We start from the raw sequence: 67,913 nt of genomic DNA, 5'->3' as shown, positions 1-67,913 counted from the left end.
GTTGTGGCGTAGCCGGCAGGTGATTTTTGCGTGTCCGGCAGGTGGTTCTTTCGAGTCGAGCAGGTGGTTCCGGCGTGCTCGGCAGGTGCTTCCGGGGTCATTGGCACATGGTTCTGGCATATCTGAGAGGTGGTTCCGGCATGCCCGGCACGTGATTCCGGAGTGTTCGCCAAGTGTTTCCGCCTTAGCCGGCAGGTGATTTTGCATGTCCAGCGGTCGTTCCAGCGGGTCGAGCCGTTGGTTCCGGCGTGTCTGGCAGGTAGTTCCGGTCTGTCTGGCAGGTAGTTCTGTGGTGTCCGGCTCGAGGTTCAGTCTGAGAGGCTGTGCCGGCATGCCCCTCACGTGATTCCGGCTTGTCCCCGAAGTGGTGCTGGTGTAGCGGGCAGGTGATTTTGGCGTGTCCGGCAGGTGGTTCAGGCGAGTTGAGCAAGTGGTTGCGACGTGCTCGGCAGGTGCTTCCGGCGTCTCCGGCACGTGTTTCTGGCACATCTGACTGGTGGTTCCGGCATGCCCAAAAGTTGATTCCGGGCTGTCCGCTAGGTGGTTCCGGCGTGCACGGCACGTGGTTCTGGTACGTGTCAGAGGTGGTTGCGTATGCCCAACAGGTGATTCCGGACTGTCCGCCACGTGCTTCTGGCACGTCTGAGAGGTGGTTCCAAAATGCCCGGCATGTCATTTCGGAGAGTCGTCCAAGTGGTTCTGGCGTAGCCCGCAGGTGATTTTGGCGTGTCCGGCTGGTGGTTCCGCCGTGCTCGGCCGGTGGTTCAGGCATGGCCGTCACGTGGTTCCAGTCTGTCCAGGACGTGCTTCCAGCTTCTCCGGCAGGTGGTTCTGGCACGTCTGAGAGGTGATTCCGACATGCGTGGCAGGTGATTCCGGAGTGTCCGCCAGGTGGTTCTGGCATACCCGGCAGGTGATTTTGGCGTGTCCGGCAGGTGTTTCTGGCGAGTCGAGCAGGTGGCTCCGGGATGCTCGGCAGGTGCTTCCGGCGTCTCCGGCACTTGGTTCTGGTGTGTCTGAGAGCTGGTTCCGGCATGTCCGGCAGATGATTCCGGAGTGTCCGCCAAGTGGTTCTGGCATACCCAGCAGGTGATTTTGGCGTGTCAGGGAGGTGGTACCGGTGAGTCGAGCAGGTGGTTCCAGCGTGCTCAGCAGGTGGTTCAGGCGGTTCTGGCAGGTGGTATCCGTCTGTTCGGGGTGTGGTTCCAGCATCTCATGGACACGTTTCTGGCACGTCTGAGATGTGGTTCCAGCCGGCCCGACAGGTGTTTCCGCAGTGTCCGCCAAGCGGTTCTGGCGTAGTTGGCAGGTGATTTTGGCATGACTGGCAGGTGGTTCCAGCAAGCCTAGCAGGTGATTCCAAAGTGTTCACCAACTGGTTGTGGCCTAGTCGGCAGGTGATTTTTGCGTGATCGGCAGGTGGTTCTGGCGAGTCGAGCAGGTGGTTCCGGCGTGCTCGGCTGGTGCTTCCGGGGTCATTGGCACGGGGTTCTGGCATGTCTGAGAGGTGGTTCCTGCATGCCCGGCAAGTGATTCCGGAGTGTTCGCCAAGTGGTTCTGGCATAGTCGGCAGGTGATTTTGGCATGTCCGGCAGGTGGTTCAGGCGAGTTGAGCAGGTGGTTCCAACGTGCTTGGCAGGTGCTTCCGGCGTCTCCGGCACGTGTTTCTGGCACATCTGACAGGTGATTCCGGCATGCCCGAAAGGTGATTCCGGTCTGTCCAGTAGGTGGTTCCAGCCTGCACGGCATGTGGTTCTGGTACGTCTCAGAGGTGGTTGCGCATGCCCAACAGGTGATTCCGGACTGTCCGCCACATGGTTCTGGCACGTCTGAGAGGTGGTTCCGGCATGCCCGGCAGGTCATCCCAGAGAGTCCTCCAAGTGGTTCTGGCATAGCACGCAGGTGATTTTGGCGTGTCTGGCAGGTTGTTCCGTTGTGCTTGGCAGGTTGTTCAGGCTTGGCCGGCAGGTGGTTCCAGACTGTCCAGGACGTGTTTCCAGCTTCTCCGGCAGGTGGTTCTGGTACGTCTGAGAGGTGGTTCCGCCATGGCTGGCAGGTGATTCTGGACCGTCCCCCAGGTGGTTCTGGCATAGCCAGCAGTTGATATTAGCCTGTCCGGCAGGTGGTTCCAGCGAGTCGAACAGGTGGCTCCGGCGTGCTCGGCAGGTGGTTCCGGTCTGTCCGGTAGGTGATTCCGGCGTGTCCGGCACGTGCTTCCGGCACGTCTGAGAGGTGGTTCCGGCATGCGCGACAGGTGATTTCGGAGTGTCCGCCAGGTGGTTCTGGCGTACCCGGCAGGTGATTTTGGCGTGTCCGGCAGGTGTTTCTGGCGAGTCGAGCAGGTGGATCCGGCATGCTCGGCAGGTGCTTCCGGCGTCTCCGGCACGTGGTTCTGGTGTGTCTGAGAGCTGGTTCCGGCATGTCCGGCAGATGATTCCGGAGTGTCCGCCAAGTGGTTCTGGCATACCCGGCTGGTGATTTGGGCATGTCAGGTAGGTGGTTCCGGCGAGTCGAGCAGGTGGCTCCGGCGTGCTCGGCAGGCTGTTCAGACGGATCTGGCAGGAGTTTTCCGTCTGTTCGGGGTGTGGTTCCAGCATCTCATGAACACGTTTCTGGCACGTCTGAGATGTGGTTCCAGCCGGCCCGACAGGTGTTTCCGCAGTGTCCGCCAAGCGGTTCTGGCGTAGTTGCCAGGTGATTTTGGCATGAGCGGCAGGTGGTTCCAGCAAGCCTGGCAGGTGATTCCAAAGTGTTCACCAAATGGTTGTGGCGTAGCCAGCAGGTGATTTTTGCGTGATCGGCAGGAGGTTCTGGCGAGTCGAGCAGGTGGTTCCGGCGTGCTCGGCTGGTGCTTCGGGGGTCATTGGCACGTGGTTCTGGCATATCTGAGAGGTGGTTCCGGCATGCCCGGCAGGGGATTCCGGAGTGTTCACCAAGTGTTTCCGCCTTAGCCGGCAGGTGATTTTGCATGTCCAGCGGTCGTTCCGGTGGGTCGAGCCGGTGGTTCCGGCGTGTCCGGCAGGTGGTTCCGGTCTGTCCGGCAGGTGGTTCTGTGGTGTCCGGCACGACGTTCAGCCTGAGAGGCTGTGCCGGCATGCCCCTCACGTGATTCCGGCTTGTCCCCGAAGTGGTGCTGGTGTAGCGGGCAGGTGATTTTGGCGTGTCCGGCAGGTGGTTCAGGAGAGTTGAGCAGGTGGTTGCGACGTGCTCGGCAGGTGGTTCCGGCTTCTCCGGCTCGTGTTTCTGGCACATCTGACTGGTGGTTCCGGCATGCCCGAAAGGTGATTCCGGTCTGTCCGGTAGGTGGTTCCAGCCTGCACGGCATGTGGTTCTGGTACGTCTCAGAGGTGGTTGCGCATGCCCAACAGGTGATTCCGGACTGTCCGCCACATGGTTCTGGCACGTCTGAGAGGTGGTTCCGGCATGCCCGGCAGGTCATCCCAGAGAGTCCTCCAAGTGGTTCTGGCATAACACGCAGGTGATTTTGGCGTGTCTGGCAGGTTGTTCCGTTGTGCTTGGCAGGTGGTTCAGGCTTGGCCGGCAGGTGGTTCCAGACTGTCCAGGATGTGTTTCCAGCTTCTCCGGCAGGTGGTTCTGGTACGTCTGAGAGGTGGTTCCGCCATGGCTGGCAGGTGATTGCGGAGCATCCCCCAGGTGGTTCTGGCATAGCCAGCAGTTGATATTGGCCTGTCCGGCAGGTGGTTCCAGCGAGTCGAACAGGTGGCTCCGGCGTGCTCGGCAGGTGGTTCCGGTATGTCCGGTAGGTGATTCTGGCGTGTCCGGCACGTGCTTCCGGCACGTCTGAGAGGTGGTTCCGGCATGCGCGACAGGTGGTTTCGGAGCGTCCGCCATGTGGTTCTGGCATACCCGGCAGGTGATTTTGGCGTGTCCGGCAGGTGTTTCTGGCGAGCCGAGCAGGTGGCTCCGGCATGCTCGGCAGGTGCTTCCGGCGTCTCCGGCACGTGGTTCTGGTGTGTCTGAGACCTGGTTCCGGCATGTCCGGCAGATGATTCCGGAGTGTCCGCCAAGTGGTTCTGGCATACCCGGCTGGTGATTTGGGCATGTCAGGTAGGTGGTTCCGGCGAGTCGAGCAGGTGGCTCCGGCGTGCTCGGCAGGTTGTTCAGACGGGTCTGGCAGGTGTTTTCCGTCTGTTCGGGGTGTGGTTCCAGCATCTTATGCACATGGTTCTGGCACGTCTGAGATGTGGTTCCGGCCGGCCCGACAGGTGTTTCCACAGTGTCCGCCAAGTGGTACTGGCGTAGTTGGCAGGTGATTTTGGCATGACCGGCAGGTGGTTCCAGCAAGCCCGGCAGGTGATTCCGAAGTGTTCCCCAACTGGTTGTGGCGTAGCCGGCAGGTGATTTTTGCGTGTCCGGCAGGTGGTTCTGGCGAGTCGAGCAGGTGGTTGCGGCATGCTCGGCAGGTGCTTCCGGGGTCATTGGCACGTGGTTCTGGCATATCTGAGAGGTGGTTCCTGCATGCCCGGCAGGTGATTCCGGAGTGTTCGCCAAGTGATTCCGGCATAGCAGGCAGGTGATTTTGCATGTCCAGCGGTCGTTCCGGCGTGTCGAGCCGGTGGTTCCGGCGTGTCCGGCACGTGGTCCTGGTCTGTCCGGCAGGTGGTTCTGTGGTGTCCGGCACGAGGTTCAGTCTGAGAGGCTGTGCCGGCATGCCCCTCACGTGATTCCGGCTTGTCCCCGAAGTGGTGCTGGTGTAGCGGGCAGGTGATTTTGGCGTGTCCGGCAGGTGGTTCAGGCGAGTTGAGCAGGTGGTTGCGACGTGCTTGGCAGGTGCTTCCGGGGTCTCCGGCACGTGTTTCTGGCACATCTGACTGGTGGTTCCGGCATGCCCAAAAGTGGATTCCGGTCTGTCCGGTAGGTGGTTCCGGCGTGCACGGCACGTGGTTCTGGTACGTGTCAGAGGTGGTTGCGTATGCCCAACAGGTGATTCCGGACTGTCCGCCACGTGTTTCTGGCACGTCTGAGAGGTGGTTCCAACATGCCCGGCAGGTCATTTTGGAGAGTCGTCCAAGTGGTTCTGGCGTAGCCCGCAGGTGATTCTGGCGTGTCCGGCAGGTGGTTCCGCCGTGCTCGGCAGGTGGTTCAGGCATGGCCGTCACGTGGTTCCAGTCTGTCCAGGACGTGTTTCCAGCTTCTCCGGCAGGTGGTTCTGGTACGTCTGAGAGGTGGTTCCGGCATGCCCGGCAGGTCATCCCAGAGAGTCCTCCAAGTGGTTCTGGCATAACACGCAGGTGATTTTGGCGTGTCTGTCAGGTTGTTCCGTTGTGCTTGGCAGATAGTTCAGGCTTGGCCGGCAGGTGGTTCCAGACTGTCCAGGACGTGTTTCCAGCTTCTCCGGCCGGTGGTTCTGGTACGTCTGAGAGGTGGTTCCGCCATGGCTGGCAGGTGATTCCGGAGCGTCCCCCAGGTGGTTCTGGCATAGCCAGAAGTTGATATTAGCCTGTCCGGCAGGTGGTTCCAGCGAGTCGAACAGGTGGCTCCGGCGTGCTCGGCAGGTGCTTCCGGTCTGTCCGGTAGGTGATTCTGGCGTGTCCGGCACGTGCTTCCGGCACGTCTGAGAGGTGGTTCCGGCATGCGCGACAGGTGGTTTCGGAGCGTCCGCCATGTGGTTCTGGCATACCCGGCAGGTGATTTTGGCGTGTCCGGCAGGTGTTTCTGGCGAGCCGAGCAGGTGGCTCCGGCATGCTCGGCAGGTGCTTCCGGCGTCTCCGGCACGTGGTTCTGGTGTGTCTGAGACCTGGTTCCGGCATGTCCGGCAGATGATTGCGGAGTGTCCGCCAAGTGGTTCTGGCATACCCGGCTGGTGATTTGGGCATGTCAGGTAGGTGGTTCCGGCGAGTCGAGCAGGTGGCTCCGGCGTGCTCGGCAGGTTGTTCAGACGGGTCTGGCAGGTGTTTTCCGTCTGTTCGGGGTGTGGTTCCAGCATCTCATGCACATGGTTCTGGCACGTCTGAGATGTGGTTCCGGCCGGCCCGACAGGTGTTTCCACAGTGTCCGCCAAGTGGTACTGGCGTAGTTGGCAGGTGATTTTGGCATGACCGGCAGGTGGTTCCAGCAAGCCCGGCAGGTGATTCCGAAGTGTTCCCCAACTGGTTGTGGCGTAGCCGGCAGGTGATTTTTGCGTGTCCGGCAGGTGGTTCGGGCGAGTCGAGCAGGTGGTTCCGGCGTGCTCGGCTGGTGCTTCCGGGGTCATTGGCACGGGGTTCTGGCATGTCTGAGACGTGGTTCCTGCATGCCCGGCAAGTGATTCCGGAGTGTTCGCCAAGTGGTTCTGGCATTGTCGGCAGGTGATTTTGGCATGTCCGGCAGGTGGTTCAGGCGAGTTGAGCAGGTGGTTCCAACGTGCTTGGAGGGTGCTTCCGGCGTCTCCGGCACGTGTTTCTGGCACATCTGACAGGTGGTTCCGGCATGCCCGAAAGGTGATTCCGGTCTGTCCGGTAGGTGGTTCCAGCCGGCACGGCATGTGGTTCTGGTACGTCTCAGAGGTGGTTGCGCATGCCCAACAGGTGATTCCGGACTGTCCGCCACGTGCTTCTGGCACGTCTGAGAGGTGGTTCCAACGTGCCCGGCAGGTCATTTCGGAGAGTCGTCCAAGTGGTTCCGGCGTAGCCCGCAGGTGATTTTGGCGTGTCCGGCAGGTGGTTCCGCCGTGCTCGGCAGGTGGTTCAGGCATGGCCGTCACGTGGTTCCAGTCTGTCCAGGACGTGTTTCCAGCTTCTCCGGCAGGTGGTTCTGGTACATCTGAGAGGTGGTTCCGCCATGGCTGGCAGGTGATCCCGGACTGTCCCCCAGGTGGTTCTGGCATAGCCAGCAGTTGATATTGGCCTGTCCGGCAGGTGGTTCCAGCGAGTCGAACAGGTGGCTCCGGCGTTCTTGGCAGGTGGTTCCGGTCTGTCCGGTAGGTGTTTCCGGCGTGTCTGGCACGTGCTTCCGGCACGTCTGAGAGGTGGTTCCGGCATGCGCGGCAGGTGATTCCGTAGTGTCCGCCAGGTGGTTCTGGCATACCCGGCAGGTGATTTGGGCTTGTCCGGCAGGTGTTTCTGGCGAGTCGAGCAGGTGGCTCCGGCGTGCTCAGCAGGTGGTTCAGGCGGTTCTGGCAGGTGGTATCCGTCTGTTCGGGGTGTGGTTCCAGCATCTCATGAACACGTTTCTGGCACGTCTGAGATGTGGTTCCAGCCGGCCCGACAGGTGTTTCCGCAGTGTCCGCCAAGCGGTTCTGGCGTAGTTGCCAGGTGATTTTGGCGTGGCCGGCAGGTGGTTCCAGCAAGCCTGGCAGGTGATTCCAAAGTGTTCACCAACTGGTTGTGGCGTAGCCGGCAGGTGATTTTTGCGTGATCGGCAGGTGGTTCTGGCGAGTCGAGCAGGTGGTTCCGGCGTGCTCGGCTGGTGCTTCGGGGGTCATTGGCACGTGGTTCTGGCATATCTGAGAGGTGGTTCCGGCATGCCCGGCAGGTGATTCCGGAGTGTTCACCAAGTGTTTCCGCCTTAGCCGGCAGGTGATTTTGCATGTCCAGCGGTCGTTCCGGTGGGTCGAGCCAGTGGTTCCGGCGTGTCCGGCAGGTGGTTCCGGTCTGTCCGGCAGGTGGTTCTGTGGTGTCCGGCACGACGTTCAGCCTGAGAGGCTGTGCCGGCATGCCCCTCACGTGATTCCGGCTTGTCCCCGAAGTGGTGCTGGTGTAGCGGGCAGGTGATTTTGGCGTGTCCGGCAGGTGGTTCAGGCGAGTTGAGCAGGTGGTTGCGACGTGCTCGGCAGGTGGTTCCGGCTTCTTCGGCACGTGTTTCTGGCACATCTGACTGGTGGTTCCGGCATGCCCGAAAGGTGATTCCAGTCTGTCCGGTAGGTGGTTCCAGCCTGCACGGCATGTGGTTCTGGTACGTCTCAGAGGTGGTTGCGCATGCCCAGCAGGTCATTCCGGACTGTCCGCCACATGGTTCTGGCACGTCTGAGAGGTGGTTCCGGCATGCCCGGCAGGTCATCCCAGAGAGTCCTCCAAGTGGTTCTGGCATAACACGCAGGTGATTTTGGCGTGTCTGGCAGGTTGTTCCGTTGTGCTTGGCAGGTGGTTCAGGCTTGGCCGGCAGGTGGTTCCAGACTGTCCAGGATGTGTTTCCAGCTTCTCCGGCAGGTGGTTCTGGTACGTCTGAGAGGTGGTTCCGCCATGGCTGGCAGGTGATTGCGGAGCATCCCCCAGGTGGTTCTGGCATAGCCAGCAGTTGATATTGGCCTGTCCGGCAGGTGGTTCCAGCGAGTCGAACAGGTGGCTCCGGCGTGCTCGGCAGGTGGTTCCGGTCTGTCCGGTAGGTGATTCTGGCGTGTCCGGCACGTGCTTCCGGCACGTCTGAGAGGTGGTTCCGGCATGCGCGACAGGTGATTTCGGAGTGTCCGCCAGCTGGTTCTGTCGTACCCGGCAGGTGATTTTGGCGTGTCCGGCAGGTGTTTCTGGCGAGTCGAGCAGGTGGCTCCGGCATGCTCGGCAGGTGCTTCCGGCGTCTCCGGCACGTGGTTCTGGTGTGTCTGAGACCTGGTTCCGGCATGTCCGGCAGATGATTCCGGAGTGTCCGCCAAGTGGTTCTGGCATACCCGGTTCGTGATTTGGGCATGTCAGGTAGGTGGTTCCGGCGAGTCGAGCAGGTGGCTCCGGCGTGCTCGGCAGGTTGTTCAGACGGGTCTGGCAGGTGTTTTCCGTCTGTTCGGGGTGTGGTTCCAGCATCTCATGCACATGGTTCTGGCACGTCTGAGATTTGGTTCCGGCCGGCCCGACAGGTGTTTCCACAGTGTCCGCCAAGTGGTACTGGCGTAGTTGGCAGGTGATTTTGGCATGACCGGCAGGTGGTTCCAGCAAGCCCGGCAGGTGATTCCGAAGTGTTCCCCAACTGGTTGTGGCGTAGCCGGCAGGTGATTTTTGCGTGTCCGGCAGGTGGTTCTGGCGAGTCGAGCAGGTGGTTGCGGCATGCTCGGCAGGTGCTTCCGGGGTCATTGGCACGTGGTTCTGGCATATCTGAGAGGTGGTTCCTGCATGCCCGGCAGGTGATTCCGGAGTGTTCGCCAAGTGATTCCGGCATAGCCGGCAGGTGATTTTGCATGTCCAGCGGTCGTTCCGGCGTGTCGAGCCGGTGGTTCCGGCGTGTCCGGCACGTGGTCCTGGTCTGTCCGGCAGGTGGTTCTGTGGTGTCCGGCACGAGGTTCAGTCTGAGAGGCTGTGCCGGCATGCCCCTCACGTGATTCCGGCTTGTCCCCGAAGTGGTGCTGGTGTAGCGGGCAGGTGATTTTGGCGTGTCCGGCAGGTGGTTCAGGCGAGTTGAGCAGGTGGTTGCGACGTGCTTGGCAGGTGCTTCCGGGGTCTCCGGCACGTGTTTCTGGCACATCTGACTGGTGGTTCCGGCATGCCCAAAAGTGGATTCCGGTCTGTCCGGTAGGTGGTGCCAGCGTGCACGGCACGTGGTTCTGGTACGTGTCAGAGGTGGTTGCGTATGCCCAACAGGTGATTCCAGACTGTCCGCCACGTGTTTCTGGCACGTCTGAGAGGTGGTTCCAACATGCCCGGCAGGTCATTTTGGAGAGTCGTCCAAGTGGTTCTGGCGTAGCCCGCAGGTGATTCTGGCGTGTCCGGCAGGTGGTTCCGCCGTGCTCGGCAGGTGGTTCAGGCATGGCCGTCACGTGGTTCCAGTCTGTCCAGGACGTGTTTCCAGCTTCTCCGGCAGGTGGTTCTGGTACGTCTGAGAGGTGGTTCCGGCATGCCCGGCAGGTCATCCCAGAGAGTCCTCCAAGTGGTTCTGGCATAACACGCAGGTGATTTTGGCGTGTCTGTCAGGTTGTTCCGTTGTGCTTGGCAGATAGTTCAGGCTTGGCCGGCAGGTGGTTCCAGACTGTCCAGGACGTGTTTCCAGCTTCTCCGGCCGGTGGTTCTGGTACGTCTGAGAGGTGGTTCCGCCATGGCTGGCAGGTGATTCAGGAGCGTCCCCCAGGTGGTTCTGGCATAGCCAGAAGTTGATATTAGCCTGTCCGGCAGGTGGTTCCAGCGAGTCGAACAGGTGGCTCCGGCGTGCTCGGCAGGTGGTTCCGGTCTGTCCGGTAGGTGATTCTGGCGTGTCCGGCACGTGCTTCCGGCACGTCTGAGAGGTGGTTCCGGCATGCGCGACAGGTGGTTTCGGAGCGTCCGCCATGTGGTTCTGGCATACCCGGCAGGTGATTTTGGCGTGTCCGGCAGGTGTTTCTGGCGAGCCGAGCAGGTGGCTCCGGCATGCTCGACAGGTGCTTCCGGCGTCTCCGGCACGTGGTTCTGGTGTGTCTGAGACCTGGTTCCGGCATGTCTGGCAGATGATTCCGGAGTGTCCGCCAAGTGGTTCTGGCATACCCGGCTGGTGATTTGGGCATGTCAGGTAGGTGGTTCCGGCGAGTCGAGCAGGTGGCTCCGGCGTGCTCGGCTGGTTGTTCAGACGGGTCTGGCAGGTGTTTTCCGTCTGTTCGGGGTGTGGTTCCAGCATCTCATGCACATGGTTCTGGCACGTCTGAGATGTGGTTCCGGCCGGCCCGACAGGTGTTTCCACAGTGTCCGCCAAGTGGTACTGGCGTAGTTGGCAGGTGATTTTGGCATGACCGGCAGGTGGTTCCAGCAAGCCCGGCAGGTGATTCCGAAGTGTTCCCCAACTGGTTGTGGCGTAGCCGGCAGGTGATTTTTGCGTGTCCGGCAGGTGGTTCTGGCGAGTCGAGCAGGTGGTTCCGGCGTGCTCGGCTGGTGCTTCCGGGGTCATTGGCACGGGGTTCTGGCATGTCTGAGACGTGGTTCCTGCATGCCCGGCAAGTGATTCCGGAGTGTTCGCCAAGTGGTTCTGGCATTGTCGGCAGGTGATTTTGGCATGTCCGGCAGGTGGTTCAGGCGAGTTGAGCAGGTGGTTCCAACGTGCTTGGCAGGTGCTTCCGGCGTCTCCGGCACGTGTTTCTGGCACATCTGACAGGTGGTTCCGGCATGCCCGAAAGTTGATTCCGGTCTGTCCGGTAGGTGGTTCCAGCCGGCACGGCATGTGGTTCTGGTACGTCTCAGAGGTGGTTGCGCATGCCCAACAGGTGATTCCGGACTGTCCGCCACGTGCTTCTGGCACGTCTGAGAGGTGGTTCCAACATGCCCGGCAGGTCATTTCGGAGAGTCGTCCAAGTGGTTCCGGCGTAGCCCGCAGGTGATTTTGGCGTGTCCGGCAGGTGGTTCCGCCGTGCTCGGCAGGTGGTTCAGGCATGGCCGTCACGTGGTTCCAGTCTATCCAGGACGTGTTTCCAGCTTCTCCGGCAGGTGGTTCTGGTACGTCTGAGAGGTGGTTCCGCCATGGCTGGCAGGTGATCCCGGACTGTCCCCCAGGTGGTTCTGGCATAGCCAGCAGTTGATATTGGCCTGTCCGGCAGGTGGTTCCAGCGAGTCGAACAGGTGGCTCCGGCGTTCTTGGCAGGTGGTTCCGGTCTGTCCGGTAGGTGTTTCCGGCGTGTCTGGCACGTGCTTCCGGCACGTCTGAGAGGTGGTTCCGACATGCGTGGCCGGTGATTCTGTAGTGTCCGAGAGGTGGTTCTGGCATACCCGGCAGGTGATTTTGGCGTGTCCGGCAGGTGTTTCTGGCGAGTCGAGCAGGTGGCTCCGGCATGCTCGGCAGGTGCTTCCGGGGTCATTGGCACGTGGATCTGGCATATCTGAGAGCTGGTTCCGGCATGCCCGGCAGGTGATTCCGGAGTGTTCGCCAAGTGATTCCGGCGTAGCCGGCAGGTGATGTTGCATGTCCAGCGGTCGTTCCGGCGGGTCGAGCCGGTGGTTCCGGCGTGTCCGGCAGGTGGTTGCGGTCTGTCCGGCAGGTGGTTCTGTGGTGTCCGGCACGAGGTTCAGTCTGAGAGGCTGTGCCGGCATGCCCCTCACGTGATTCCGGCTTGTCCCCGAAGTGGTGCTGGTGTAGCGGGCAGGTGATTTTGGCGTGTCCGGCAGGTGGTTCAGGCGAGTTGAGCAGGTGGTTGCGACGTGCTCGGCAGGTGCTTCCGGCGTCTCCGGCACGTGTTTCTGGCACATCTGACTGGTGGTTCCGGCATGCCCAAAAGTTGATTGCGGTCTGTCCGGTAGGTGGTTCCGGCGTGCACGGCACGTGGTTCTGGTACGTGTCAGAGGTGGTTGCGTATGCCCAACAGGTGATTCCGGACTGTCCGCCACGTGCTTCTGGCACGTCTGAGAGGTGGTTCCAACATGCCCGGCAGGTCATTTCGGAGAGTCGTCCAAGTGGTTCTGGCGTAGCCCGCAGGTGATTTTGGCGTGTCCGGCAGGTGGTTCCGCCGTGCTCGGCAGGTGGTTCAGGCATGGCCGTCACGTGGTTCCAGTCTGTCCAGGACGTGTTTCCAGCTTCTCCGGCAGGTGGTTCTGGTACGTCTGAGAGGTGGTTCCGCCATGGCTGGCAGGTGATCCCGGACTGTCCCCCAGGTGGTTCTGGCATAGCCAGCAGTTGATATTGGCCTGTCCGGCAGGTGGTTCCAGCGAGTCGAACAGGTGGCTCCGGCGTTCTCGGCAGGTGGTTCCGGTCTGTCCGATAGGTGTTTCCGGCGTTTCCGGCACGTGCTTCTGGCACGTCTGAGAGGTGGTTCCGTCATGCGCGGCAGGTCTTTCCGGAGTGTCCGCCAGATGGTTCTGGCGTACCCGGCAGGTGATTTTGGCGTGTCCGGCAGGTGGTTCCGCCGTGCTCGGCAGGTGGTTCAGGCATGGCCGTCACGTGGTTCCAGTCTGTCCAGGACGTGTTTCCAGCTTCTCCGGCAGGTGGTTCTGGTACGTCTGAGAGGTGGTTCCTGCATGCCCGGCAAGTGATTCCGGATTGTCCGCCAAGTGGTTCTGGCATACCCAGCAGGTGATTTTGGCGTGTCAGGGAGGTGGTACCGGTGAGTCGAGCAGGTGGTTCCGGCGTGCTCAGCAGGTTGTTCAGGTGGTTCTGGCAGGTGGTATCCGTCTATTCGGGGTGTGGTTCCAGCATCTCATGAACACGTTTCTGGCACGTCTGAGATGTGGTTCCAGCCGGCCCGACAGGTGTTTCCGCAGTGTCCGCCAAGCGGTTCTGGCGTAGTTGGCAGGTGATTTTGGCATGACTGGCAGGTGGTTCCAGCAAGCCTGGCAGGTGATTCCAAAGTGTTCACCAACTGGTTGTGGCGTAGCCGGCAGGTGGTTTTTGCGTGATCGGCAGGTGGTTCTGGCGAGTCGAGCAGGTGGTTCCGGCGTGCTCGGCTGGTGCTTCCGGGGTCATTGGCACGGGGTTCTGGCATGTCTGAGAGGTGGTTCCTGCATGCCCGGCAAGTGATTCCGGAGTGTTTGCCAAGTGGTTCTGGCATAGTCGGCAGGTGATTTTGGCATGTCCGGCAGGTGGTTCAGGCGAGTTGAGCAGGTGGTTCCAACGTGCTTGGCAGGTGCTTCCGGCGTCTCCGGCACGTGTTTCTGGCACATCTGACAGGTGGTTCCGGCATGCCCGAAAGGTGATTCCGGTCTGTCCGGTAGGTGGTTCCAGCCTGCACGGCATGTGGTTCTGGTACGTCTCAGAGGTGGTTGCGCATGCCCAACAGGTGATTCCGGACTGTCCGCCACATGGTTCTGGCACGTCTGAGAGGTGGTTCCGGCATGCCCGGCAGGTCATCCCAGAGAGTCCTCCAAGTGGTTCTGGCATAACACGCAGGTGATTTTGGCGTGTCTGGCAGGTTGTTCCGTTGTGCTTGGCAGGTGGTTCAGGCTTGGCCGGCAGGTGGTTCCGGACTGTCCAGGACGTGTTTCCAGCTTCTCCGGCAGGTGGTTCTGGTACGTCTGAGAGGTGGTTCCGCCATGGCTGGCAGGTGATTCCGGACTGTCCCCGAGGGGGTTCTGGCATAGCCAGCAGTTGATATTGGCCTGTCCGGCAGGTGGTTCCAGCGAGTCAAACAGGTGGCTCCGGCGTGCTCGGCACGTGGTTCCGGTCTGTCCGGTAGGTGATTCCGGCGTGTCAGGCACGTGCTTCCGGCACGTCTGAGAGGTGGTTCCGGCATGCGCGGCAGGTGATTCCGTAGTGTCCGCCAGGTGGTTCTGGCATACCCGGCAGGTGATTTGGGCTTGTCCGGCAGGTGTTTCTGGCGAGTCGAGCAGGTGGCTCCGGCGTGCTCAGCAGGTGGTTCAGGCGGTTCTGGCAGGTGGTATCCGTCTGTTCGGGGTGTGGTTCCAGCATCTCATGAACACGTTTCTGGCACGTCTGAGATGTGGTTCCAGCCGGCCCGACAGGTGTTTCCGCAGTGTCCGCCAAGCGGTTCTGGCGTAGTTGCCAGGTGATTTTGGCGTGGCCGGCAGGTGGTTCCAGCAAGCCTGGCAGGTGATTCCAAAGTGTTCACCAACTGGTTGTGGCGTAGCCGGCAGGTGGTTTTTGCGTGATCGGCAGGTGGTTCTGGCGAGTCGAGCAGGTGGTTCCGGCGTGCTCGGCTGGTGCTTCGGGGGTCATTGGCACGTGGTTCTGGCATATCTGAGAGGTGGTTCCGGCATGCCCGGCAGGTGATTCCGGAGTGTTCACCAAGTGTTTCCGCCTTAGCCGGCAGGTGATTTTGCATGTCCAGCGGTCGTTCCGGTGGGTCGAGCCAGTGGTTCCGGCGTGTCCGGCAGGTGGTTCCGGTCTGTCCGGCAGGTGGTTCTGTGGTGTCCGGCACGACGTTCAGCCTGAGAGGCTGTGCCGGCATGCCCCTCACGTGATTCCGGCTTGTCCCCGAAGTGGTGCTGGTGTAGCGGGCAGGTGATTTTGGCGTGTCCGGCAGGTGGTTCAGGCGAGTTGAGCAGGTGGTTGCGACGTGCTCGGCAGGTGGTTCCGGCTTCTTCGGCACGTGTTTCTGGCACATCTGACTGGTGGTTCCGGCATGCCCGAAAGGTGATTCCAGTCTGTCCGGTAGGTGGTTCCAGCCTGCACGGCATGTGGTTCTGGTACGTCTCAGAGGTGGTTGCGCATGCCCAGCAGGTCATTCCGGACTGTCCGCCACATGGTTCTGGCACGTCTGAGAGGTGGTTCCGGCATGCCCGGCAGGTCATCCCAGAGAGTCCTCCAAGTGGTTCTGGCATAACACGCAGGTGATTTTGGCGTGTCTGGCAGGTTGTTCCGTTGTGCTTGGCAGGTGGTTCAGGCTTGGCCGGCAGGTGGTTCCAGACTGTCCAGGATGTGTTTCCAGCTTCTCCGGCAGGTGGTTCTGGTACGTCTGAGAGGTGGTTCCGCCATGGCTGGCAGGTGATTGCGGAGCATCCCCCAGGTGGTTCTGGCATAGCCAGCAGTTGATATTGGCCTGTCCGGCAGGTGGTTCCAGCGAGTCGAACAGGTGGCTCCGGCGTGCTCGGCAGGTGGTTCCGGTCTGTCCGGTAGGTGATTCTGGCGTGTCCGGCACGTGCTTCCGGCACGTCTGAGAGGTGGTTCCGGCATGCGCGACAGGTGATTTCGGAGTGTCCGCCAGCTGGTTCTGTCGTACCCGGCAGGTGATTTTGGCGTGTCCGGCAGGTGTTTCTGGCGAGTCGAGCAGGTGGCTCCGGCATGCTCGGCAGGTGCTTCCGGCGTCTCCGGCACGTGGTTCTGGTGTGTCTGAGACCTGGTTCCGGCATGTCCGGCAGATGATTCCGGAGTGTCCGCCAAGTGGTTCTGGCATACCCGGCTGGTGATTTTGGCATGTCAGGTAGGTGGTTCCGGCGAGTCGAGCAGGTGGCTCCGGCGTGCTCGGCAGGTTGTTCAGACGGGTCTGGCAGGTGTTTTCCGTCTGTTCAGGGTGTGGTTCCAGCATCTCATGCACATGGTTCTGGCACGTCTGAGATGTGGTTCCGGCCGGCCCGACAGGTGTTTCCACAGTGTCCGCCAAGTGGTACTGGCGTAGTTGGCAGGTGATTTTGGCATGACCGGCAGGTGGTTCCAGCAAGCCCGGCAGGTGATTCCGAAGTGTTCCCCAACTGGTTGTGGCGTAGCCGGCAGGTGATTTTTGCGTGTCCGGCAGGTGGTTCTGGCGAGTCGAGCAGGTGGTTGCGGCATGCTCGGCAGGTGCTTCCGGGGTCATTGGCACGTGGTTCTGGCATATCTGAGAGGTGGTTCCTGCATGCCCGGCAGGTGATTCCGGAGTGTTCGCCAAGTGATTCCGGCATAGCCGGCAGGTGATTTTGCATGTCCAGCGGTCGTTCCGGCGTGTCGAGCCGGTGGTTCCGGCGTGTCCGGCACGTGGTCCTGGTCTGTCCGGCAGGTGGTTCTGTGGTGTCCGGCACGAGGTTCAGTCTGAGAGGCTGTGCCGGCATGCCCCTCACGTGATTCCGGCTTGTCCCCGAAGTGGTGCTGGTGTAGCGGGCAGGTGATTTTGGCGTGTCCGGCAGGTGGTTCAGGCGAGTTGAGCAGGTGGTTGCGACGTGCTTGGCAGGTGCTTCCGGGGTCTCCGGCACGTGTTTCTGGCACATCTGACTGGTGGTTCCGGCATGCCCAAAAGTGGATTCCGGTCTGTCCGGTAGGTGGTTCCAGCGTGCACGGCACGTGGTTCTGGTACGTGTCAGAGGTGGTTGCGTATGCCCAACAGGTGATTCCAGACTGTCCGCCACGTGTTTCTGGCACGTCTGAGAGGTGGTTCCAACATGCCCGGCAGGTCATTTTGGAGAGTCGTCCAAGTGGTTCTGGCGTAGCCCGCAGGTGATTCTGGCGTGTCCGGCAGGTGGTTCCGCCGTGCTCGGCAGGTGGTTCAGGCATGGCCGTCACGTGGTTCCAGTCTGTCCAGGACGTGTTTCCAGCTTCTCCGGCAGGTGGTTCTGGTACGTCTGAGAGGTGGTTCCGGCATGCCCGGCAGGTCATCCCAGAGAGTCCTCCAAGTGGTTCTGGCATAACACGCAGGTGATTTTGGCGTGTCTGTCAGGTTGTTCCGTTGTGCTTGGCAGATAGTTCAGGCTTGGCCGGCAGGTGGTTCCAGACTGTCCAGGACGTGTTTCCAGCTTCTCCGGCCGGTGGTTCTGGTACGTCTGAGAGGTGGTTCCGCCATGGCTGGCAGGTGATTCAGGAGCGTCCCCCAGGTGGTTCTGGCATAGCCAGAAGTTGATATTAGCCTGTCCGGCAGGTGGTTCCAGCGAGTCGAACAGGTGGCTCCGGCGTGCTCGGCAGGTGGTTCCGGTCTGTCCGGTAGGTGATTCTGGCGTGTCCGGCACGTGCTTCCGGCACGTCTGAGAGGTGGTTCCGGCATGCGCGACAGGTGGTTTCGGAGCGTCCGCCATGTGGTTCTGGCATACCCGGCAGGTGATTTTGGCGTGTCCGGCAGGTGTTTCTGGCGAGCCGAGCAGGTGGCTCCGGCATGCTCGACAGGTGCTTCCGGCGTCTCCGGCACGTGGTTCTGGTGTGTCTGAGACCTGGTTCCGGCATGTCTGGCAGATGATTCCGGAGTGTCCGCCAAGTGGTTCTGGCATACCCGGCTGGTGATTTGGGCATGTCAGGTAGGTGGTTCCGGCGAGTCGAGCAGGTGGCTCCGGCGTGCTCGGCTGGTTGTTCAGACGGGTCTGGCAGGTGTTTTCCGTCTGTTCGGGGTGTGGTTCCAGCATCTCATGCACATGGTTCTGGCACGTCTGAGATGTGGTTCCGGCCGGCCCGACAGGTGTTTCCACAGTGTCCGCCAAGTGGTACTGGCGTAGTTGGCAGGTGATTTTGGCATGACCGGCAGGTGGTTCCAGCAAGCCCGGCAGGTGATTCCGAAGTGTTCCCCAACTGGTTGTGGCGTAGCCGGCAGGTGATTTTTGCGTGTCCGGCAGGTGGTTCTGGCGAGTCGAGCAGGTGGTTCCGGCGTGCTCGGCTGGTGCTTCCGGGGTCATTGGCACGGGGTTCTGGCATGTCTGAGACGTGGTTCCTGCATGCCCGGCAAGTGATTCCGGAGTGTTCGCCAAGTGGTTCTGGCATTGTCGGCAGGTGATTTTGGCATGTCCGGCAGGTGGTTCAGGCGAGTTGAGCAGGTGGTTCCAACGTGCTTGGCAGGTGCTTCCGGCGTCTCCGGCACGTGTTTCTGGCACATCTGACAGGTGGTTCCGGCATGCCCGAAAGTTGATTCCGGTCTGTCCGGTAGGTGGTTCCAGCCGGCACGGCATGTGGTTCTGGTACGTCTCAGAGGTGGTTGCGCATGCCCAACAGGTGATTCCGGACTGTCCGCCACGTGCTTCTGGCACGTCTGAGAGGTGGTTCCAACATGCCCGGCAGGTCATTTCGGAGAGTCGTCCAAGTGGTTCCGGCGTAGCCCGCAGGTGATTTTGGCGTGTCCGGCAGGTGGTTCCGCCGTGCTCGGCAGGTGGTTCAGGCATGGCCGTCACGTGGTTCCAGTCTATCCAGGACGTGTTTCCAGCTTCTCCGGCAGGTGGTTCTGGTACGTCTGAGAGGTGGTTCCGCCATGGCTGGCAGGTGATCCCGGACTGTCCCCCAGGTGGTTCTGGCATAGCCAGCAGTTGATATTGGCCTGTCCGGCAGGTGGTTCCAGCGAGTCGAACAGGTGGCTCCGGCGTTCTTGGCAGGTGGTTCCGGTCTGTCCGGTAGGTGTTTCCGGCGTGTCTGGCACGTGCTTCCGGCACGTCTGAGAGGTGGTTCCGACATGCGTGGCCGGTGATTCTGTAGTGTCCGAGAGGTGGTTCTGGCATACCCGGCAGGTGATTTTGGCGTGTCCGGCAGGTGTTTCTGGCGAGTCGAGCAGGTGGCTCCGGCATGCTCGGCAGGTGCTTCCGGGGTCATTGGCACGTGGATCTGGCATATCTGAGAGCTGGTTCCGGCATGCCCGGCAGGTGATTCCGGAGTGTTCGCCAAGTGATTCCGGCGTAGCCGGCAGGTGATGTTGCATGTCCAGCGGTCGTTCCGGCGGGTCGAGCCGGTGGTTCCGGCGTGTCCGGCAGGTGGTTGCGGTCTGTCCGGCAGGTGGTTCTGTGGTGTCCGGCACGAGGTTCAGTCTGAGAGGCTGTGCCGGCATGCCCCTCACGTGATTCCGGCTTGTCCCCGAAGTGGTGCTGGTGTAGCGGGCAGGTGATTTTGGCGTGTCCGGCAGGTGGTTCAGGCGAGTTGAGCAGGTGGTTGCGACGTGCTCGGCAGGTGCTTCCGGCGTCTCCGGCACGTGTTTCTGGCACATCTGACTGGTGGTTCCGGCATGCCCAAAAGTTGATTGCGGTCTGTCCGGTAGGTGGTTCCGGCGTGCACGGCACGTGGTTCTGGTACGTGTCAGAGGTGGTTGCGTATGCCCAACAGGTGATTCCGGACTGTCCGCCACGTGCTTCTGGCACGTCTGAGAGGTGGTTCCAACATGCCCGGCAGGTCATTTCGGAGAGTCGTCCAAGTGGTTCTGGCGTAGCCCGCAGGTGATTTTGGCGTGTCCGGCAGGTGGTTCCGCCGTGCTCGGCAGGTGGTTCAGGCATGGCCGTCACGTGGTTCCAGTCTGTCCAGGACGTGTTTCCAGCTTCTCCGGCAGGTGGTTCTGGTACGTCTGAGAGGTGGTTCCGCCATGGCTGGCAGGTGATCCCGGACTGTCCCCCAGGTGGTTCTGGCATAGCCAGCAGTTGATATTGGCCTGTCCGGCAGGTGGTTCCAGCGAGTCGAACAGGTGGCTCCGGCGTTCTCGGCAGGTGGTTCCGGTCTGTCCGATAGGTGTTTCCGGCGTTTCCGGCACGTGCTTCTGGCACGTCTGAGAGGTGGTTCCGTCATGCGCGGCAGGTCTTTCCGGAGTGTCCGCCAGATGGTTCTGGCGTACCCGGCAGGTGATTTTGGCGTGTCCGGCAGGTGGTTCCGCCGTGCTCGGCAGGTGGTTCAGGCATGGCCGTCACGTGGTTCCAGTCTGTCCAGGACGTGTTTCCAGCTTCTCCGGCAGGTGGTTCTGGTACGTCTGAGAGGTGGTTCCTGCATGCCCGGCAAGTGATTCCGGATTGTCCGCCAAGTGGTTCTGGCATACCCAGCAGGTGATTTTGGCGTGTCAGGGAGGTGGTACCGGTGAGTCGAGCAGGTGGTTCCGGCGTGCTCAGCAGGTGGTTCAGGTGGTTCTGGCAGGTGGTATCCGTCTATTCGGGGTGTGGTTCCAGCATCTCATGAACACGTTTCTGGCACGTCTGAGATGTGGTTCCAGCCGGCCCGACAGGTGTTTCCGCAGTGTCCGCCAAGCGGTTCTGGCGTAGTTGGCAGGTGATTTTGGCATGACTGGCAGGTGGTTCCAGCAAGCCTGGCAGGTGATTCCAAAGTGTTCACCAACTGGTTGTGGCGTAGCCGGCAGGTGGTTTTTGCGTGATCGGCAGGTGGTTCTGGCGAGTCGAGCAGGTGGTTCCGGCGTGCTCGGCTGGTGCTTCCGGGGTCATTGGCACGGGGTTCTGGCATGTCTGAGAGGTGGTTCCTGCATGCCCGGCAAGTGATTCCGGAGTGTTTGCCAAGTGGTTCTGGCATAGTCGGCAGGTGATTTTGGCATGTCCGGCAGGTGGTTCAGGCGAGTTGAGCAGGTGGTTCCAACGTGCTTGGCAGGTGCTTCCGGCGTCTCCGGCACGTGTTTCTGGCACATCTGACAGGTGGTTCCGGCATGCCCGAAAGGTGATTCCGGTCTGTCCGGTAGGTGGTTCCAGCCTGCACGGCATGTGGTTCTGGTACGTCTCAGAGGTGGTTGCGCATGCCCAACAGGTGATTCCGGACTGTCCGCCACATGGTTCTGGCACGTCTGAGAGGTGGTTCCGGCATGCCCGGCAGGTCATCCCAGAGAGTCCTCCAAGTGGTTCTGGCATAACACGCAGGTGATTTTGGCGTGTCTGGCAGGTTGTTCCGTTGTGCTTGGCAGGTGGTTCAGGCTTGGCCGGCAGGTGGTTCCGGACTGTCCAGGACGTGTTTCCAGCTTCTCCGGCAGGTGGTTCTGGTACGTCTGAGAGGTGGTTCCGCCATGGCTGGCAGGTGATTCCGGACTGTCCCCGAGGGGGTTCTGGCATAGCCAGCAGTTGATATTGGCCTGTCCAGCAGGTGGTTCCAGCGAGTCAAACAGGTGGCTCCGGCGTGCTCGGCACGTGGTTCCGGTCTGTCCGGTAGGTGATTCCGGCGTGTCAGGCACGTGCTTCCGGCACGTCTGAGAGGTGGTTCCGGCATGCGCGACAGGTGATTTCGGAGTGTCCACCAGGTGGTTCTGGCGTACCCGGCAGGTGATTTTGGCGTGTCCGGCAGGTGTTTCTGGCGAGTCGAGCCGGTGGCTCCGGCATGCTCGGCAGGTGCTTCCGGCGTCTCCGGCAGGTGGTTCTGGTGTGTCTGAAGGCTGGTTCCGGCATGTCCGGCAGATGATTCCGGAGTGTCCGCCAAGTGGTTCTGGCATACCCGGCTGGTGATTTGGGCATGTCAGGTAGGTGGTTCCGGCGAGTCGAGCAGGTGGCTCCGGCGTGCTCGGCAGGTTGTTCAGACGGGTCTGGCAGGTGTTTTCCGTCTGTTCGGGGTGTGGTTCCAGCAGCTCATGCACATGGTTCTGGCACGTCTGAGATGTGGTTCCGGCAGGCCCGACAGGTGTTTCCACAGTGTCCGCCAAGCGGTACTGGCGTAGTTGGCAGGTGATTTTGGCATGACCGGCAGGTGGTTCCAGCAAGCCCGGCAGGTGATTCCGAAGTGTTCCCCAACTGGTTGTGGCGTAGCCGGCAGGTGATTTTTGCGTGTCCGGCAGGTGGTTCTGGCGAGTCGAGCAGGTGGTTGCGGCGTGCTCGGCAGGTGCTTCCGGGGTCATTGGCACGTGGTTCTGGCATATCTGAGAGGTGGTTCCTGCATGCCCGGCAGGTGATTCCGGAGAGTTCGCCAAGTGATTCCGGCGTAGCCGGCAGGTGATTTTGCATGTCCAGCGGTCGTTCCGGCGGGTCGAGCCGGTGGTTCCGGCGTGTCCGGCAGGTGGTTCCGGTCTGTCCGTCAGGTGGTTCTGTGGTGTCCGGCACGAGGTTCAGTCTGAGAGGCTGTGCCGGCATGCCCCTCACGTGATTCCGGCTTGTCCCTGAAGTGGTGCTGGTGTAGCGTGCAGGTGATTTTGGCGTGTCCGGCAGGTGGTTCAGGCGAGTTGAGAAGGTGGTTGCGACGTGCTCGGCAGGTGCTTCCGGCGTCTCCGGCACGTGTTTCTGGCACATCTGACTGGTGGTTCCGGCATGCCCAAAAGTGGATTCCGGTCTGTCCGGTAGGTGGTTCCGGCGTGCACGGCACGTGGTTCTGGTACGTGTCAGAGGTGGTAGCTTATGCCCAACAGGTGATTCTGGACTGTCCGCGACGTGCTTCTGGCACGTCTGAGAGGTGGTTCCAACATGCCCGGCAGGTCATTTCGGAGAGTCGTCCAAGTGGTTCTGGCGTAGCCCGCAGGTGATTTTGGCGTGTCCGGCAGGTGGTTCCGCCGTGCTCGGCAGGTGGTTCAGGCATGGCCGTCACGTGGTTCCAGTCTGTCCAGGACGTGTTTCCAGCTTCTCCGGCAGGTGGTTCTGGTACGTCTGATAGGTGGTTCCGCCATGGCTGGCAGGTGATCCCGGACCGTCCCCCAGGTGGTTCTGGCATAGCCAGCAGTTGATATTGGCCTGTCCGGCAGGTGGTTCCTGCGAGTCGAACAGGTGGCTCCGGCGTACTTGGCAGGTGGTTCCGGTCTGTCCGGTAGGTGTTTCCGGCGTGTCCGGCACGTGCTTCCGGCACGTCTGAGAGGTGGTTCCGGCATGCGCGGCAGGTGATTCCGTAGTGTCCGCCAGGTGGTTCTGGCGTACCTGGCAGGTGATTTTGGCGTGTCCGGCAGGTGTTTCTGGCGAGTCGAGCAGGTGGCTCCGGCATGCTCGGCAGGTGCTTCCGGCGTCTCCGGCACTTGGTTCTGGTGTGTCTGAGAGCTGGTTCCGGCATGTCCGGCAGATGATTCCGGAGTGTCCGCCAAGTGGTTCTGGCATACCCAGCAGGTGATTTTGGCGTGTCAGGGAGGTGGTACCGGTGAGTCGAGCAGGTGGTTCCGGCGTGCTCAGCAGGTGGTTCAGACGGTTCTGGCAGGTGGTATCCGTCTGTTCGGGGTGTGGTTCCAGCATCTCATGAACACGTTTCTGGCACGTCTGAGATGTGGTTCCAGCCGGCCCGACAGGTGTTTCCGCAGTGTCCGCCAAGCGGTTCTGGCGTAGTTGGCAGGTGATTTTGGCATGACTGGCAGGTGGTTCCAGGAAGCCTGGCAGGTGATTCCAAAGTGTTCACCAACTGGTTGTGGCGTAGCCGGCAGGTGATTTTTGCGTGTCCGGCAGGTGGTTCTGGCGAGTCGAGCAGGTGGTTCCGGCGTGCTCGGCTGGTGCTTCCGGGGTCATTGGCACGGGGTTCTGGCATGTCTGAGAGGTGGTTCCTGCATGCCCGGCAAGTGATTCCGGAGTGTTCGCCAAGTGGTTCTGGCATAGTCGGCAGGTGATTTTGGCATGTCCGGCAGGTGGTTCAGGCGAGTTGAGCAGGTGGTTCCAACGTGCTTGGCAGGTGCTTCCGGCGTCTCCGGCACGTGTTTCTGGCACATCTGACAGGTGGTTCCGGCATGCCCGAAAGTTGATTCCGGTCTGTCCGTTAGGTGGTTCCAGCCTGCACGGCATGTGGTTCTGGTACGTCTCAGAGGTGGTTGCGCATGCCCAACAGGTGATTCCGGACTGTCCGCCACATGGTTCTGGCACGTCTGAGAGGTGGTTCCGGCATGCCCAGCAGGTCATCCCAGAGAGTCCTCCAAGTGGTTCTGGCATAACACGCAGGTGATTTTGGCGTGTCTGGCAGGTTGTTCCCTTGTGCTTGGCAGATAATTCAGGCTTGGCCGGCAGGTGGTTCCAGACTGTCCAGGACGTGTTTCCAGCTTCTCCGGCAGGTGGTTCTGGTACGTCTGAGAGGTGGTTCCGCCATGGCTGGCAGGTGATTCCGGAGCGTCCCCCTGGTGGTTCTGGCATAGCCAGCAGTTGATATTAGCCTGTCCGGCAGGTGGTTCCAGCGAGTCGAACAGGTGGCTCCGGCGTGCTCGGCAGGTGGTTCCGGTCTGTCCGGTAGGTGATTCTGGCGTGTCCGGCACGTGCTTCCGGCACGTCTGAGAGGTGGTTCCGGCATGCGCGACAGGTGGTTTCGGAGCGTCCGCCAGGTGGTTCTGGCATACCCGGCAGGTGATTTTGGCGTGTCCGGCAGGTGTTTCTGGCGAGCCGATCAGGTGGCTCCGCCATGCTCGGCAGGTGCTTCCGGCGTCTCCGGCATGTGGTTCTGGTGTGTCTGAGAGCTGGTTCCGGCATGTCCGGCAGATGATTCCGGAGTGTCCGCCAAGTGGTTCTGGCATACCCGGCTGGTGATTTTGGCATGTCAGGTAGGTGGTTCCGGCGAGTCGAGCAGGTGGCTCCGGCGTGCTCGGCAGGTTGTTCAGACGGGTCTGGCAGGTGTTTTCCGTCTGTTCGGGGTGTAGTTCCAGCATCTCATGCACATGGTTCTGGCACGTCTGAGATGTGGTTCCGGCTGGCCCGACAGGTGTTTCCACAGTGTCCGCCAAGTGGTACTGGCGTAGTTGGCAGGTGATTTTGGCATGACCGGCAGGTGGTTCCAGCAAGCCCAGCAGGTGATTCCGAAGTGTTCCCCAACTGGTTGTGGCGTAGCTGGCAGGTGATTTTTGCGTGTCCGGCAGGTGGTTCTGGCGAGTCGAGCAGGTGGTTCCGGCGTGCTCGGCAGGTGCTTCCGGGGTCATTGGCACGTGGATCTGGCATATCTGAGAGCTGGTTCCGGCATGCCCGGCAGGTGATTCCGGAGTGTTCGCCAAGTGATTCCGGCGTAGCCGGCAGGTGATTTTGCATGTCCAGCGGTCGTTACGGCGGGTCGAGCCGGTGGTTCCGGCGTGTCCGGCAGGTGGTTGCGGTCTGTCCGGCAGGTGGTTCTGTGGTGTCCGGCACGAGGTTCAGTCTGAGAGGCTGTGCCGGCATGCCCCTCACGTGATTCCGGCTTGTCCCCGAAGTGGTGCTGGTGTAGCGGGCAGGTGATTTTGGCGTGTCCGGCAGGTGGTTCAGGCGAGTTGAGCAGGTGGTTGCGACGTGCTCGGCAGGTGCTTCCGGCCTCTCCGGCACGTTTTTCTGGCACATCTGACTGGTGGTTCCGGCATGCCCAAAAGTTGATTGCGGTCTGTCCGGTAGGTGGTTCCGGCGTGCACGGCACGTGGTTCTGGTACGTCTCAGAGGTGGTTGCGTATGCCCAACAGGTGATTCCGGACTGTCCGCCACGTGCTTCTGGCACGTCTGAGAGGTGGTTCCAACATGCCCGGCAGGTCATTTCGGAGAGTCGTCCAAGTGGTTCTGGCGTAGCCCGCAGGTGATTTTGGCGTGTCCGGCAGGTGGTTCCGCCGTGCTCGGCAGGTGGTTCAGGCATGGCCGTCACGTGGTTCCAGTCTGTCCAGGACGTGTTTCCAGCTTCTCCGGCAGGTGGTTCTGGTACGTCTGAGAGGTGGTTCCGCCATGGCTGGCAGGTGATCCCGGACTGTCCCCCAGGTGGTTGTGGCATAGCCAGCAGTTGATATTGGCCTGTCCGGCAGGTGGTTCCAGCGAGTCGAACAGGTGGCTCCGGCGTTCTCGGCAGGTGGTTCCGGTCTGTCCGATAGGTGTTTCCGGCGTTTCCGGCACGTCCTTCTGGCACGTCTGAGAGGTGGTTCCGTCATGCGCGGCAGGTGATTCCGGAGTGTCCGCCAGATGGTTCTGGCGTACCCAGCAGGTGATTTTGGCGTGTCCGGCAGGTGGTTCCGCCGTGCTCGGCAGGTGGTTCAGGCATGGCCGTCACGTGGTTCCAGTCTGTCCAGGACGTGTTTCCAGCTTCTCCGGCAGGTGGTTCTGGTACGTCTGAGAGGTGGTTCCTGCATGCCCGGCAAGTGATTCCGGATTGTCCGCCAAGTGGTTCTGGCATACCCAGCAGGTGATTTTGGCGTGATCGGCAGGTGGTTCTGGCGAGTCGAGCAGGTGGTTCCGGCGTGCTCGGCTGGTGCTTCCGGTGTCATTGGCACGGGGTTCTGGCATGTCTGAGAGGTGGTTCCTGCATGCCCGGCAAGTGATTCCGGAGTGTTCGCCAAGTGGTTCTGGCATAGTCGGCAGGTGATTTTGGCATGTCCGGCAGGTGGTTCAGGCGAGTTGAGCAGGTGGTTCCAACGTGCTTGGCAGGTGCTTCCGGCGTCTCCGGCACGTGTTTCTGGCACATCTGACAGGTGGTTCCGGCATGCCCGAAAGGTGATTCCGGTCTGTCCGGTAGGTGGTTCCAGCCTGCACGGCATGTGGTTCTGGTACGTCTCAGAGGTGGTTGCGCATGCCCAACAGGTGATTCCGGACTGTCCGCCACATGGTTCTGGCACGTCTGAGAGGTGGTTCCGGCATGCCCGGCAGGTCATCCCAGAGAGTCCTCCAAGTGGTTCTGGCATAACACGCAGGTGATTTTGGCGTGTCTGGCAGGTTGTTCCGTTGTGCTTGGCAGGTGGTTCAGGCTTGGCCGGCAGGTGGTTCCGGACTGTCCAGGACGTGTTTCCAGCTTCTCCGGCAGGTGGTTCTGGTACGTCTGAGAGGTGGTTCCGCCATGGCTGGCAGGTGATTCCGGACTGTCCCCGAGGTGGTTCTGGCATAGCCAGCAGTTGATATTGGCCTGTCCGGCAGGTGGTTCCAGCGAGTCGAACAGGTGGCTCCGGCGTGCTCGGCAGGTGGTTCCGGTCTGTCCGGTAGCTGATTCCGGCGTGTCTGGCACGTGCTTCCGGCACGTCTGAGAGGTGGTTCCGGCATGCGCGACAGGTGATTTCGGAGTGTCCGCCAGGTGGTTCTGGCGTACCCGGCAGGTGATTTTGGCGTGTCCGGCAGGTGTTTCTGGCGAGTCGAGCCGGTGGCTCCGGCATGCTCGGCAGGTGCTTCCGGCGTCTCAGGCAGGTGGTTCTGGTGTGTCTGAAGGCTGGTTCCGGCATGTCTGGCAGATGATTCCGGAGTGTCCGCCAAGTGGTTCTGGCATACCCGGCTGGTGATTTGGGCATGTCAGGTAGGTGGTTCCGGCGAGTCGAGCAGGTGGCTCCGGCGTGCTCGGCAGGTTGTTCAGACGGGTCTGGCAGGTGTTTTCCGTCTGTTCGGGGTGTGGTTCCAGCAGCTCATGCACATGGTTCTGGCACGTCTGAGATGTGGTTCCGGCAGGCCCGACAGGTGCTTCCACAGTGTCCGCCAAGCGGTACTGGCGTAGATGGCAGGTGATTTTGGCATGACCGGCAGGTGGTTCCAGCAAGCCCGGCAGGTGATTCCGAAGTGTTCCCCAACTGGTTGTGGCGTAGCCGGCAGGTGATTTTTGCGTGTCCGGCAGGTGGTTCTGGCGAGTCGAGCAGGTGGTTGCGGCGTGCTCGGCAGGTGCTTCCGGGGTCATTGGCACGTGGTTCTGGCATATCTGAGAGGTGGTTCCTGCATGCCCGGCAGGTGATTCCGGAGAGTTCGCCAAGTGATTCCGGCGTAGCCGGCAGGTGATTTTGCATGTCCAGCGGTCGTTCCGGCGGGTCGACCCGGTGGTTCCGGCGTGTCCGGCAGGTGGATCCGATCTGTCCGTCAGGTGGTTCTGTGGTGTCCGGCACGAGGTTCAGTCTGAGAGGCTGTGCCGGCATGCCCCTCACGTGATTCCGGCTTGTCCCCGAAGTGGTGCTGGTGTAGCGGGCAGGTGGTTTTGGCGTGTCCGGCAGGTGGTTCAGGCGAGTTGAGCAGGTGGTTGCGACGTGCTCGGCAGGTGCTTCCGGCGTCTCCGGCACGTGTTTCTGGCACATCTGACTGGTGGTTCCGGCATGCCCAAAAGTGGATTCCGGTCTGTCCGGTAGGTGGTTCCGGCGTGCACGGCACGTGGTTCTGGTACGTGTCAGAGGTGGTAGCTTATGCCCAACAGGTGATTCTGGACTGTCCGCGACGTGCTTCTGGCACGTCTGAGAGGTGGTTCCAACATGCCCGGCAGGTCATTTCGGAGAGTCGTCCAAGTGGTTCTGGCGTAGCCCGCAGGTGATTCTGGCGTGTCCGGCAGGTGGTTCCGCCGTGCTCGGCAGGTGGTTCAGGCATGGCCGTCACGTGGTTCCAGTCTGTCCAGGACGTGTTTCCAGCTTCTCCGGCAGGTGGTTCTGGTACGTCTGAGAGGTGGTTCCTGCATGCCCGGCAAGTGATTCCGGAGTGTTCGCCAAGTGGTTCTGGCATACCCAGCAGGTGATTTTGGCGTGTCAGGGAGGTGGTACCGGTGAGTCGAGCAGGTGGTTCCGGCGTGCTCAGCAGGTGGTTCAGGTGGTTCTGGCAGGTGGTATCCGTCTATTCGGGGTGTGGTTCCAGCATCTCATGAACACGTTTCTGGCACGTCTGAGATGTGGTTCCAGCCGGCCCGACAGGTGTTTCCGCAGTGTCCGCCAAGCGGTTCTGGCGTAGTTGGCAGGTGATTTTGGCATGACTGGCAGGTGGTTCCAGCAAGCCTGGCAGGTGATTCCAAAGTGTTCACCAACTGGTTGTGGCGTAGCCGGCAGGTGGTTTTTGCGTGATCGGCAGGTGGTTCTGGCGAGTCGAGCAGGTGGTTCCGGCGTGCTCGGCTGGTGCTTCCGGGGTCATTGGCACGGGGTTCTGGCATGTCTGAGAGGTGGTTCCTGCATGCCCGGCAAGTGATTCCGGAGTTTTCGCCAAGTGGTTCTGGCATAGTCGGCAGGTGATTTTGGCATGTCCGGCAGGTGGTTCAGGCGAGTTGAGCAGGTGGTTCCAACGTGCTTGGCAGGTGCTTCCGGCGTCTCCGGCACGTGTTTCTGGCACATCTGACAGGTGGTTCCGGCATGCCCGAAAGGTGATTCCGGTCTGTCCGGTAGGTGGTTCCAGCCTGCACGGCATGTGGTTCTGGTACGTCTCAGAGGTGGCTGCGCATGCCCAACAGGTGATTCCGGACTGTCCGCCACATGGTTCTGGCACGTCTGAGAGGTGGTTCCGGCATGCCCGGCAGGTCATCCCAGAGAGTCCTCCAAGTGGTTCTGGCATAACACGCAGGTGATTTTGGCGTGTCTGGCAGGTTGTTCCGTTGTGCTTGGCAGGTGGTTCAGGCTTGGCCGGCAGGTGGTTCCGGACTGTCCAGGACGTGTTTCCAGCTTCTCCGGCAGGTGGTTCTGGTACGTCTGAGAGGTGGTTCCGCCATGGCTGGCTGGTGATTCCGGACTGTCCCCGAGGTGGTTCTGGCATAGCCAGCAGTTGATATTGGCCTGTCCGGCAGGTGGTTCCAGCGAGTCGAACAGGTGGCATCGGCGTGCTCGGCAGGTGGTTCCGGTCTGTCCGGTAGGTGATTCCGGCGTGTCCGGCATGTGCTTCCGGCACGTCTGAGAGGTGGTTCCGGCATGCGCGACAGGTGATTTCGGAGTGTCCGCCAGGTGGTTCTGGCGTACCCGGCAGGTGATTTTGGCGTGTCCGGCAGGTGTTTCTGGCGAGTCGAGCAGGTGGCTCCGGCATGCTCGGCAGGTGCTTCCGGCGTCTCCGGCACGTGGTTCTGGTGTGTCTGAGAGCTGGTTCCGGCATGTCCGGCAGATGATTCTGGAGTGTCCGCCAAGTGGTTCTGGCATACCCGGCTGGAGATTTGGGCACGTCAGGTAGGTGGTTCCGGCGAGTCCAGCAGGTGGCTCCGGCGTGCACGGCATGTTGTTCAGACGGGTCTGGCAGGTGTTTTCCGTCTGTTCGGGGTGTGGTTCCAGCATCTCATGCACATGATTCTGGCACGTGTGAGATGTGGTTCCGGCCGGCCCGACAGGTGTTTCCACAGTGTCCGCCAAGTGGTACTGGCGTAGTTGGCAGGTGATTTTGGCATCACCGGCAGGTGGTTCCAGCAAGCCCGGCAGGTGATTCCGAAGTGTTCCCCGACTGGTTGTGGCGTAGCCGGCAGGTGATTTTTGCGTGTCCGGCAGGTGGTTCTGGCGAGTCGAGCAGGTGGTTCCGGCGTGCTCGGCAGGTGCTTCCGGGGTCATTGGCACGTGTTTCTGGCATATCTGAGAGGTGGTTCCGGCATGCCCGGCAGGTGATTCCGGAGTGTTCGCCAAATGTCTCCGGCGTAGCCGGCAGGTGATTTTGCATGTCCAGCGGTCGTTCCGGCGGGTCGAGCCGATGGTTCCGGCGTGTCCGGCAGGTGGTTCCGGTATGTCTGGCAGGTGGTTCTGTGGTGTCCGGCACGAGGTTCAGTCTGAGAGGCTGTGCCGGCATGCCCCTCACGTGATTCCGGCTTGTCCCCGAAGTGGTGCTGGTGTAGCGGGCAGGTGATTTTGGCGTGTCCGGCAGGTGGTTCAGGCGAGTTGAGCAGGTGGTTGAGACGTGCTCGGCAGGTGCTTCCGGCGTCTCCGGCACGTGTTTCTGGCACATCTGACTGGTGGTTCCGGCATGCCCAATAGTTGATTCCGCTCTGTCCGGTAGGTGGTTCCAGTCTGCACGGCATGTTGTTCTGGTACGTCTCAGATGTGGTTGCGCATGCCCAACAGGTGATTCCGGACTGTCCGCCACATGGTTCTGGCACGTCTGAGAGGTGGTTCCGGCATGCCCGGCAGGTCATCCCAGAGAGTCCTCCAAGTGGTTCTGGCATTACACGCAGGTGATTTTGGCGTGTCTGGCAGGTTGTTCCGTTGTGCTTGGCAGGTGGTTCAGGCTTGGTCGGCAGGTGGTTCCAGACTGTCCAGGACGTGTTTCCAGCTTCTCCGGCAGGTGGTTCTGGTACGTCTGAGAGGTGGTTCCGCCATGGCTGGCAGGCGATTCCGGACCGTCCCCCAGGTGGTTCTGGCATAGCCAGCAGTTGATATTGGCCTGTCCGGCAGGTGGTTCCAGCGAGTCGAACAGGTGGCTCCGGCGTGCTCGGCAAGTGGTTCCGGTCTGTCCGGTAGGTGATTCCGGCGTGTCCGGCACGTGCTTCCGGCACGTCTGAGAGGTGGTTCGGGCATGCGCGACAGGTGATTTCGGAGTGTCCGCCAGGTGGTTCTGGCATACCCGGCAGGTGATTTTGGCGTGTCCAGCAGGTGTTTCTGGCGAGTCGAGCAGGTGGCTCCGGCATGCTCGGCAGGTGCTTCCGGCGTCTCCGGCACTTGGTTCTGGTGTGTCTGAGAGCTGGTTCCGGCATGTCCGGCAGATGATTCCGGAGTGTCCGCCAAGTGGTTCTGGCATACCCAGCAGGTGATTTTGGCGTGTCAGGGAGGTGGTACCGGTGAGTCGAGCAGGTGGTTCCGGCGTGCTCAGCAGGTGGTTCAGGCGGTTCTGGCAGGTGGTATCCGTCTGTTCGGGGTGTGGTTCCAGCATCTCATGAACACGTTTCTGGCACGTCTGAGATGTGGTTCCAGCCGGCCCGACAGGTGTTTCCGCAGTGTCCGCCAAGCGGTTCTGGCGTAGTTGGCAGGTGATTTTGGCATGACTGGCAGGTGGTTCCAGGAAGCCTGGCAGGTGATTCCAAAGTGTTCACCAACTGGTTGTGGCGTAGCCGGCAGGTGATTTTTGCGTGTCCGGCAGGTGGTTCTGGCGAGTCGAGCAGGTGGTTCCGGCGTGCTCGGCTGGTGCTTCCGGGGTCATTGGCACGGGGTTCTGGCATGTCTGAGAGGTGGTTCCTGCATGCCCGGCAAGTGATTCCGGAGTGTTCGCCAAGTGGTTCTGGCATAGTCGGCAGGTGATTTTGGCATGTCCGGCAGGTGGTTCAGGCGAGTTGAGCAGGTGGTTCCAACGTGCTTGGCAGGTGCTTCCGGCGTCTCCGGCACGTGTTTCTGGCACATCTGACAGGTGGTTCCGGCATGCCCGAAAGTTGATTCCGGTCTGTCCGTTAGGTGGTTCCAGCCTGCACGGCATGTGGTTCTGGTACGTCTCAGAGGTGGTTGCGCATGCCCAACAGGTGATTCCGGACTGTCCGCCACATGGTTCTGGCACGTCTGAGAGGTGGTTCCGGCATGCCCGGCAGGTCATCCCAGAGAGTCCTCCAAGTGGTTCTGGCATAACACGCAGGTGATTTTGGCGTGTCTGGCAGGTTGTTCCCTTGTGCTTGGCAGATAATTCAGGCTTGGCCGGCAGGTGGTTCCAGACTGTCCAGGACGTGTTTCCAGCTTCTCCGGCAGGTGGTTCTGGTACGTCTGAGAGGTGGTTCCGCCATGGCTGGCAGGTGATTCCGGAGCGTCCCCCTGGTGGTTCTGGCATAGCCAGCAGTTGATATTAGCCTGTCCGGCAGGTGGTACCAGCGAGTCGAACAGGTGGCTCCGGCGTGCTCGGCAGGTGGTTCCGGTCTGTCCGGTAGGTGATTCTGGCGTGTCCGGCACGTGCTTCCGGCACGTCTGAGAGGTGGTTCCGGCATGCGCGACAGGTGGTTTCGGAGCGTCCGCCAGGTGGTTCTGGCATACCCGGCAGGTGATTTTGGCGTGTCCGGCAGGTGTTTCTGGCGAGCCGATCAGGTGGCTCCGCCATGCTCGGCAGGTGCTTCCGGCGTCTCCTGCACGTGGTTCTGGTGTGTCTGAGACCTGGTTCCGGCATGTCCGGCAGATGATTCCGGAGTGTCCGCCAAGTGGTTCTGGCATACCCGGCTGGTGATTTTGGCATGTCAGGTAGGTGGTTCCGGCGAGTCGAGCAGGTGGCTCCGGCGTGCTCGGCAGGTTGTTCAGACGGGTCTGGCAGGTGTTTTCCGTCTGTTCGGGGTGTGGTTCCAGCATCTCATGCACATGGTTCTGGCACGTCTGAGATGTGGTTCCGGCTGGCCCGACAGGTGTTTCCACAGTGTCCGCCAAGTGGTACTGGCGTAGTTGGCAGGTGATTTTGGCATGACCGGCAGGTGGTTCCAGCAAGCCCAGCAGGTGATTCCGAAGTGTTCCCCAACTGGTTGTGGCGTAGCCAGCAGGTGATTTTTGCGTGTCCGGCAGGTGGTTCTGGCGAGTCGAGCAGGTGGTTCCGGCGTGCTCGGCAGGTGCTTCCGGGGTCATTGGCACGTGGATCTGGCATATCTGAGAGCTGGTTCCGGCATGCCCAGCAGGTGATTCCGGAGTGTTCGCCAAGTGATTCCGGCGTAGCCGGCAGGTGATTTTGCATGTCCAGCGGTCGTTCCGGCGGGTCGAGCCGGTGGTTCCGGCGTGTCCGGCAGGTGGTTGCGGTCTGTCCGGCAGGTGGTTCTGTGGTGTCCGGCACGAGGTTCAGTCTGAGAGGCTGTGCCGGCATGCCCCTCACGTGATTCCGGCTTGTCCCCGAAGTGGTGCTGGTGTAGCGGGCAGGTGATTTTGGCGTGTCCGGCAGGTGGTTCAGGCGAGTTGAGCAGGTGGTTGCGACGTGCTCGGCAGGTGCTTCCGGCGTCTCCGGCACGTGTTTCTGGCACATCTGACTGGTGGTTCCGGCATGCCCAAAAGTTGATTGCGGTCTGTCCGGTAGGTGGTTCCGGCGTGCACGGCACGTGGTTCTGGTACGTCTCAGAGGTGGTTGCGTATGCCCAACAGGTGATTCCGGACTGTCCGCCACGTGCTTCTGGCACGTCTGAGAGGTGGTTCCAACATGCCCGGCAGGTCATTTCGGAGAGTCGTCCAAGTGGTTCTGGCGTAGCCCGCAGGTGATTTTGGCGTGTCCGGCAGGTGGTTCCGCCGTGCTCGGCAGGTGGTTCAGGCATGGCCGTCACGTGGTTCCAGTCTGTCCAGGACGTGTTTCCAGCTTCTCCGGCAGGTGGTTCTGGTACGTCTGAGAGGTGGTTCCGCCATGGCTGGCAGGTGATCCCGGACTGTCCCCCAGGTGGTTCTGGCATAGCCAGCAGTTGATATTGGCCTGTCCGGCAGGTGGTTCCAGCGAGTCGAACAGGTGGCTCCGGCGTTCTCGGCAGGTGGTTCCGGTCTGTCCGATAGGTGTTTCCGGCGTTTCCGGCACGTGCTTCTGGCACGTCTGAGAGGTGGTTCCGTCATGCGCGGCAGGTGATTCCGGAGTGTCCGCCAGATGGTTCTGGCGTACCCGGCAGGTGATTTTGGCGTGTCCGGCAGGTGGTTCCGCCGTGCTCGGCAGGTGGTTCAGGCATGGCCGTCACGTGGTTCCAGTCTGTCCAGGACGTGTTTCCAGCTTCTCCGGCAGGTGGTTCTGGTACGTCTGAGAGGTGGTTCCTGCATGCCCGGCAAGTGATTCCGGATTGTCCGCCAAGTGGTTCTGGCATACCCAGCAGGTGATTTTGGCGTGTCAGGGAGGTGGTACCGGTGAGTCGAGCAGGTGGTTCCGGCGTGCTCAGCAGGTGGTTCAGGTGGTTCTGGCAGGTGGTATCCGTCTATTCGGGGTGTGGTTCCAGCATCTCATGAACACGTTTCTGGCACGTCTGAGATGTGGTTCCAGCCGGCCCGACAGGTGTTTCCGCAGTGTCCGCCAAGCGGTTCTGGCGTAGTTGGCAGGTGATTTTGGCATGACTGGCAGGTGGTTCCAGCAAGCCTGGCAGGTGATTCCAAAGTGTTCACCAACTGGTTGTGGCGTAGCCGGCAGGTGGTTTTTGCGTGATCGGCAGGTGGTTCTGGCGAGTCGAGCAGGTGGTTCCGGCGTGCTCGGCTGGTGCTTCCGGGGTCATTGGCACGGGGTTCTGGCATGTCTGAGAGGTGGTTCCTGCATGCCCGGCAAGTGATTCCGGAGTGTTTGCCAAGTGGTTCTGGCATAGTCGGCAGGTGATTTTGGCATGTCCGGCAGGTGGTTCAGGCGAGTTGAGCAGGTGGTTCCAATGTGCTTGGCAGGTGCTTCCGGCGTCTCCGGCACGTGTTTCTGGCACATCTGACAGGTGGTTCCGGCATGCCCGAAAGGTGATTCCGGTCTGTCCGGTAGGTGGTTCCAGCCTGCACGGCATGTGGTTCTGGTACGTCTCAGAGGTGGTTGCGCATGCCCAACAGGTGATTCCGGACTGTCCGCCACATGGTTCTGGCACGTCTGAGAGGTGGTTCCGGCATGCCCGGCAGGTCATCCCAGAGAGTCCTCCAAGTGGTTCTGGCATAACACGCAGGTGATTTTGGCGTGTCTGGCAGGTTGTTCCGTTGTGCTTGGCAGGTGGTTCAGGCTTGGCCGGCAGGTGGTTCCGGACTGTCCAGGACGTGTTTCCAGCTTCTCCGGCAGGTGGTTCTGGTACGTCTGAGAGGTGGTTCCGCCATGGCTGGCAGGTGATTCCGGACTGTCCCCGAGGTGGTTCTGGCATAGCCAGCAGTTGATATTGGCCTGTCCGGCAGGTGGTTCCAGCGAGTCAAACAGGTGGCTCCGGCGTGCTCGGCACGTGGTTCCGGTCTGTCCGGTAGGTGATTCCGGCGTGTCAGGCACGTGCTTCCGGCACGTCTGAGAGGTGGTTCCGGCATGCGCGACAGGTGATTTCGGAGTGTCCACCAGGTGGTTCTGGCGTACCCGGCAGGTGATTTTGGCGTGTCCGGCAGGTGTTTATGGCGAGTCGAGCCGGTGGCTCCGGCATGCTCGGCAGGTGCTTCCGGCGTCTCCGGCAGGTGGTTCTGGTGTGTCTGAAGGCTGGTTCCGGCATGTCCGGCAGATGATTCCGGAGTGTCCGCCAAGTGGTTCTGGCATACCCGGCTGGTGATTTGGGCATGTCAGGTCGGTGGTTCCGGCGAGTCGAGCAGGTGGCTCCGGCGTGCTCGGCAGGTTGTTCAGACGGGTCTGGCAGGTGTTTTCCGTCTGTTCGGGGTGTGGTTCCAGCAGCTCATGCACATGGTTCTGGCACGTCTGAGATGTGGTTCCGGCAGGCCCGACAGGTGTTTCCACAGTGTCCGCCAAGCGGTACTGGCGTAGTTGGCAGGTGATTTTGGCATGACCGGCAGGTGGTTCCAGCAAGCCCGGCAGGTGATTCCGAAGTGTTCCCCAACTGGTTGTGGCGTAGCCGGCAGGTGATTTTTGCGTGTCCGGCAGGTGGTTCTGGCGAGTCGAGCAGGTGGTTGCGGCGTGCTCGGCAGGTGCTTCCGGGGTCATTGGCACGTGGTTCTGGCATATCTGAGAGGTGGTTCCTGCATGCCCGGCAGGTGATTCCGGAGAGTTCGCCAAGTGATTCCGGCGTAGCCGGCAGGTGATTTTGCATGTCCAGCGGTCGTTCCGGCGGGTCGAGCCGGTGGTTCCGGCGTGTCCGGCAGGTGGTTCCGATCTGTCCGTCAGGTGGTTCTGTGGTGTCCGGCACGAGGTTCAGTCTGAGAGGCTGTGCCGGCATGCCCCTCACGTGATTCCGGCTTGTCCCTGAAGTGGTGCTGGTGTAGCGGGCAGGTGATTTTGGCGTGTCCGGCAGGTGGTTCAGGCGAGTTGAGCAGGTGGTTGCGACGTGCTCGGCAGGTGCTTCCGGCGTCTCCGGCACGTGTTTCTGGCACATCTGACTGGTGGTTCCGGCATGCCCAAAAGTGGATTCCGGTCTGTCCGGTAGGTGGTTCCGGCGTGCACGGCACGTGGTTCTGGTACGTGTCAGAGGTGGTAGCTTATGCCCAACAGGTGATTCTGGACTGTCCGCGACGTGCTTCTGGCACGTCTGAGAGGTGGTTCCAACATGCCCGGCAGGTCATTTCGGAGAGTCGTCCAAGTGGTTCTGGCGTAGCCCGCAGGTGATTTTGGCGTGTCCGGCAGGTGGTTCCGCCGTGCTCGGCAGGTGGTTCAGGCATGGCCGTCACGTGGTTCCAGTCTGTCCAGGACGTGTTTCCAGCTTCTCCGGCAGGTGGTTCTGGTACGTCTGAGAGGTGGTTCCTGCATGCCCGGCAAGTGATTCCGGAGTGTTCGCCAAGTGGTTCTGGCATACCCAGCAGGTGATTTTGGCGTGTCAGGGAGGTGGTACCGGTGAGTCGAGCAGGTGGTTCCGGCGTGCTCAGCAGGTTGTTCAGGTGGTTCTGGCAGGTGGTATCCGTCTATTCGGGGTGTGGTTCCAGCATCTCATGAACACGTTTCTGGCACGTCTGAGATGTGGTTCCAGCCGGCCCGACAGGTGTTTCCGCAGTGTCCGCCAAGCGGTTCTGGCGTAGTTGGCAGGTGATTTTGGCATGACTGGCAGGTGGTTCCAGCAAGCCTGGCAGGTGATTCCAAAGTGTTCACCAACTGGTTGTGGCGTAGCCGGCAGGTGGTTTTTGCGTGATCGGCAGGTGGTTCTGGCGAGTCGAGCAGGTGGTTCCGGCGTGCTCGGCTGGTGCTTCCGGGGTCATTGGCACGGGGTTCTGGCATGTCTGAGAGGTGGTTCCTGCATGCCCGGCAAGTGATTCCGGAGTTTTCGCCAAGTGGTTCTGGCATAGTCGGCAGGTGATTTTGGCATGTCCGGCAGGTGGTTCAGGCGAGTTGAGCAGGTGGTTCCAACGTTCTTGGCAGGTGCTTCCGGCGTCTCCGGCACGTGTTTCTGGCACATCTGACAGGTGGTTCCGGCATGCCCGAAAGGTGATTCCGGTCTGTCCGGTAGGTGGTTCCAGCCTGCACGGCATGTGGTTCTGGTACGTCTCAGAGGTGGCTGCGCATGCCCAACAGGTGATTCCGGACTGTCCGCCACATGGTTCTGGCACGTCTGAGAGGTGGTTCCGGCATGCCCGGCAGGTCATCCCAGAGAGTCCTCCAAGTGGTTCTGGCATAACACGCAGGTGATTTTGGCGTGTCTGGCAGGTTGTTCCGTTGTGCTTGGCAGGTGGTTCAGGCTTGGCCGGCAGGTGGTTCCGGACTGTCCAGGACGTGTTTCCAGCTTCTCCGGCAGGTGGTTCTGGTACGTCTGAGAGGTGGTTCCGCCATGGCTGGCTGGTGATTCCGGACTGTCCCCGAGGTGGTTCTGGCATAGCCAGCAGTTGATATTGGCCTGTCCGGCAGGTGGTTCCAGCGAGTCGAACAGGTGGCTCCGGCGTGCTCGGCAAGTGGTTCCGGTCTGTCCGGTAGGTGATTCCGGCCTGTCCGGCATGTGCTTCCGGCACGTCTGAGAGGTGGTTCCGGCATGCGCGACAGGTGATTTCGGAGTGTCCGCCAGGTGGTTCTGGCATACCCGGCAGGTGATTTTGGCGTGTCCAGCAGGTGTTTCTGGCGAGTCGAGCAGGTGGCTCCGGCATGCTCGGCAGGTGCTTCCGGCGTCTCCGGCACTTGGTTCTGGTGTGTCTGAGAGCTGGTTCCGGCATGTCCGGCAGATGATTCCGGAGTGTCCGCCAAGTGGTTCTGGCATACCCAGCAGGTGATTTTGGCGTGTCAGGGAGGTGGTACCGGTGAGTCGAGCAGGTGGTTCCGGCGTGCTCAGCAGGTGGTTCAGGCGGTTCTGGCAGGTGGTATCCGTCTGTTCGGGGTGTGGTTCCAGCATCTCATGAACACGTTTCTGGCACGTCTGAGATGTGGTTCCAGCCGGCCCGACAGGTGTTTCCGCAGTGTCCGCCAAGCGGTTCTGGCGTAGTTGGCAGGTGATTTTGGCATGACTGGCAGGTGGTTCCAGGAAGCCTGGCAGGTGATTCCAAAGTGTTCACCAACTGGTTGTGGCGTAGCCGGCAGGTGATTTTTGCGTGTCCGGCAGGTGGTTCTGGCGAGTCGAGCAGGTGGTTCCGGCGTGCTCGGCTGGTGCTTCCGGGGTCATTGGCACGGGGTTCTGGCATGTCTGAGAGGTGGTTCCTGCATGCCCGGCAAGTGATTCCGGAGTGTTCGCCAAGTGGTTCTGGCATAGTCGGCAGGTGATTTTGGCATGTCCGGCAGGTGGTTCAGGCGAGTTGAGCAGGTGGTTCCAACGTGCTTGGCAGGTGCTTCCGGCGTCTCCGGCACGTGTTTCTGGCACATCTGACAGGTGGTTCCGGCATGCCCGAAAGGTGATTCCGGTCTGTCCGTTAGGTGGTTCCAGCCTGCACGGCATGTGGTTCTGGTACGTCTCAGAGGTGGTTGCGCATGCCCAACAGGTGATTCCGGACTGTCCGCCACATGGTTCTGGCACGTCTGAGAGGTGGTTCCGGCATGCCCGGCAGGTCATCCCAGAGAGTCCTCCAAGTGGTTCTGGCATAACACGCAGGTGATTTTGGCGTGTCTGGCAGGTTGTTCCCTTGTGCTTGGCAGATAATTCAGGCTTGGCCGGCAGGTGGTTCCAGACTGTCCAGGACGTGTTTCCAGCTTCTCCGGCAGGTGGTTCTGGTACGTCTGAGAGGTGGTTCCGCCATGGCTGGCAGGTGATTCCGGAGCGTCCCCCTGGTGGTTCTGGCATAGCCAGCAGTTGATATTAGCCTGTCCGGCAGGTGGTTCCAGCGAGTCGAACAGGTGGCTCCGGCGTGCTCGGCAGGTGGTTCCGGTCTGTCCGGTAGGTGATTCTGGCGTGTCCGGCACGTGCTTCCGGCACGTCTGAGAGGTGGTTCCGGCATGCGCGACAGGTGGTTTCGGAGCGTCCGCCAGGTGGTTCTGGCATACCCGGCAGGTGATTTTGGCGTGTCCGGCAGCTGTTTCTGGCGAGCCGATCAGGTGGCTCCGCCATGCTCGGCAGGTGCTTCCGGCGTCTCCGGCACGTGGTTCTGGTGTGTCTGAGAGCTGGTTCCGGCATGTCCGGCAGATGATTCCGGAGTGTCCGCCAAGTGGTTCTGGCATACCCGGCTGGTGATTTGGGCATGTCAGGTAGGTGGTTCCGGCGAGTCGAGCAGGTGGCTCCGGCGTGCTCGGCAGGTTGTTCAGACGGGTCTGGCAGGTGTTTTCCGTCTGTTCGGGGTGTGGTTCCAGCATCTCATGCACATGGTTCTGGCACGTCTGAGATGTGGTTCCGGCCGGCCCGACAGGTGTTTCCACAGTGTCCGCCAAGTGGTACTGGCGTAGTTGGCAGGTGATTTTGGCATGACCGGCAGGTGGTTCCAGCAAGCCCAGCAGGTGATTCCGAAGTGTTCCCCAACTGGTTGTGGCGTAGCCGGCAGGTGATTTTTGCGTGTCCGGCAGGTGGTTCTGGTGAGTCGAGCAGGTGGTTCCGGCGTGCTCGGCAGGTGCTTCCGGGGTCATTGGCACGTGGATCTGGCATATCTGAGAGCTGGTTCCGGCATGCCCGGCAGGTGATTCCGGAGTGTTCGCCAAGTGATTCCGGCGTAGCCGGCAGGTGATTTTGCATGTCCAGCGGTCGTTCCGGCGGGTCGAGCCGGTGGTTCCTGCGTGTCCGGCAGGTGGTTGCGGTCTGTCCGGCAGGTGGTTCTGTGGTGTCCGGCACGAGGTTCAGTCTGAGAGGCTGTGCCGGCATGCCCCTCACGTGATTCCGGCTTGTCCCCGAAGTGGTGCTGGTGTAGCGGGCAGGTGATTTTGGCGTGTCCGGCAGGTGGTTCAGGCGAGTTGAGCAGGTGGTTGCGACGTGCTCGGCAGGTGCTTCCGGCGTCTCCGGCACGTGTTTCTGGCACATCTGACTGGTGGTTCCGGCATGCCCAAAAGTTGATTGCGGTCTGTCCGGTAGGTGGTTCCGGCGTGCATGGCACGTGGTTCTGGTACGTCTCAGAGGTGGTTGCGTATGCCCAACAGGTGATTCCGGACTGTCCGCCACGTGCTTCTGGCACGTCTGAGAGGTGGTTCCAACATGCCCGGCAGGTCATTTCGGAGAGTCGTCCAAGTGGTTCTGGCGTAGCCCGCAGGTGATTTTGGCGTGTCCGGCAGGTGGTTCCGCCGTGCTCGGCAGGTGGTTCAGGCATGGCCGTCACGTGGTTCCAGTCTGTCCAGGACGTGTTTCCAGCTTCTCCGGCAGATGGTTCTGGGACGTCTGAGAGGTGGTTCCGCCATGGCTGGCAGGTGATCCCGGACTGTCCCCCAGGTGGTTCTGGCATAGCCAGCAGTTGATATTGGCCTGTCCGGCAGGTGGTTCCAGCGAGTCGAACAGGTGGCTCCGGCGTTCTCGGCAGGTGGTTCCGGTCTGTCCGATAGGTGTTTCCGGCGTTTCCGGCACGTGCTTCTGGCACGTCTGAGAGGTGGTTCCGTCATGCGCGGCAGGTGATTCCGGAGTGTCCGCCAGATGGTTCTGGCGTACCCGGCAGGTGATTTTGGCGTGTCCGGCAGGTGGTTCCGCCGTGCTCGGCAGGTGGTTCAGGCATGGCCGTCACGTGGTTCCAGTCTGTCCAGGACGTGTTTCCAGCTTCTCCGGCAGGTGGTTCTGGTACGTCTGAGAGGTGGTTCCTGCATGCCCGGCAAGTGATTCCGGAGTGTTCGCCAAGTGGTTCTGGCATACCCAGCAGGTGATTTTGGCGTGTCAGGGAGGTGGTACCGGTGAGTCGAGCAGGTGGTTCCGGCGTGCTCAGCAGGTTGTTCAGGTGGTTCTGGCAGGTGGTATCCGTCTATTCGGGGTGTGGTTCCAGCATCTCATGAACACGTTTCTGGCACGTCTGAGATGTGGTTCCAGCCGGCCCGACAGGTGTTTCCGCAGTGTCCGCCAAGCGGTTCTGGCGTAGTTGGCAGGTGATTTTGGCATGACTGGCAGGTGGTTCCAGCAAGCCTGGCAGGTGATTCCAAAGTGTTCAGCAACTGGTTGTGGCGTAGCCGGCAGGTGGTTTTTGCGTGATCGGCAGGTGGTTCTGGCGAGTCGAGCAGGTGGTTCCGGCGTGCTCGGCTGGTGCTTCCGGTGTCATTGGCACGGGGTTCTGGCATGTCTGAGAGGTGGTTCCTGCATGCCCGGCAAGTGATTCCGGAGTGTTCGCCAAGTGGTTCTGGCATAGTCGGCAGGTGATTTTGGCATGTCCGGCAGGTGGTTCAGGCGAGTTGAGCAGGTGGTTCCAACGTGCTTGGCAGGTGCTTCCGGCGTCTCCGGCACGTGTTTCTGGCACATCTGACAGGTGGTTCCGGCATGCCCGAAAGGTGATTCCGGTCTGTCCGGTAGGTGGTTCCAGCCTGCACGGCATGTGGTTCTGGTACGTCTCAGAGGTGGTTGCGCATGCCCAACAGGTGATTCCGGACTGTCCGCCACATGGTTCTGGCACGTCTGAGAGGTGGTTCCGGCATGCCCGGCAGGTCATCCCAGAGAGTCCTCCAAGTGGTTCTGGCATAACACGCAGGTGATTTTGGCGTGTCTGGCAGGTTGTTCCGTTGTGCTTGGCAGGTGGTTCAGGCTTGGCCGGCAGGTGGTTCCGGACTGTCCAGGACGTGTTTCCAGCTTCTCCGGCAGGTGGTTCTGGTACGTCTGAGAGGTGGTTCCGCCATGGCTGGCAGGTGATTCCGGACTGTCCCCGAGGTGGTTCTGGCATAGCCAGCAGTTGATATTGGCCTGTCCGGCAGGTGGTTCCAGCGAGTCGAACAGGTGGCTCCGGCGTGCTCGGCAGGTGGTTCCGGTCTGTCCGGTAGCTGATTCCGGCGTGTCTGGCACGTGCTTCCGGCACGTCTGAGAGGTGGTTCCGGCATGCGCGACAGGTGATTTCGGAGTGTCCACCAGGTGGTTCTGGCGTACCCGGCAGGTGATTTTGGCGTGTCCGGCAGGTGTTTCTGGCGAGTCGAGCCGGTGGCTCCGGCATGCTCGGCAGGTGCTTCCGGCGTCTCCGGCAGGTGGTTCTGGTGTGTCTGAAGGCTGGTTCCGGCATGTCCGGCAGATGATTCCGGAGTGTCCGCCAAGTGGTTCTGGCATACCCGGCTGGTGATTTGGGCATGTCAGGTCGGTGGTTCCGGCGAGTCGAGCAGGTGGCTCCGGCGTGCTCGGCAGGTTGTTCAGACGGGTCTGGCAGGTGTTTTCCGTCTGTTCGGGGTGTGGTTCCAGCAGCTCATGCACATGGTTCTGGCACGTCTGAGATGTGGTTCCGGCAGGCCCGACAGGTGTTTCCACAGTGTCCGCCAAGCGGTACTGGCGTAGTTGGCAGGTGATTTTGGCATGACCGGCAGGTGGTTCCAGCAAGACCGGCAGGTGATTCCGAAGTGTTCCCCAACTGGTTGTGGCGTAGCCGGCAGGTGATTTTTGCGTGTCCGGCAGGTGGTTCTGGCGAGTCGAGCAGGTGGTTGCGGCGTGCTCGGCAGGTGCTTCCGGGGTCATTGGCACGTGGTTCTGGCATATCTGAGAGGTGGTTCCTGCATGCCCGGCAGGTGATTCCGGAGAGTTCGCCAAGTGATTCCGGCGTAGCCGGCAGGTGATTTTGCATGTCCAGCGGTCGTTCCGGCGGGTCGAGCCGGTGGTTCCGGCGTGTCCGGCAGGTGGTTCCGATCTGTCCGTCAGGTGGTTCTGTGGTGTCCGGCACGAGGTTCAGTCTGAGAGGCTGTGCCGGCATGCCCCTCACGTGATTCCGGCTTGTCCCTGAAGTGGTGCTGGTGTAGCGGGCAGGTGATTTTGGCGTGTCCGGCAGGTGGTTCAGGCGAGTTGAGCAGGTGGTTGCGACGTGCTCGGCAGGTGCTTCCGGCGTCTCCGGCACGTGTTTCTGGCACATCTGACTGGTGGTTCCGGCATGCCCAAAAGTGGATTCCGGTCTGTCCGGTAGGTGGTTCCGGCGTGCACGGCACGTGGTTCTGGTACGTGTCAGAGGTGGTAGCTTATGCCCAACAGGTGATTCTGGACTGTCCGCGACGTGCTTCTGGCACGTCTGAGAGGTGGTTCCAACATGCCCGGCAGGTCATTTCGGAGAGTCGTCCAAGTGGTTCTGGCGTAGCCCGCAGGTGATTTTGGCGTGTCCGGCAGGTGGTTCCGCCGTGCTCGGCAGGTGGTTCAGGCATGGCCGTCACGTGGTTCCAGTCTGTCCAGGACGTGTTTCCAGCTTCTCCGGCAGGTGGTTCTGGTACGTCTGATAGGTGGTTCCGCCATGGCTGGCAGGTGATCCCGGACCGTCCCCCAGGTGGTTCTGGCATAGCCAGCAGTTGATATTGGCCTGTCCGGCAGGTGGTTCCTGCGAGTCGAACAGGTGGCTCCGGCGTACTTGGCAGGTGGTTCCGGTCTGTCCGGTAGGTGTTTCCGGCGTTTCTGGCACGTGCTTCCGGCACGTCTGAGAGGTGGTTCCGGCATGCGCGGCAGGTGATTCCGTAGTGTCCGCCAGGTGGTTCTGGCATACCCGGCAGGTGATTTTGGCGTGTCCGGCAGGTGTTTCTGGCGAGCCGAGCAGGTGGCTCCGGCATGCTTGGCAGGTGCTTCCGGCGTCTCCGGCACGTGGTTCTGGTGTGTCTGAGAGCTGGTTCCGGCATGTCCGGCAGATGATTCCGGAGTGTCCGCCAAGTGGTTCTGGCATACCCGGCTGGTGATTTTGGCATGTCAGTTAGGTGGTTCCGGCGAGTTGAGCAGGTGGCTCCGGCGTGCTGGGCAGGTTGTTCAGACGGGTCTGGCAGGTGTTTTCCGTCTGTTCGGGGTGTGGTTCCAGCATCTCATGCACATGGTTCTGGCACGTCTGAGACGTGGTTCCGGCCGGCCCGACAGGTGTTTCCACAGTGTCCGCCAAGTGGTACTGGCGTAGTTGGCAGGTGATTTTGGCATGACCGGCAGGTGGTTCCAGCAAGCCCGGCAGGTGATTCCGAAGTGTTCCCCAACTGGTTGTGGCGTAGCCGGCAGGTGATTTTTGCGTGTCCGGCAGGTGGTTCTGGCGTACCCGGCAGGTGATTTTGGCGTGTCCGGCAGGTGTTTCTGGCGAGTCGAGCCGGTGGCTCCGGCATGCTCGGCAGGTGCTTCCGGCGTCTCCGGCAGGTGGTTCTGGTGTGTCTGAAGGCTGGTTCCGGCATGTCCGGCAGATGATTCCGGAGTGTCCGCCAAGTGGTTCTGGCATACCCGGCTGGTGATTTGGGCATGTCAGGTCGGTGGTTCCGGCGAGTCGAGCAGGTGGCTCCGGCGTGCTCGGCAGGTTGTTCAGACGGGTCTGGCAGGTGTTTTCCGTCTGTTCGGGGTGTGGTTCCAGCAGCTCATGCACATGGTTCTGGCACGTCTGAGATGTGGTTCCGGCAGGCCCGACAGGTGTTTCCACAGTGTCCGCCAAGCGGTACTGGCGTAGTTGGCAGGTGATTTTGGCATGACCGGCAGGTGGTTCCAGCAAGACCGGCAGGTGATTCCGAAGTGTTCCCCAACTGGTTGTGGCGTAGCCGGCAGGTGATTTTTGCGTGTCCGGCAGGTGGTTCTGGCGAGTCGAGCAGGTGGTTGCGGCGTGCTCGGCAGGTGCTTCCGGGGTCATTGGCACGTGGTTCTGGCATATCTGAGAGGTGGTTCCTGCATGCCCGGCAGGTGATTCCGGAGAGTTCGCCAAGTGATTCCGGCGTAGCCGGCAGGTGATTTTGCATGTCCAGCGGTCGTTCCGGCGGGTCGAGCCGGTGGTTCCGGCGTGTCCGGCAGGTGGTTCCGATCTGTCCGTCAGGTGGTTCTGTGGTGTCCGGCACGAGGTTCAGTCTGAGAGGCTGTGCCGGCATGCCCCTCACGTGATTCCGGCTTGTCCCTGAAGTGGTGCTGGTGTAGCGGGCAGGTGATTTTGGCGTGTCCGGCAGGTGGTTCAGGCGAGTTGAGCAGGTGGTTGCGACGTGCTCGGCAGGTGCTTCCGGCGTCTCCGGCACGTGTTTCTGGCACATCTGACTGGTGGTTCCGGCATGCCCAAAAGTGGATTCCGGTCTGTCCGGTAGGTGGTTCCGGCGTGCACGGCACGTGGTTCTGGTACGTGTCAGAGGTGGTAGCTTATGCCCAACAGGTGATTCTGGACTGTCCGCGACGTGCTTCTGGCACGTCTGAGAGGTGGTTCCAACATGCCCGGCAGGTCATTTCGGAGAGTCGTCCAAGTGGTTCTGGCGTAGCCCGCAGGTGATTTTGGCGTGTCCGGCAGGTGGTTCCGCCGTGCTCGGCAGGTGGTTCAGGCATGGCCGTCACGTGGTTCCAGTCTGTCCAGGACGTGTTTCCAGCTTCTCCGGCAGGTGGTTCTGGTACGTCTGATAGGTGGTTCCGCCATGGCTGGCAGGTGATCCCGGACCGTCCCCCAGGTGGTTCTGGCATAGCCAGCAGTTGATATTGGCCTGTCCGGCAGGTGGTTCCTGCGAGTCGAACAGGTGGCTCCGGCGTACTTGGCAGGTGGTTCCGGTCTGTCCGGTAGGTGTTTCCGGCGTTTCTGGCACGTGCTTCCGGCACGTCTGAGAGGTGGTTCCGGCATGCGCGGCAGGTGATTCCGTAGTGTCCGCCAGGTGGTTCTGGCATACCCGGCAGGTGATTTTGGCGTGTCCGGCAGGTGTTTCTGGCGAGCCGAGCAGGTGGCTCCGGCATGCTTGGCAGGTGCTTCCGGCGTCTCCGGCACGTGGTTCTGGTGTGTCTGAGAGCTGGTTCCGGCATGTCCGGCAGATGATTCCGGAGTGTCCGCCAAGTGGTTCTGGCATACCCGGCTGGTGATTTTGGCATGTCAGTTAGGTGGTTCCGGCGAGTTGAGCAGGTGGCTCCGGCGTGCTGGGCAGGTTGTTCAGACGGGTCTGGCAGGTGTTTTCCGTCTGTTCGGGGTGTGGTTCCAGCATCTCATGCACATGGTTCTGGCACGTCTGAGACGTGGTTCCGGCCGGCCCGACAGGTGTTTCCACAGTGTCCGCCAAGTGGTACTGGCGTAGTTGGCAGGTGATTTTGGCATGACCGGCAGGTGGTTCCAGCAAGCCCGGCAGGTGATTCCGAAGTGTTCCCCAACTGGTTGTGGCGTAGCCGGCAGGTGATTTTTGCGTGTCCGGCAGGTGGTTCTGGCGAGTCGAGCAGGTGGTTCCGGCGTGCTCGGCAGGTGCTTCCGGGGTCATTGGCACGTGGTTCTGGCATATCTGAGAGGTGGCTCCGGCATGCCCGGCAGGTGATTCCGGACTGTTCGCCAAGTGATTCCGGCGTAGCCGGCAGGTGATTTTGCACGTCCAGCGGTCGTTCCGGAGGGTCGAGCCGGTGGTTCCGGCGTGTCCGGCAGGTGGTTCCGATCTGTCCGGCAGGTGGTTCTATGGTTTCCGGCACGAGGTTCAGTCTGAGAGGCTGTGCCGGCATGCCCCTCACGTGATTCCGGCTTGTCCCCGAAGTGGTGCTGGTGTAGCGGGCAGGTGATTTTGGCGTGTCCGGCAGGTGGTTCAGGCGAGTTGAGCAGGTGGTTGCGACGTGCTCGGCAGGTGCTTCCGGCGTCTCCGGCACGTGTTTCTGGCACATCTGACTGGTGGTTCCGGCATGCCCAAAAGTTGATTCCGGTCTGTCCGGTAGGTGGTTCCGGCGTGCACGGCACGGCGTTATGGTACGTCTCAGAGGTGGTTGCGTATGCCCAACAGGTGATTCCGGACTGTCCGCCACGTGCTTCTGGCACGTCTGAGAGGTGGTTCCAACATGCCCGGCAGGTCATTTCGGAGAGTCGTCCAAGTGGTTCTGGCATAGACCGCAGGTGATTTTGGCGTGTCCGGCAGGTGGTTCCGCCGTGCTCGGCAGGTGGTTCAGGCATGGCCGTCACGTGGTTCCAGTCTGTCCAGGACGTGTTTCCAGCTTCTCCGGCAGGTGGTTCTGGTACGTCTGAGAGGTGGTTCCTGCATGCCCGGCAAGTGATTCCGGAGTGTTCGCCAAGTGGTTCTGGCATACCCAGCAGGTGATTTTGGCGTGTCAGGGAGGTGGTACCGGTGAGTCGAGCAGGTGGTTCCGGCGTGCTCAGCAGGTTGTTCAGGTGGTTCTGGCAGGTGGTATCCGTCTATTCGGGGTGTGGTTCCAGCATCTCATGAACACGTTTCTGGCACGTCTGAGATGTGGTTCCAGCCGGCCCGACAGGTGTTTCCGCAGTGTCCGCCAAGCGGTTCTGGCGTAGTTGGCAGGTGATTTTGGCATGACTGGCAGGTGGTTCCAGCAAGCCTGGCAGGTGATTCCAAAGTGTTCACCAACTGGTTGTGGCGTAGCCGGCAGGTGGTTTTTGCGTGATCGGCAGGTGGTTCTGGCGAGTCGAGCAGGTGGTTCCGGCGTGCTCGGCTGGTGCTTCCGGGGTCATTGGCACGGGGTTCTGGCATGTCTGAGAGGTGGTTCCTGCATGCCCGGCAAGTGATTCCGGAGTTTTCGCCAAGTGGTTCTGGCATAGTCGGCAGGTGATTTTGGCATGTCCGGCAGGTGGTTCAGGCGAGTTGAGCAGGTGGTTCCAACGTTCTTGGCAGGTGCTTCCGGCGTCTCCGGCACGTGTTTCTGGCACATCTGACAGGTGGTTCCGGCATGCCCGAAAGGTGATTCCGGTCTGTCCGGTAGGTGGTTCCAGCCTGCACGGCATGTGGTTCTGGTACGTCTCAGAGGTGGCTGCGCATGCCCAACAGGTGATTCCGGACTGTCCGCCACATGGTTCTGGCACGTCTGAGAGGTGGTTCCGGCATGCCCGGCAGGTCATCCCAGAGAGTCCTCCAAGTGGTTCTGGCATAACACGCAGGTGATTTTGGCGTGTCTGGCAGGTTGTTCCGTTGTGCTTGGCAGGTGGTTCAGGCTTGGCCGGCAGGTGGTTCCGGACTGTCCAGGACGTGTTTCCAGCTTCTCCGGCAGGTGGTTCTGGTACGTCTGAGAGGTGGTTCCGCCATGGCTGGCTGGTGATTCCGGACTGTCCCCGAGGTGGTTCTGGCATAGCCAGCAGTTGATATTGGCCTGTCCGGCAGGTGGTTCCAGCGAGTCGAACAGGTGGCATCGGCGTGCTCGGCAGGTGGTTCCGGTCTGTCCGGTAGGTGATTCCGGCGTGTCCGGCATGTGCTTCCGGCACGTCTGAGAGGTGGTTCCGGCATGCGCGACAGGTGATTTCGGAGTGTCCGCCAGGTGGTTCTGGCGTACCCGGCAGGTGATTTTGGCGTGTCCGGCAGGTGTTTCTGGCGAGTCGAGCAGGTGGCTCCGGCATGCTCGGCAGGTGCTTCCGGCGTCTCCGGCACGTGGTTCTGGTGTGTCTGAGAGCTGGTTCCGGCATGTCCGGCAGATGATTCTGGAGTGTCCGCCAAGTGGTTCTGGCATACCCGGCTGGAGATTTGGGCACGTCAGGTAGGTGGTTCCGGCGAGTCAAGCAGGTGGCTCCGGCGTGCACGGCATGTTGTTCAGACGGGTCTGGCAGGTGTTTTCCGTCTGTTCGGGGTGTGGTTCCAGCATCTCATGCACATGGTTCTGGCACGTGTGAGATGTGGTTCCGGCCGGCCCGACAGGTGTTTCCACAGTGTCCGCCAAGTGGTACTGGCGTAGTTGGCAGGTGATTTTGGCATCACCGGCAGGTGGTTCCAGCAAGCCCGGCAGGTGATTCCGAAGTGTTCCCCGACTGGTTGTGGCGTAGCCGGCAGGTGATTTTGGCGTGTCCGGCAGGTGGTTCTGGCGAGTCGAGCAGGTGGTTCCGGCGTGCTAGGCAGGTGCTTCCGGGGTCATTGGCACGTGTTTCTGGCATATCTGAGAGGTGGTTCCGGCATGCCCGGCAGGTGATTCCGGAGTGTTCGCCAAGTGTCTCCGGCGTAGCCGGCAGGTGATTTTGCATGTCCAGCGGTCGTTCCGGAGGGTCGAGCCGATGGTTCCGGCGTGTCCGGCAGGTGGTTCCGGTATGTCTGGCAGGTGGTTCTGTGGTGTCCGGCACGAGGTTCAGTCTGAGAGGCTGTGCTGGCATGCCCCTCACGTGATTCCGGCTTGTCCCCGAAGTGGTGCTGGTGTAGCGGGCAGGTGATTTTGGCGTGTCCGGCAGGTGGTTCAGGCGAGTTGAGCAGGTGGTTGAGACGTGCTCGGCAGGTGCTTCCGGCGTCTCCGGCACGTGTTTCTGGCACATCTGACTGGTGGTTCCGGCATGCCCAATAGTTGATTCCGCTCTGTCCGGTAGGTGGTTCCGGCGTGCACGGCACGTGGTTCTAGTACGTGTCAGAGGTGGTTGCGTATGCCCAACAGGTGATTCCTGACTGTCCGCCACGTGCTTCTGGCACGTCTGAGAGGTGGTTCCAACATGCCCGGCAGGTCATTTCGGAAAGTCGTCCAAGTGGTTCTGGCATTACACGCAGGTGATTTTGGCGTGTCTGGCAGGTTGTTCCGTTGTGCTTGGCAGGTGGTTCAGGCTTGGCCGGCAGGTGGTTCCAGACTGTCCAGGACGTGTTTCCAGCTTCTCCGGCAGGTGGTTCTGGTACGTCTGAGAGGTGGTTCCGCCATGGCTGGCAGGTGATTCCGGACCGTCCCCGAGGTGGTTCTGGCATAGCCAGCAGTTGATATTGGCCTGTCCGGCAGGTGGTTCCAGCGAGTCGAACAGGTGGCTCCGGCGTGCTCGGCAGGTGGTTCCGGTCTGTCCGGTAGGTGATTCCGGCGTGTCCGGCACGTGCTTCCGGCACGTCTGAGAGGTGGCTCCGGCATGCGCGACAGGTGATTTCGGAGTGTCCGCCAGGTGGTTCTGGCGTACCCGGCAGGTGATTTTGGCGTGTCCGGCAGGTGTTTCTGGCGAGTCGAGCAGGTGGTTCCGGCGTGCTCGGCTCGTGCTTCCGGGGTCATTGGCACGGGGTTCTGGCATGTCTGAGAGGTGGTTCCTACATGCCCGGCAAGTGATTCCGGAGTGTTCGCCAAGTGGTTCTGGCATAGTCGGCAGGTGATTTTGGCATGTCCGGCAGGTGGTTCAGGCGAGTCGAGCAGGTGGCTCCGGCATGCTCGGCAGGTGCTTCCGGCGTCTCCGGCACGTGGTTCTGGTGTGTCTGAGACCTGGTTCCGGCATGTCCGGCAGACGATTCCGGAGTGTCCGCCAAGTGGTTCTGGCATACCCGGCTGGTGATTTGGGCATGTCAGGTAGGTGGTTCTGGTGAGTCGAACAGGTGGCTCCGGCATGCTCAGCATGTGGTTCAGGCGGTTCTGGCAGGTGGTATCCGTCTGTTCGGGGTGTGGTTCCAGCATCTCATGCACATGGTTCTGGCACGTCTGAGATGTGGTTCCGGTCGGCCCGACAGGTGTTTCCACAGTGTCCGCCAAGTGGTACTGGCGTAGTTGGCATGTGATTTTGGCATGACCGTCAGGTGGTTCCTGCAAGCCCGGCAGGTGATTCCGAAGTGTTCCCCAACTGGTTGTGGCGTAGCCGGCAGGTGATTTTTGCGTGTCCGGCAGGTGGTTCTGGCGAGTCGAGCAGGTGGTTCCGGCGTGCTCGGCAGGTGCTTCCGGGGTCATTGGCACGTGGTTCTGGCATATCTGACAGGTGGTTCCGGCATGCCCGGCAGGTGATTCCGGAGTGTTCGCCAAGTGTTTCCGGCGTAGCCGGCAGGTGATTTTGCATGTCCAGCGGTCGTTCCGGCGGGTCGAGCCGGTGGTTCCGGCGTGTCCGGCAGGTGGTTCCGGTCTGTCCGGCAGGTGGTTCTGTGGTGTCTGGCACGAGGTTCAGTCTGAGAGGCTGTGCCGGCATGCCCCTCACGAGATTCCGGCTTGTCCCCGAAGTGGTGCTGGTGTAGCGGGCAGGTGATTTTGGCGTGTCCGGCAGGTGGTTCAGGCGAGTTGAGCAGGTGGTTGCGACGTGCTCGGCAGGTGCTTCCGGCGTCTCCGGCACGTGTTTCTGGCACATCTGACTGGTGGTTCCGGCATGCCCAAAAGTTGATTCCGGTCTGTCCGGTAGTTGGTTCCGGCGTGCACGGCACGTGGTTCTGGTACGTCTCAGAGGTGGTTGCGTATGCGCAACAGGTGATTCCGGACTGTCCGCCACGTGCTTCTGGCACGTCTGAGAGGTGGTTCCAACATGCCCGGCAGGTCATTTCGGAGAGTCGACCAAGTGGTTCTGGCGTAGCCCGCAGGTGATTTTGGCGTGTCCGGCAGGTGGTTCTGGCGAGTCGAGCAGGTGGTTCCGGCGTGCTCGGCAGGTGATTCCGGGGTCATTGGCACGGGGTTCTGGCATGTCTGAGAGGTGGTTCCTGCATGCCCGGCAAGTGATTCCGGAGTGTTCGCCAAGTGGTTCTGGCATAGTCGGCAGGTGATTTTGGCATGTCCGGCAGGTGGTTCAGGCGAGTTGAGCAGGTGGTTCCAACGTGCTTGGCAGGTGCTTCCGGCGTCTCCGGCACGTGTTTCTGGCACATCTGACAGGTGGTTCCGGCATGCCCGAAAGGTGATTCCGGTCTGTCCGTTAGGTGGTTCCAGCCTGCACGGCATGTGGTGCTGGTACGTCTCAGAGGTGGCTGCGCATGCCCAACAGGTGATTCCGGACTGTCCGCCACATGGTTCTGGCACGTCTGAGAGGTGGTTCCGGCATGCCCGGCAGGTAATCCGAGAGAGTCCTCCAAGTGGTTCTGGCATAACACGCAGGGGATTTTGGCGTGTCTGGCAGGTTGTTCCGTTGTGCTTGGCAGGTGGTTCAGGCTTGGCAGGCAGGTTGTTCCAGTCTGTCCAGGACGTGTTTCCAGCTTCTCCGGCAGGTGGTTCTGGTACGTCTGAGAGGTGGTTCCGCCATGGCTGGCAGGTGAACCCGCACTCTCCCCCAAGTGGTTCTGGCATAGCCAGCAGTTGATATTGGCCTGTCCAGCAGGTGGTTCCAGCGAGTCGAACAGGTGGCTCCGGCGTGCTCGGCAGGTGGTTCCGGTCTGTCCGGTAGGTGATTCCGGCGTGTCCGGCACGTGCTTCTGGCACGTCTGAGAGGTGGTTCCGGCGTGCACGACAGGTGATTTCGGAGTGTCCGCCAAGTGGTTCTGGCATACCCGGCTGGTGATTTGGGCATGTCAGGTAGGTGGTTCCGGCGAGTCGAGCAGGTGGCTCCGGCGTGCTCGGCAGGTTGTTCAGACGGGTCTGGCAGGTGTTTTCCGTCTGTTCTGGGTGTGGTTCCAGCATCTCATGCACATGGTTCTGGCACGTCTGAGATGTGGTTCCGGCCGGCCCGACAGGTGTTTCCACAGTGTCCGCCAAGTGGTACTGGCGTAGTTGGCAGGTGATTTTGGAATGACCGGCAGGTGGTTCCAGCAAGCCCGGCAGGTGATTCCGAAGTGTTCCCCAACTGGTTGTGGCGTAGCCGGCAGGTGATTTTTGCGTGTCCGGCAGGGGGTTCTGGCGAGTCGAGCAGGTGGTTCCGGCGTGCTCGGCAGGTGCTTCCGGGGTCATGGGCACGTGGTTCTGGCATATCTGAGAGGTGGTTCCGGCATGCCCGTCAGGTGATTCTGGAGTGTTTGCCAAGTGTTTCCAGCGTAGCCGGCAGGTGATTTTGCATGTCCAGCGGTCGTTCCGGCGGGTCGAGCCGGTGGTTCCGGCGTGTCCGGCAGGTGGTTCCGGTCTGTCCGGCAGGTGGTTCTGTGGTGTCCGGCACGAGGTTCAGTCTGAGAGGCTGTGCCGGCATGCCCCTCACGTGATTCCGGCTTGTCCCCGAAGTGGTGCTGGTGTAGCGGGCAGGTGATTTTGGCGTGTCCGGCAGGTGGTTCAGGCGAGTTGAGCCGGTGGTTGCGACGTGCTCGGCAGGTGCTTCCGGCGTCTCCGGCAGGTGTTTCTGGCACATCTGACTGGTGGTTCCGGCATGCCCAAAAGTTGATTCCGGTCTGTCCGGTAGGTGGTTCCGGCGTGCACGGCACGTGGTTCTGGTACGTGTCATAGGTGGTTGCGTATGCCCAACAGGTGATTCCGGACTGTCCGCGACGTGCTTCTGGCATGTCTGAGAGGTGGTTCCAACATGCCCGGCTGGTCATTTCGGAGAGTCGTCCAAGTGGTTCTGGCGTAGCCCGCAGGTGATTTTTGCGTGTCCGGCAGGTGGTTCCGCCGTGTTCGGCAGGTGGTTCAGGCATGGCCGTCACGTGGTCCCAGTCTGTCCAGGACGTGTTTCCAGCTTCTCCGGCAGGAGGTTCTGGTACGTCTGAGAGGTGGTTCCGCCATGGCTGGCAGGTGATCCCGGACTGTCCCCCAAGTGGTTCTGGCATAGCCAGCAGTTGATATTGGCCTGTCCGGCAGGTGGTTCCAGCGAGTCGAGCAGGTGGTTCCGGCGTGCTCGGCTGGTGCTTCCGGGGTCATTGGCACGGGGTTCTGGCATGTCTGAGAGGTGGTTCCTGCATGCCCGGCAAGTGATTCCGGAGTGTTCGCCAAGTGGTTCTGGCATAGTCGGCAGGTGATTTTGGCATGTCCGGCAGGTGGTTCAGGCGAGTTGAGCAGGTGGTTGCGATGTTCTCGGCATGTGCTTCCGGCGTCTCCGGCACGTGTTTCTGGCACATCTGACTTGTGGTTCCGGCATGCCCAAAAGTTGATTCCGGTCTGTCCGGTAGGTGGTTCCGGCGTGCACGGCACGTGGTTCTGGTACGTGTCAGAGGTGGTTGCGTATGCCCAACAGGTGATTCCGGACTGTCCGCCACGTGCTAGTGGCACGTCTGAGAGGTGGTTCCAACATGCCCGGCAGGTCATTTCGGAGAGTCGTCCAAGTGGTTCTGGCGTAGCCCGCAGGTGATTTTGGCGTGTCCGGCAGGTGGTTCCGCCGTGCTCGGCAGGTGGTTCAGGCATGGCCGTCACGTGGTTCCAGTCTGTCCAGGACGTGTTTCCAGCTTCTCCGGCAGGTGGTTCTGGTACGTCTGAGAGGTGGTTCCGCCATGGCTGGCAGGTGATCCCGGACTGTCCCCCAGGTGGTTCTGGCATAGCCAGCAGTTGATATTGGCCTGTCCGGCAGGTGGTTCCAGCGAGTCGAACAGGTGGCTCCGGCGTTCTTGGCAGGTGCTTCCGGTCTGTCCGTTAGGTGTTTCCGGCGTGTCTGGCACGTGCTTCCGGCACGTCTGAGAGGTGGTTCCGGAATGCGCGACAGGTGATTCCGTAGTGTCCGCCAGGTGGTTCTGGCATACCCGGCAGGTGATTTTGGCGTGTCCGGCAGGTGTTTCTGGCAAGTCGAGCAGGTGGCTCCGGCATGCTCGGCAGGTGCTTCCGGCGTCTCCGGCACTTCGTTCTGGTGTGTCTGAGAGCTGGTTCCGGCATGTCCGGCAGATGATTCCGGAGTGTCCGCCAAGTGGTTCTGGCATACGCAGCAGGTGATTTTGGCGTGTCAGGGACGTGGTACCGGTGAGTCGAGCAGGTGGTTCCGGCGTGCTCAGCAGGTGGTTCAGGCGGATCTGGCAGGTGGTATCAGTCTGTTCGGTGTGTGGTTCCAGCATCTCATGAACACGTTTCTGGCACGTCTGAGATGTGGTTCCAGCCGGCCCGACAGGTGTTTCCGCAGTGTCCGCCAAGCGGTTCTGGCGTAGTTGGCAGGTGATTTTGGCATGACTGGCAGGTGGTTCCAGCCAGCCCGGCAGGTGATTCCAAAGTGTTCACCAACTGGTTGTGGCGTAGCCGGCAGGTGATTTTTGCGTGATCGGCAGGTGGTTCTGGTGAGTCGAGCAGGAGGTTCCGGCGTGCTCAGCCGGTGCTTCCGGGGTCATTGGCACGGGGTTCTGGCATGTCTGAGAGGTGGTTCCTGCATGCCCGGCAAGTGATTCCGGAGTGTTCGCCAAGTGGTTCTGGCATAGTCGGCAGGTGATTTTGGCATGTCCGGCAGGTGGTTCAGGCGAGTTGAGCAGGTGGTTCCAACGTGCTTGGCAGGTGCTTCCGGCGTCTCCGGCACGTGTTTCTGGCACATCTGACAGGTGGTTCTGGCATGCCCAAAAGGTGATTCCGGTCTGTCCGGTAGGTGGTTCCAGCCTGCACGGCATGTGGTTCTGGTACGTCTCAGAGGTGGTTGCGCATGCCCAACAGGTGATTCCGGACTGTCCGCCATATGGTTCTGGCACGTCTGAGAGGTGGTTCCGGCATGCCCGGCAGGTCATCCCAGAGAGTCCTCCAAGTGGTTCTGGCATAACACGCAGGTGATTTTGGCGTGTCTGGCAGGTTGTTCCGTTGTGCTTGGCAGGTGGTTCAGGCTTGGCCGGCAGGTGGTTCCAGACTGTCCAGGACGTGTTTCCAGCTTCTCCGGGAGGTGGTTCTGGTACGTCTGAGAGGTGGTTCCGCCATGACTGGCAGGTGATCCCGGACTGTCCCCCAGGTGGTTCTGGCATAGCCAGCAGTTGATATTAGCCTTTCCGGCAGGTGGTTCCAGCGAGTCGAACAGGTGGCTCCGGCGTTCTTGGCAGGTGGTTCCGGTCTGTCCGGTAGGTGTTTCCGGCGTGTCTGGCACGTGCTTCCGGCACGTCTGAGAGGTGGTTCCGGCATGCGCGGCAGGTGATTCCGTAGTGTCCGCCAGGTGGTTCTGGCATACCCGGCAGGTGATTTTGGCATGTCCGGCAGGTGTTTCTGGCGAGTCGAGCCGGTGGCTCCGGCATGCTCGGCAGGTGCTTCCGGCGTCTCCGGCACTTGGTTCTGGTGTGTCTGAGAGCTGGTTCTGGCATGTCCGGCAAATGATTCCGGAGTGTCCGCCAAGTGGTTCTGGCATACCCGGCTGGTGATTTGGGCATGTCAGTTAGGTGGTTCCGGCGAGTCGAGCAGGTGGCTCCAGCGTGCTCGGCAGGTTGTTCAGACGGGTCTGGCAGGTGATTTGGGTCTGTTCGGGGTGTGGTTCCAGCATCTCATGCACATGGTTCTGGCACGTCTGAGATGTGGTTCCGGTCGGCCCGACAGGTGTTTCCACAGTGTCCGCCGAGTGGTAATGGCGTAGTTTGCAGGTGATTTTGGCATGACCGTAAGGTGGTTCCAGCAAGCCCGGCAGGTGATTCCGAAGTGTTCCCCAACTGGTTGTGGCGCAGCCGGCAGGTGATTTTTGCGTGATCGGCAGGTGGTTCTGGCGAGTCGAGCATGTGGTTCCGGCGTGCTCGGCTGGTGCTTCCGGGGTCATTGGCACGGGGTTCTGGCATGTCTGAGAGGTGGTTCCTGCATGCCCGGCAAGTGATTCCGGAGTGTTCGCCAAGTGGTTCTGGCATAGTCGGCAGGTGATTTTGGCATGTCCGGCAGGTGGTTCAGGCGAGTTGAGCAGGTGGTTCCAACGTGCTTGGCAGGTGCTTCCGGCGTCTCTGGCACGTGTTTCTGGCACATCTGACAGGTGGTTCCGGCATGCCCGAAAGGTGATTCCGGTCTGTCCGGTAGGTGGTTCCAGCCTGCACGGCATGTGGTTCTGGTATGTCTCAGAGGTGGTTGCGCATGCCCAACAGGTGATTCCGGACTCTCCGCCACATGGTTCTGGCACGTCTGAGAGGAGGTTCCGGCATGCCCGGCAGGTCATCCCAGAGAGTCCTCCAAGTGGTTCTGGCATAACACGCAGGTGATTTTGGCGTGTCTGGCAGGTTGTTCCGTTGTGCTTGGCAGGTGGTTCAGGCTTGGCCGACAGGTGGTTCCAGACTGTCCAGGACGCGTTTCCAGCTTCTCCGGCAGGTGGTTCTGGTACGTCTGAGAGGTGGTTCCGCCATGGCTGGCAGGTGATTCCGGACCGTCCCCCAGGTGGTTCTGGCATAGCCAGCAGTTAATATTGGCCTGTCCGGGAGGTGGTTCCAGCGAGTCGAACAGGTGGCTCCGGCGTGCTCGGCAGGTGGTTCCGGTCTTTCTGGTAGGTGAATCCGGCGTGTCCGGCACGTGCTTCCGGCACGTCTGAGAGGTGGTTCCGGCATGCGCGACAGGTGATTTCGGAGTGTCGGCCAGGTGGTTCTGGCGTACCCGGCAGGTGATTTTGGCGTGTCCGGCAGGTGTTTCTGGCGAGTCGAGCAGGTGGCTCCGGCATGCTCGGCAGCTGCTTCCGGCGTCTCCGGCACGTGGTTCTGGTGTGTCTGAGAGCTGGTTCAGGCATGTCCGGCAGATGATTCCGGAGTGTCCGCCAAGTGGTTCTGGCATACCCGGCTGGTGATTTGGGCATGTCAGGTAGGTGGTTCCGGCGAGTCGAGCAGGTGGCTCCGGCGTGCTCGGCAGGTTGTGCAGACGTGACTGGCAGGTGTTTTCCGTCTGTTCGGGGTGTGGTTCCAGCATCTCATGCACATGGTTCGGGCACGTCTGAGATGTGGTTCCGGCCGGCCCGACAGGTGTTTCCACACTGTCCGCCAAGTGGTACTGGCGTAATTGGCAGGTGATTTTGGCATGACCGGCAGGTGGTTCCAGCAAGCCCGGCAGGTGATTCCGAAGTGTTCCCCAACTGGTTGTGGCATAGCCGGCAGGTGATTTCTGCGTGTCCGGCAGGTGGTTCTGGAGAGTCGAGCAGTTGGTTCCGGCGTGCTCGGCAGGTGCTTCCGGGGTAATTGGCACGTGGTTCTGGCATATCTGAGAGGTGCTTCCGGCATGCCCGGCAGGTGATTCCGGAGTGTTCGCCAAGTGTTTCAGGCGTAGCCGGCAGGTGATTTTGCATGTCCAGCGGTCGTTCCGGCGGGTCGAGCCGGTGGTTCCGGCGTGTCCGGCAGGTGGTTCCGGTCTGTCCGGCAGGTGGTTCTGTGGTGTCCGGCACGAGGTTCAGTCTGAGAGGCTGTGCCGGCATGCCACTCACGTGATTCCGGCTTGTCCCCGTATTGGTGCTGGTGTAGCGGGCAGGTGATTTTGGCGTGTCCGGCAGGTGGTTCAGGCGAGTTGAGCAGGTGGTTGCGACGTGCTCGGCAGGTGCTTCCGGCGTCTCCGGCACGTGTTTCTGGCACATCTGACTTGTGGTTCCGGCATGCCCAAAAGTTGATTCCGGTCTGTCCGGTAGGTGGTTCCGGCGTGCACGGCACGTGGTTCTGGTACGTGTCAGAGGTGGTTGCGTATGCCCAACAGGTGATTCTGGACTGTCCGCCACGTGCTACTGGCACGTCTGAGAGGTGGTTCCAACATGCCCGGCAGGTCATTTCGGAGAGTCGTCCAAGTGGTTCTGGCGTAGCCCGCAGGTGATTTTGGCGTGTCCGGCAGGTGGTTCCGCCGTGCTCGGCAGGTGGTTCAGGCATGGCCGTCACGTGGTTCCAGTCTGTCCAGGACGTGTTTCCAGCTTCTCCGGCAGGTGGTTCTGGTACGTCTGAGAGGTGGTTCCGCCATGGCTGGCAGGTGATCCCGGACTGTCCCCCAGGTGGTTCTGGCATAGCCAGCAGTTGATATTGGCCTGTCCGGCAGGTGGTTCCAGCGAGTCGAACAGGTGGCTGCGGCGTTCTTGGCAGGTGGTTCCGGTCTGTCCGGTAGTTGTTTCCGGCGTGTCTGGCACGTGCTTCCGGCACGTCTGAGAGGTGGTTCCGGCATGCGCGACAGGTGATTCCGTAGTGTCCACCAGGTGGTTCTGGCATACCCGGCAGGTGATTTTGGCGTGTCCGGCAGGTGTTTCTGGCGAGTCGAGCAGGTGGCTCCGGCATGCTCGGCAGGTGCTTCCGGCGTCTCCGGCACTTGGTTCTGGTGTGTCTGAGAGCTGGCTCCGGCATGTCCGGCAGAAGATTCCGGAGTGTCCGCCAAGTGGTTCTGACATACCCAGCAGGTGATTTTGGCGTGTCAGGGACGTGGTACCGGTGAGTTGAGCAGGTGGTTCCGGCGTGCTCAGCAGGTGGTTCAGGCGGTTCTGGCAGGTGGTATCAGTCTGTTCGGGGTGTGGTTCCGGCATCTCATGAACACGTTTCTGGCACGTCTGAGATGTGTTTCCAGCCGGCCCGACAGGTGTTTCCGCAGTGTCCGCCAAGCGGTTCTGGCGTAGTTGCCAGGTGATTTTGGCATGACTGGCAGGTGGTTCCAGGCAGCCCGGCAGGTGATTCCAAAGTGTTCACCAACTGGTTGTGGCGTAGCCGGCAGGTGATTTTTGCGTGATCGGCAGGTGGTTCTGGCGAGTCGAGCAGGAGGTTCCGGCGTGCTCGGCCGGTGCTTCCGGGGTCATTGGCACGGGGTTCTGGCATGTCTGAGAGGTGGTTCCTGCATGCCTGGCAAGTGATTCCGGAGTGTTCGCCAAGTGGTTCTGGCATAGTCGGCAGGTGATTTTGGCATGTCCGGCAGGTGGTTCAGTCGAGTTGAGCAGGTGGTTCCAACGTGCTTGGCAGGTGATTCCGGCGTCTCCGGCACGTGTTTCTGGCACATCTGACAGGTGTTTCCGGCATGCCCGAAAGGTGATTCCGGTCTGTCCGGTAGGTGGTTCCAGCCTGCACGGCATGTGGTTCTGGTACGTCTCAGAGGTGGTTGCGCATGCCCAACAGGTGATTCCGGACTGTCCGCCATATGGTTCTGGCACGTCTGAGAGGTGGTTCCGTCATGCCCGGCAGGTCATCCCAGAGAGTCCTCCAAGTGGTTCTGGCATAACACGCAGGTGATTTTGGCGTGTCTGGCAGGTTGTTCCGTTGTGCTTGGCAGGTGGTTCAGGCTTGGCCGGCAGGTGGTTCCAGACTGTCCAGGACGTGTTTCCAGATTCTCTGGGAGGTGGTTCTGGTACGTCTGAGAGGTGGTTCCGCCATGACAGGCAGGTGATCCCGGACTGTCCCCCAGGTGGTTCTGGCATAGCCAGCAGTTGATATTGGCCTGTCCGGCAGGTGGTTCCAGCGAGTCGAACAGGTGGCTCCGGCGTTCTTGGCAGGTGGTTCCGGTCTGTCCGGTAGGTGTTTCCGGCGTGTCTGGCACGTGCTTCCGGCACGTCTGAGAGGTGGTTCCGGCATGCGCGACAGGTGATTTCGGAGTGTCCGCCAGGTGGTTCTGGCGTACCCGGCAGGTGAGTTTGGCGTGTCCGGCAGGTGTTTCTGGCGAGTCGAGCAGGTGGCTCCGGCATGCTCGGCAGGTGCTTCCGGCGTCTCCGGCACTTGGTTCTGGTGTGTCTGAGAGCTGGTTCCGGCATGTCCGGCAGATGCTTCCGGAGTGTCCGCCAAGTGGTTCTGGCATACCCAGCAGGTGATTTTGGCGTGTCAGGGAGGTGGTACCGGTGAGTCGAGCAGATGGTTCCGGCGTGCTCAGCAGGTGGTTCAGGCGGTTCTGGCAGGTGGTATCCGTCTGTTCGGGGTGTGGTTCCAGCATCTCATGAACACGTTTCTGGCACGTCTGAGATGTGGTTCCAGCCGGCCCGACAGGTGTTTCCGCAGTGTCCGCCAAGCGGTTCTGGCGTAGTTGGCAGGTGATTTTGGCATGACTGGCAGGTGGTTCCAGCAAGCCTGGCAGGTGATTCCAAAGTGTTCACCAACTGGTTGTGGCGTAGCCGGCAGGTGATTTTTGCGTGATCGGCAGGTGGTTCTGGCGAGTCGAGCAGGTGGTTCCGGCGTGCTCGGCTGGTGCTTCCGGGGTCATTGGCACGGGGTTCTGGCATGTCTGAGAGGTGGTTCCTGCATGCCCGGCAAGTGATTCCGGAGTGTTCGCCAAGTGGTTCTGGCATAGTCGGCAGGTGATTTTGGCATGTCCGGCAGGTGGTTCAGGCGAGTTGAGCAGGTGGTTCCAACGTGCTTGGCAGGTGCTTCCGGCGTCTCCGGCACGTGTTTCTGGCACATCTGACAGGTGGTTCCGGCATGCCCGAAAGGTGATTCCGGTCTATCCGGTAGGTGGTTCCAGCCTGCACGGCATGTGGTTCTGGTACGTCTCAGAGGTGGTTGTGCATGCCCAACAGGTGATTCCGGACTGTCCGCCACATGGTTCTGGCACGTCTGAGAGGTGGTTCCGGCATGCCCGGCAGGTCATCCCAGAGAGTCCTCCAAGTGGTTCTGGCATAACACGCAGGTGATTTTGGCGTGTCTGGCAGGTTGTTCCGTTGTGCTTGGCAGGTGGTTCAGGCTTGGCAGGCAGGTGGTTCCAGACTGTCCAGGAGGTGTTTCCAGCTTCTCCGGCAGGTGGTTCTGGTACGTCTGAGAAGTGGTTCCGTCATGGCTTGCAGGAGATTCTGGACCGTCCCCCAGGTGGTTCTGGCATAGCCAGCAGTTGATATTGGCCTGTCCGGCAGGTGGTTCCAGCGAGTCGAACAGGTGGCTCCGGCGTGATCGGCAGGTGGTTCTGGCGAGTCGAGCAGGTGGTTCCGGCGTGCTCGGCTGGTGCTTCCGGGGTCATTGGCACGGGGTTCTGGCATGTCTGAGAGGTGGTTCCTGCATGCCCGGCAAGTGATTCCGGAGTGTTCGCCAAGTGGTTCTGGCATAGTCAGCAGGTGATTTTGGCATGTCCGGCAGGTGGTTCAGGCGAGTTGAGCAGGTGCTTCCAACGTGCTTGGCAGGTGCTTCCGGTGTCTCCGGCACGTGTTTCTGGCACATCTGACAGGTGGTTCCGGCATGCCCGAAAGGTGATTCCGGTCTGTCCGGTAGGTGGTTCCGGTGTGCACGGCACGTGGTTCTGGTACTTGTCAGAGGTGGTTGCGTATGCCCAACAGGTGATTCCGGACTGTCCGCCACGTGCTACTGGCACGTCTGAGACGTGGTTCCGGCATGCGCGACAGGTGGTTTCGGAGTGTCCGCCAGGTGGTTCTGGCGTACCCGGCAGGTGATTTTGGCGTGTCCGGCAGGTGTTTCTGGCGAGTCGAGCAGGTGGCTCCGGCATGCTCGGCAGGTGCTTCCGGCGTCTCCGGCACGTGGTTCTGGTGTGTCTGAGAGCTGGTTCCGGCATGTCCGGCAGATGATTCCGGAGTGTCCGCCAAGTGGTTCTGGCATACCCGGCTGGTGATTTGGGCATGTCAGGTAGGTGGTTCTGGTGAGTCGAGCAGGTGGTTCCGGCATGCTCAGCATTTGGTTCAGGCGGTTCTGGCAGTTGGTATCCGTCTGTTCGGGGTGTGGTTCCAGCATCTCATGCACATGGTTCTGGCACGTCTGAGATGTGGTTCCCGTCGGCCCGACAGGTGTTTCCACAGTGTGCGCAAAGTGGTACTGGCGTAGTTGGCATGTGATTTTGGCATGACCGGCAGGTGGTTCAGGCAAGCCCGGCAGGTGATTCCGGAGTGTTTGCCAAGTGTTTCCAGCGTAGCCGGCAGGTGATTTTGCATGTCCAGCGGTCGTTCCGGCGGGTCGAGCCGGTGGTTCCGGCGTGTCCGGCAGGTGGTTCCGGTCTGTCCGGCAGGTGGTTCTGTGGTGTCCGGCACGAGGTTCAGTCTGAGAGGCTGTGCCGGCATGCCCCTCACGTGATTCCGGCTTGTCCCCGAAGTGGTGCTGGTGTAGCGGGCAGGTGATTTTGGCGTGTCCGGCAGGTGGTTCAGGCGAGTTGAGCAGGTGGTTGCGACGTGCTCGGCAGGTGCTTGCGGCGTCTCCGGCACGTGTTTCTGGCACATCTGACTGGCGGTTCCGGCATGCCCAAAAGTTGATTCCGGTCTGTCCGGTAGGTGGTTCCGGTGTGCACGGCACGTGGTTCTGGTACGTGTCAGAGGTGGTTGCCTATGCCCAACAGGTGATTCCGGACTGTCCGCGACGTGCTTCTGGCACGTCTGAGAGGTGGTTCCAACATGCCCGGCAGGTCATTTCGGAGAGTCGTCCAAGTGGTTCCGGCGTAGCCCGCAGGTGATTTTGGCGTGTCCGGCAGGTGGTTCCGCCGTGTTCGGCAGGTGGTTCAGGCATGGCCGTCACGTGGTTCCAGTCTGTCCAGGACGTGTTTCCAGCTTCTCCGGCAGGAGGTTCTGGTACGTCTGAGAGGTGGTTCCGCCATGGCTGGCAGGTGATCCCGGACTGTCCCCCAAGTGGTTCTGGCATAGCCAGCAGTTGATATTGGCCTGTCCGGCAGGTGGTTCCAGCGAGTCGAACAGGTGGCTCCGGCGTTCTTGGCAGGTGGTTCCGGTCGGTCCGGTAGGTGTTTCCGGCGTGTCTGGCACGTGCTTCCGGCACGTCTGAGAGGTGGTTCTGGCATGCGCGACAGGTGATTCCGTAGTGTCCGCCAGGTGGTTCTGGCGTACCCGGCAGGTGATTTTGGCGTGTCCGGCAGGTGTTTCTGGCGAGTCGAGCAGCTGGCTCCGGCATGCTCGGCAGGTGCTTCCGGCGTCTCCGGCACTTGGTTCTGGTGTGTCTGAGAGCTGGTTCCGGCATGTCCGGCAGATGATTCCGGAGTGTCCGCCAAGTGGTTCTGGCATACCCAGCAGGTGATTTTGGCGTGTCAGGGAGGTGGTACCTGTGAGTCGAGCAGGTGGTTCCGGCGTGCTCAGCAGGTGGTTCAGGCGGTACTGGCAGGTGGTATCCGTCTGTTCGGGGTGTGGTTCCAGCATCTCATGAACACGTTTCTGGCACGTCTGAGATGTGGTTCCAGCCGGCCCGACAGGTGTTTCCGCAGTGTCCGCCAAGCGGTTCTGGCGTAGTTGGCAGGTGATTTTGGCATGACTGGCATGTGGTTCCAGCAAGCCTGGCAGGTGATTCCAAAGTGTTCACCAACTGGTTGTGGCGTAGCCGGCAGGTGGTTTTTGCGTGATCGGCAGGTGGTTCTGGCGAGTCGAGCAGGTGGTTCCGGCGTGCTCGGCTGGTGCTTCCGGGGTCATTGGCACGGGGTTCTGGCATGTCTGAGAGGTGGTTCCTGCATGCCCGGCAAGTGATTCCGGAGTGTTCGCCAAGTGGTTCTGGCATAGTTGGCAGGTGATTTTGGCGTGTCCGGCAGGTGTTTCTGGCGAGTCGAGCAGGTGGCTCCGGCATGCTCGGCAGGTGCTTCCGGCGTCTCCGGCACGTGGTTCTGGTGTGTCTGAGAGCTGGTTCCGGCATGTCCGGCAGATGATTCCGGAGTGTCCGCCAAGTGGTTCTGGCATACCCGGCTGGTGATTTGGGCATGTCAGGTAGGTGGTTCCGGCGAGTCGAGCAGGTGGCTCCGGCGTGCTCGGCAGGTTGTTCAGACGGGTCTGGCAGGTGTTTTCCGTCTGTTCGGGGTGTGGTTCCAGCATCTCATGCACATGGTTCTGGCACGTCTGAGATGTGGTTCCGGCCGGCCCGACAGGTGTTTCCACAGTGTCCGCCAAGAGGTACTGGCGTAGTTGGCAGGTGATTTTGGCATGACCGGCAGGTGGTTCCAGCAAGCCCGGCAGGTGATTCCGAAGTGTTCCCCAACTGGTTGTGGCGTAGCCGGCAGGTGATTTCTGCGTGTCCGGCAGGTGGTTCTGGCGAGTCGAGCAGGTGGTTCCGGCGTGCTCGGCAGGTGCTTCCGGGGTCATTGGCACGTGGTTCTGGCATATCTGAGAGGTGGTTCCGGCATGCCCGGCAGGTGATTCCGGAGTGTTCGCCCAGTGTTTCCGGCGTAGCCGGCAGGTGATTTTGCATGTCCAGCGGTCGTTCCGGCGGGTCGAGCCGGTGGTTCCGGCGTGTCCGGCAGGTGGTTCCGGTCTGTCCGGCAGGTGGTTCTGTGGTGTCCGGCACGAGGCTCAGTCTGAGAGGCTGTGCCGGCATGCCCCTCACGTGATTCCTGCTTGTCCCCGAAGTGGTGCTGGTGTAGCGGGCAGGTGATTTTGGCGTGTCCGGCAGGTTGTTCAGGCGAGTTGAGCAGGTGTTTGCGACGTGCTCGGCAGGTGCTTCCGGCGTCTCCGGCACGTGTTTCTGGCACATCTGACTGGTGGTTCCGGCATGCCCAAAATTTGATTCCGGTCTGTCGGGTAGGTGGTTCCGGCGTGCACGGCACGTGGTTCTGGTACGTGTCAGAGGTGGTTGCGTATTCCCAACAGGTGATTCCGGACTGTCCGCCACGTGCTTCTGGCACGTCTGAGAGGTGGTTCCAACATGCCCTGCAGGTCATTTCGGAGATTCGTCCAAGTGGTTCTGGGGCAGCCCGCAGGTGATTTTGGCGTGTCCGGCAGGTGGTTCCGCTGAGCTCGGCAGGTTGTTCAGGCATGGCCGTCACGTGGTTCCAGTCTGTCCAGGACGTGTTTCCAGCTTCTCCAGCAGGTGGTTCTGGTACGTCTGAGAGGTGGTTCCGCCATGGCTGGCAGGTGATCCCGGACTGTCCCCCAGGTGGTTCTGGCATAGCCAGCAGTTGATACTGGCCTGTCCGGCAGGTGGTTCCAGCGAGTCGAACAGGTGGCTCCGGCGTTCTTGGCAGGTGGTTCCGGTCTGTCCGGCAGGTGTTTCCGGCGTGTCCGGCACGTGCTTCTGGCACGTCTGAGAGGTGGTTCCGGCATGCGCGGCAGGTGATTCCGTAGTGTCCGCCAGGCGGTTCTGGCATACCCGGCAGGTGATTTTGGCGTGTGCGGCAGGTGTTTCTGGCGAGTCGAGCAGGTGGCTCCGGCATGCTCGGCAGGTGCTTCCGGCGTCTCCGGCACTTGGTTCTGGTGTGTCTGAGAGCTGGTTCCGGCATGTCCGGCAGATGATTCCGGAGTGTCCGCCATGTGGTTCTGGCATACCCAGCAGGTGATTTTGGCGTGTCAGGGAGGTGGTACCGGTGAGTCGAGCAGGTGGTTCCGGCGTGCTCAGCAGGTGGTTCAGGCGGTTCTGGCAGGTGGTATCCGTCTGTTCGGGGTGTGGTTCCAGCATCTCATGAACACGTTTCTGGCACGTCTGAGATGTGGTTCCAGCCGGCCCGACAGGTGTTTCCGCAGTGTCCGCCAAGCGGTTCTGGCGTAGTTGGCAGGTGATTTTGGCATGACTGGCAGGTGGTTCCAGCAAGCCTGGCAGGTGATTCCAAAGTGTTCAGCAACTGCTTGTGGCGTAGCCGGCAGGTGATTTTTGCGTGTCCGGCAGGTGGTTCTGGCGAGTCGAGCAGGTGGTTCCGGCCTGCTCGGCTGGTGCTTCCGGGGTCATTGGCACTGGGTTCTGGCATGTCTGAGAGGTGGTTCCTGCATGCCCGGCAAGTGATTCCGGAGTGTTCGCCAAGTGGTTCTGGCATAGTCGGCAGGTGATTTTGGCATGTCCGGCAGGTGGTTCAGGCGAGTTGAGCAGGTGGTGCCAACGTGCTTGGCAGGTGCTTCCGGCGTCTCCGGCACGTGTTTCTGGCACATCTGACAGGTGGTTCCGGCATGCCCGAAAGGTGATTCCGGTCTGTCCGGTAGGTGGTTCCAGCCTGCACGGCATGTGGTTCTGGTACGTCTCAGAGGTGGTTGCGCATGCCCAACAGGTGATTCCGGACTGTCCGCCACATGGTTCTGGAACGTCTGAGAGGTGGTTCCGGCATGCCAGGCAGGTCATCCCAGAGAGTCCTCCAAGTGGTTCTGGCATAACACGCAGGTGATTTTGGCGTGTCTGGCAGGTTGTTCCGTTGTGCTTGGCAGGTGGTTCAGGCTTGGCCGGCAGGTGGTTCCAGACTGTCCAGGACGTGTTTCCATCTTCTCCGGCAGGTGGTTCTGGTACGTCTGAGAGGTGGTTCCTCCAGGGCTGGCAGGTGATTCCGGACCGTCCCCCAGGTGGTTCTGGCATAGCCAGCAGTTGATATTGGCCTGTCCGGCAGGTGGTTCCAGCGAGTCGAACAGGTGGCTCCGGCGTGCTCGGCAGGTGGCTCCGGTCTGTCCGGTAGGTGATTCCGGCGTGTCCGGCACGTGCTTCCGGCACGTCTCAGAGGTGGTTCCGGCATGCGCGACAGGTGATTTCGGAGTGTCCGCCAGGTGGTTCTGGCGGACCCGGCAGGTTGTTTTGGCGTGTCCGGCAGGTGTTTCTGGCGAGTCGAGCAGGTGGCTCCGGCATGCTCGGCAGGTGCTTCCGGCGTCTCCGGCACGTGGTTCTGGTGTGTCTGAGAGCTGGTTCCGGCATGTCCGGCAGATGATTCCGGAGTGTCCGCCAAGTGGTTCTGGCACCCGGCTGGTGATTTGGGCATGTCAGTTAGGTGGTTCCGGCGAGTAGAGCAGGTGGCTCCGGCGTGCTCGGCAGGTGGTTCAGACGGGTCTGGCAGGTGTTTTCCGTCTGTTCGGTGTGTGTTTCCAGCATCTCATGCACGTGGTTCTGGCACGTCTGAGATGTGGTTCTGGCGGTCCCGACAGGTGTTTCCACAGTGTCCGCCAAGTGGTACTGGCGTAGTTGGCAGGTGATTTTGGCATGACCGGCAGGTGGTTCCAGCAAGCCCGGCAGGTGATTCCAAAGTGTTCCACAACTGGTTGTGGCGTAGCCGGCAGTTGATTTTTGCGAGTCCGGCAGGTGGTTCTGGCGAGTCGAGCAGGTGGTTCCGGCGTGCTCGGCAGGTGCTTCCGGGGTCATTGGCACGTGGTTCTGGGATATCTGAGAGGTGGTTCCGGCATGCCCGGCAGGTGATTCCGGAGTGTTCGCCAAGTGTTTGCGGTGTAGCCGGGAGGTGATTTTGCATGTCCAGCGGTCGTTCCGGCGGGTCGAGCCGGTGGTTCCGGCGTGTGCAGCAGGTGGTTCCGCTCTGTCCGGCAGGTGGTTCTGTGGTGTCCGGCACGAGGTTCAGTCTGAGAGGCTGTGCCGGGATGCCCCTCACGTGATTCCGGCTTGTCCCCGAAGTTGTGCTGGTGTAGCGGGCAGGTGATTTTGGCGTGTCCGGCAGGTGGTTCAGGCGAGTTGAGCAGGTGGTTGCGACGTGCTCGGCAGGTGCTTCCGGCGTCTCCGGCACGTGTTTCTGGCACA

The sequence above is a fragment of the Equus caballus genome, chromosome 16 (genome assembly GCF_041296265.1).
Source record: "Equus caballus isolate H_3958 breed thoroughbred chromosome 16, TB-T2T, whole genome shotgun sequence".
In the NCBI taxonomy this organism is placed as follows: Eukaryota; Metazoa; Chordata; class Mammalia; order Perissodactyla; family Equidae; genus Equus; species Equus caballus.
The sequence above is the reverse complement of the archived record's forward strand: the minus strand, read 5'-3'. Positions refer to the sequence as shown.